Source organism: Homo sapiens, chromosome 8 (genome assembly GCF_000001405.40).
Source record: "Homo sapiens chromosome 8, GRCh38.p14 Primary Assembly".
NCBI lineage: Eukaryota > Metazoa > Chordata > Mammalia > Primates > Hominidae > Homo > Homo sapiens.
This window is the reverse complement of record NC_000008.11, coordinates 41099750-41160697: the sequence shown is the minus strand read 5'-3', so window position 1 is coordinate 41160697 and position 60948 is coordinate 41099750. Positions and strand designations below refer to the sequence as shown.

General features: G+C 45.7%; 3 annotated features.

Moving 5' to 3' along the window:
* Nucleotides 3231-4430: an enhancer, noted in NCBI's record as "BRD4-independent group 4 enhancer chr8:41013787-41014986 (GRCh37/hg19 assembly coordinates)". NCBI's record gives its function as "activates an origin of replication core promoter dependent on BRD2, P300/CBP, MED14 and CDK7 cofactors, and independent of BRD4, by STARR-seq in HCT116 cells {active_cell/tissue: HCT116}" and the evidence as "EXISTENCE:reporter gene assay evidence [ECO:0000049][PMID:35650434]".
* Nucleotides 8312-9511: an enhancer, noted in NCBI's record as "P300/CBP strongly-dependent group 1 enhancer chr8:41008706-41009905 (GRCh37/hg19 assembly coordinates)". NCBI's record gives its function as "activates an origin of replication core promoter dependent on BRD2, BRD4, P300/CBP, MED14 and CDK7 cofactors, with strong dependence on P300/CBP, by STARR-seq in HCT116 cells {active_cell/tissue: HCT116}" and the evidence as "EXISTENCE:reporter gene assay evidence [ECO:0000049][PMID:35650434]".
* Nucleotides 8714-9008: an enhancer, noted in NCBI's record as "tiled region #1363; HepG2 Activating DNase unmatched - State 8:EnhW, and K562 Activating non-DNase unmatched - State 22:ReprW". NCBI's record gives its function as "activates a minimal TATA promoter and a strong SV40 promoter by Sharpr-MPRA in HepG2 and K562 cells {active_cell/tissue: HepG2 | K562}" and the evidence as "EXISTENCE:reporter gene assay evidence [ECO:0000049][PMID:27701403]".

The window sequence follows — 60948 nt, the reverse complement described above, 5'->3', positions numbered from 1 at the left end:
TCCAAAATAACATAAAAAGTCAAACCCTCAAACAAAATAAAGTACCACGCACCAATTCCAAGTCTCCTGGGACTCCCTGAGGATCTGCCGTGTCCTCCTTTCCAACCTCTTAGTCTGTTCTGGCTGCTGTAACAAAATATCATACTGGGTGGCTTATAAACAACAGAAATGTATTTTTTACAGTTCTGGAGGCTGGGAAGTCCAAGATCAAGGCAATGGCAGACTCGATGTCTGGTGAGACCAGCCTTCTCAATGATGGCATCTTCTTGTGTCCTCACATGGTGGAAGACTCAAACGAGCTTCCTTGGGCTTCTTTTGTAAGGGCACTAATCCCACAGACTGTAAGCACCACCAGGGCAGGAATTATTGTTATTATTATTATTCAATGAGTTTTGCAACTCATTGAATCCCAAGTACCTGGCATAGAAGCTGGAATATAATAGTCTCTCAAAAACTTCTGGATGAGCCTTTAGAAAGCAGAACATTCTATCATTTGCAACAACATGGATGGACCCAGAAGACATTATGCTAAGTGAAGTAGGCCAGACACAGGGAGACAAATACTGCATGATCTCACTTATATGTGGAATCTAAAATAGTCGTCAGATTTATAGAAGAGTAGAATGGTGGTTACCAGAGGCTGCCAGAGGCTGGGGGATGTGAGTAAGGAAGGGTGGTGTAGATGGGAAAAGGGGAAGTGTTGGTCAGTGGGTACAAAGGTTTAGTTAGACAGGAGACATATGTTCTGCTGACCTATTATACAGCATGGTGACGATGGTTAATAATAACATACTGTACATTTTAAAATACTTAAAGAATAGATTTTAAATGTCTTTACAACAAAAAAGATACTTATTTAAGGTGATAGATATGTTAATTAGCCTTATTTGATCTTTCCACAACGTATATATGCATCAAAAATCACATTGCACCCCATAAATATGTATGATTATTTGTCAACTTAAAATAAGAGAAAACTGACAGGTACAGTGGCTCACTCCTGTAATCCCAGCACTTTGGGAGGCCGAGGTGGGTGGATCTCTTGAGCCCAGGAATTTCAGACTAGCCTGGGAAACATGGCAAAACCCTATCTCTATAAAAAATACAAAAATTAGCCAGGCCTGGTGGCCTGTGCCTGTTGTCCCAGCTGCTTGGGAGGCTGAGGCAGGAAGATTGCTTGAGCCCTGGAGGTTAAGGCTGCAGTGAGTCATGTTTGTGCCACTGTCCTCCAGCCTGGTCAGCAAAATGAGACCCTGCCTCAAAAAAGTAAAATAAAATAAGATAGAACTTTTAGAAACCTTCTTGATAGATGAGCAAATTAAATCATGAAAGATACGTTAGTTAAAAGAGAAACCAAGTAAAAAGCATTAGGAAATACGGTCTGGGAGAATTTCCAACTCAATTTAAAGAACACTTCTTGGCCAGGTTGAGTATTTACTCTGCTCTTTGTGTATGTAACTTGCCACTGAGTCTGTGTATGGGTGGGAATGGTCTGGTTCCCCGTCGAGTTTGGGAATACTACTACATTTTAATGTGATTTGCCTTCACTGATCTGAGCTGTTTCACATGATTGCTGGGGAAACAGGCATTAAATGATTCCCAGTCACCTAGCTCCTTCTGTGGTACATGGAAAAAATGACTTATATTTATTTTGATAATGTGTTTACATTTAAATACAGTTTGAAGCTATTTTCTCTCTGCAGTCTTCTCTTGGGCCACAGCCATAGAAAAAGCACTGTTGCCACTAATTTTTGAATTCTCAATTTCTATCATTTCTGCTCAGGAGAATCTTGGGTCTTCTTACAGGGGAACAGAGAGCCTGACTAGCACTCCTACCCGGGGAGCGAGGGGAGCCTGGAGCTTCACTAATACAAGCTAGAGGGGAGATTTTGATTGATCCGATTTATAAAACACAAGGTTAGAGCTTTCAGCAGCTCCTTCTTGCATCCAGCCAAAAGCAAACTCGCCAAAACATGCTTGCTGAGATTCTGCCTCATTTTAAGCCTTGGTAAAATGCATTTCTCTCTGTGTCCTCTCTTTAATTCGCTCTTGTCACACCCTAACATGATAAGCCTGGAGAATCCATTAGGGTGCTGAGGGAACGGAGACTTAAGATCAAGTCACAGCAAGGGGCTTCTCAGGTGGATAAAATGCCAACGTGACTTAGTTTATATAGGAACTTGGGAGGCCCCCGATCAACAAATCCACTCCCCTTTATTGACCTGGCTGGAATTTTTGCCACAGAGATTACAAAACTGGGAGCAATTAGCTGGAGATATTAATAGGTTCTGTCATGTAAAGTATTTGTAACAAAGCCTTCGGTTGAATTCCAGACTGAGAAGTTTTACTCCTGGAGCCAAAGAAGGCTTTGTTCTGGTTGACATCATGAAACTATTTTTAGGGTCCAAGTCTGCTCTGGCAAGGGGACTGAGGGTTCACTGTCCCCTCCTCCTGCCTCCAGACCTCTTGTGCCAATGCCACCCCCATCCCTTTTCTTCCCCAGAGCTGGGCACGTGGCTGGATGTGACTAGGAAGAGATGAAGGTTTCGAGAGAATCAGTCCCTGGTGGGCTGCTCTCTCTGCATGGCTTAGAGGGGTGGGACATCACCTGACCCAAACTAGGGTAGGCAAATTCTTTTCCAGCTCCTGGAAACTGTGGTTGGGAGTTTGGAAAGAGTGAGGAAGGTCATGTGGCCTTCTTCTGACATAGGAGACATTTGGTTCTGTATCAAAAAATGTTTCTATGATGTCCTGACTTCCTTATGGACTCCTATACTCTATGTTTGCTCAGGGTCTGATACAAAAGGACAGATTTGATTTAGAAGAGAAGGAAAGGTCCCCTGAATATGGCAGTACTCCGAGTCCTATTTTATATTTGTGGAGTTCTTTGTACTTTTTCTATCAGTTTTATCCTCTGATTTAATGTGATCCCCTAACCACCCTATGCAGGATCTGGTATCCTGGTGATGGGGAAACTGAGGACCAGAGAAGATAAATCATTTTCCCAAGGTGATTTAAAGGAATAACAATCCATATTTCCCAATTCCTGTTGCATTTTTTTCCAGTAGGCTGAGCATGTTTCCCCAGCTGGAGGAGAGGGTTTCCAGGAAGAGCCTGTCCCAAGGAAGAATTTTTCTGCTTTGGCCTGGCATGACCTACCACAGGGGTAAGCTGAGCTGGGTCACATCCCTCAAGCATGCTGGGTGATCTTCCACCCTGTCACATGGCTGGGCAATGGTTCCCGGTGTTGGCAGGGCACTTCCCATTTTCTCCTTTCCTCATGGTACTCCTAGGCTAAATGTGAACCTCACAGGACACTGAGTGGTGTTTCCAAGTTGTCCTGATACCTGAGGGGCATGCAGATTTATAGGTATAAGGCCACCCCCAGGCCATGCGGTGACTTTGCATGAATTAGCAAAAGGTGCCTCCTTTAAGTCAACAGGTTCACAGCAGCGCACAGAACTTGGGAGAGGGGGCCTGATCAGCCCCACTTGGTCAGGAACCCACCAAGGAATCTTTATGCAGAGAATCTAGGAAAGAGAATAGAGCCTGGATCCTGGGCTTCCTCCTCCCTGATCATTACACAGGAGTCTGGGAAATTATCATCCACACAACAGATGTGTTCAGTTGCTTGGTGGGTGTCAACCCAATGACCACAACCAAGGAAGATTTAGCAAGGGATGTTATCACTTGTAACAAGTAAGGAGAACACCAGGTATCGTTCCCAAAGCAGTGTCTCTCTGAGTTGGGGGCTGGGTCAGGTTTTATAAGCATAGGGTAATGAGGTGTGATCTGATTGGATCTTGCAATGAGGTGATGCCAGGAGGCGGGATCTGACTGGATCCTGCCATGGGGTGACACCAGAGCTCAATCTGATTGGATCCTGGATCCTGCCATGTTGGATTCACTCCTTAATTCAGTCCCCACTCCTCAACCCCAGCACTTAGGTTCCCCGGATGGCTGCCTGCTTGGTTCAACTGGGCATGCTCAGGTTAGGGTCCATGGCAACTGAAAAACAACAACTCACAACTTTGTTACATAAAAGTTGAACCAGATTGGTCTGGTCCAGCTACAAAATCACTGGTGGGGGTGAGGGTTGGCTGAGTGGGCTCCCTCATACAGTAGAGCCTGACTAAGGAATTCATTCTCTCTTGTTTTCCAAGCTTTAAGCCTTCTGAAGGAATGAGCAGCATTTCTCACCTCCTCTCAAGGACAGCCAGGGCTCTGTGTTCCGAGAGCTGGACTTCCCTCGCCCCAGGGGAGAAACAAGTATAGGCTTGTTTTGGGGAGGAGCTGGTTTATCCAAGAGCTGGAGGACTTTCAGGTTGAAGGAGAAGGGAGGTCCATCCTGAGAAAGAGTGAGATGCCTGCACAGGAGGCTGAAGTGGTGCCAGGCTCTTTGTGAGTGGAGACCTGCGTGTACTCTGCCTCCCTACAGTGGGCTGGAGGTTGCAGGACCTTGGGTAGGATGAGTGTGGAGATGTCTGTGGCTTGAACAGGAACACTACCTCCCTTCCTGGCTTGGAAGAAGGATATTTGAAGCCGCAGAGTCTTCCCATTGAGCATCAAAGTAATGAGTACAAGGCACTGAAGAAAGGCGGCCCTTCCCCAAGTTTCCTGGATTGCGTAAACCCCAGGATGTTTTTTATGACCTGAAAGGAATTAAAAGTGACTTAAGAGGCTGAGCCAGGTTTAAGCTCATTTAGAGAAACAAAGAAATGGGTTGTTTCTTGTGCCCAAGAGTTATGGACTAAATTCATACTGTTTACAAGTTCCTCCAAAGGCTTAAAATTCACATCCAGTCAGCCCATAACCCCTCCCCGGCTGTCGTCCCATGACACACACGTGGAAGACCACTTCTCGTCTTCATCTGTGATTCCCCCAAACATAACATAGTTGGACTTTCCGTTTGGAAAGTGTTTCTTCTTTAAGGCAGCCAATTTAAAACTAAATTTTAGTCTGGCTTCACCTGTAAAATGTTTGTGGTAGAGGCGGGGGTATAGGCAGGAAAGCTCATTGTGGAATTTGCTTGTATGTCTTGAGATCCATCTTTCTTTTTTTTGAAAATGGAGTCTCGCTCTGTCGCCCAGGCTGGAGTGCAGTGGCGCAATCTCTGCTCACTGTAACCTCCGCCTCCTGGGTTCAACCAATTCTCCTGCTTCAGGCTCCCTAGTAGTTGGGACTACAGGCGTGCAACACCACACCTGGCTAATTTTTGTATTTTTAATAGAGACGGGCTGGTCTTGAACTCCTGAACTTAAGTGATCCACCCGCCTGGGTGATCCATCCTCTCAAAGTGCTGGGATTACAGGGGAGAGCCACTGTGCCCGGTCTTGAGATCCATCTTGACTTCTGGGAAACCTGGTAATATCTCTGATCCCCAAAGACACAGATTTGTGTCATGGGGCTTCTCCAGGGTGTTGAGGAGCCCTGGAATCAGTGAGAAAATTTTAAGGTTCTATAATATTGGAAAACGGAACTTGCCTAACTCTGAAAGTCTGAGGGGCAGAGCCTGGGAAGGTAGCCCCTCTGAGAACTGTGCTTCTAAATGTTCTTCTTGTCACCAAGCCTTTCTCCCCATGCCCCAGTCCTTCTGGGCAATTTGCAGCTGGGTCCTCACATGTCAGCTGGAGGATGGTGAGATTCCTGCCTCTCCTTTTTCTTGAGTACAGAAGAGGTTCTATGATGACCTGGATTCTCATCAGATCTTAAGACCACTTTAAATGAAAGGCACTGTAAGAGAAAAGTTTATTCTTTCTGCGAAGATAAAACCTGCATTAGATCCAGATTATTGCTGTCCTGCCTCTCTCCTTCCCCTGCTAAACCTGGAACCGATTCTGTGGGTGGTTTGAAATTTGAAAGAGGGAGCAGTAATTTCAATTCTATGTCCTGATGGAAAGTGTTACAATCATTTCCTCTTGGACTGAACAAAACTCAAACCAGGGTAATTTTAGATTCAGTCCACCCATGGTTATTACTCATTTTGAGCCTCTGATACAGAGAAAAAGAAGACCCCCTTTGGAACTCCTTTTCTGTTTTTGCTCTGATCTCCTCCTTACCCCACCTGGAAAACATGGATGGTCAGGAACAAATGTTGCAGGGCAAAGATTTACACCAACAGCTACCTCTGTGAAGTCCACAAGGCTGGCCGGGTCTCTCCAGCCCCCTCTCCACCAAAAGGCAGTTTGCCAAGCTGTGCACAGGGGGTCCTGTGGTTCTGACCTGCTCTGTGCCCCTGGGGCTGGCTGTGCTCTTCACCCACACCCTGGAGATGAATGTCAGGGCTCCTCCTTCTCTCTGCTCCATCTGCTCACCAGAGGCTGTGGCCTTCTCATTAGGTCTTGCTGATGGAATCTCATTTTACTTTTCTGCACCCCAAAGTGCACTCTTGAGGACCCACCAGTCCGGAGTTTCTGGCTTTCTAGAGCTGCGTAGCCAGCTGGCTGTACCCACTTCCTTGGCTACCATTGCTTGCGGCTCAGGGAATTTGTCAGCCATGGCCCCTGGGGAACGAGCTCCTGCCAAGCTCTGCTCTTTTTCAGTCTTCTCCTTGGCTCCCTCCCTCTTCCCTTAGCTCTGCACACTTTGTTTTCTCTCTTCTTCCATCCAGGCGAGGTTCCTGTTCTTTAGACAATGAGAGCCTTCATGAGGAACCAGAATCCAGAATAAGGAATAGGAGAAGGTCGCTGAAGGGTCAGGACAGTGCATTGCAGAACAATAGTCAAGGGCATTGTCAGTGCTGGCTGATGTATTGGCCAAAGGAGTCTGGACCATGCTAAAGAGTGCACAGAGGGCATGGTCAACAGGGAGAAACATCAGCAAGAAAACTGGGACATGAAGAGCTTGCCATGGTCATTTTCAGGTGAAATACTGTTGTCGAAATTTCACTCTAGACTGAGGAAGCAGTAATGGGACAATAGCTTGTCTACTGAAAATCAAGCCTTGTGGATACTGACTTGCCCTAATCTCTTTCAGCTTCTGAAAGGAGTGGTAAATGATATAGGGGGCTCCTCCCCCAGGCTTGGTTCTGTCCACCAGGGCTGGGCACTATATGGTACGGGAACCTCAGGGAAATTTATCTGGGCATTACCAGATAAATGCCACCTACATGTCTCCTCTTTCAGAAAGATTACTGGGAGAAAAAAACCTGAAAATAACCCAGGAGATTCCAAGATTCAACTAATAACCAGGAATAGTAGCAAGGAAGAGACTAAGGGAAGGCATCTAAGAAACAACATAACTGCCTGTAAAACCCGCTGATGAGTTCAGATTTTAAGAGTGATCCCCCAAAAGATGGAAGCTAAGGCCAGTCCACAGGGATGAGGTCAGGGAGACTCAGGGCCACAATGAGCTGTGGATTGTGAAATGTGTCAAACAACAAAATGGACTATTTGGAGTAAGGAAATGACAACAGAATAAAGCCAATGCCGGGGAAAGATTGTGTAATCGCTGAAGAACCTAGCCTCTTTTTGTCTTAAGAGCCAAAAGAACTTTCAAGATCATGTTGTCAGTGGTAGAGTCATTCCCCCTATTTATTATTCTCTTTTCTTGTTGACTAATAAAGCTCTCTTCCCCCTTGCCCCATTCCCAGCTTTAGCTGGATACATGACCGCTCAATTACAAACTGAATTTCCCAGCCTTTTTCACAGCTAGGTGGCAATGTGGCAATGACACCGGCCAGTGGGATATGAGCATGAGCAGAATGATGTGTGCAATTCTAGTTAAAGAGGAAAGTCCTGGGCCTTCCTTCCCCATTGCTGCTGCCTTGGATCCAGAAGCAAAAGTCACATGTTGACCCCCTAGCCTGGCTCCCTGGACCTTTTTGAGTAGAGCTAACCCACCATCCCTGAACCACTTTTAATGGCAAAACCCGCAATTACTTTTGCACCAACCTAATAATTTTAGGTTTGGTGAAAAAGAGGCATAAACTTCTTATTTAAGCCACTGTACTTTGGCATGTCTTTGTTACAACACCTTAGCCTATAAACCTTAATCAGCACACAATCTAAAGGTCTCATTTTGCAGAAGAGGGAAAGACACCCAGATATGTTTAAAAGCACTGATAAGTTATTGATGAAGTGGGACCAGAACCTATGTCAACTGTTGTGAGTATAATAACTCTTTCTATTCTACCTTCTGACTCAGAGAACACAGAGCCCATCAAATCCTAGTTACCATGTCTTTTCCACTAAAGAGAATAATCTTCAACCTGGAAATGGTGGAACAAATGTTGACCGGAAGGAAATGATGCCAAAGACAGGAAATAGAGTTTCATTTCGAATCAGTTGAGGACTCCAGATTGTCGTGTGTTTGATCAGAAGCTCAGTTAAATCACCTTCCAGGGTATGGAAAACATCAATCTTTCTGATAACTGCAGCCTGGGGAAAGTTCTTTCTTCTACAAGCCACTGGCATATTTTTATTAGGGCCAGGTCCTTCCAGCTGTAAGGTTGAGTGTATTCCTCTGTGGCTCAAGCCACAGCCTCAGGGGACGAGCTGGAGACCACGACCTGGAGGAAGACACCTCTTCCCCAAGCTTGCTCTCTGTCCACGTGTGTGCTATGGTGACGATTCTATGCCTAGATATTATTTCTTTAGATCCTCAGGGCTTTTCTGTCTTCCAGAACTCTTTTCCTTCATAAAGCTTTAGTTTGCATATGCAGAGAAAAGCTGATGATAGGAGATCCAGCAGGTTGGCCCCCAGTAAACTTCACCCATGTTCCCAGTGTGCTTAGCCCAACCCAGTGGTTGGAACCTCTGATTTTTGTGTGCCTTGATGGCAGTACAAACAGACTGGACAGGGCCAGATTTGTGATGGTGATGACCTGCCCACCATGCTGAGTCCTTGACCTGGGATGTGACTCACAAAGCCAGCCGTTCACCTTATACATTTCATGCATTCCACACCCTGACTCGACGCAAGCTCAGAAGGTCACTGTATTAGTCATCATTCTCCAGAAATGCAGAAGCAATGGTGTGTGTGTGTGTGGGTGTGTGGAGAGACAGAAAAAAAAAAAAAAAAGAGAGGAGAGAGAGAGTGATTTATTATAAAGAATCAGGCCGGGCACAGTGGCTCACGTCTGTAATCCCAGCACTTTGGGATGGTGAGGGGGGTGGATCACCTGAGGCCAGGAGTTCGAGACCAACCTGGCCAACATGGTGAAACTCCGTTTCTACTAAAAATACAAAAAATTAGCCAGGTGTGGTGGTGGGCACCTGTAATCCCAGTTACTTGGGAGCCTGAGGCAGGAGAATTGCTTGAACCCGGGAGGTGGAGGTTGCAGTGAGCTGAGATCGCGCCATTGCACTCCAACCTGCGCGACAAGGTGAAACTCCGTCTCAAAAAAAAAAAAAAATTTGCTTACATGATTATGGAGGCTGGCAAGTCCCAAGATCTGCAGGAGGCCAGCTGGAGATCCAGGAGAGCTGATGGTTTAACTTCAGTAAGTCCGAAGGCCTGAAAACTAGAACAGCCAGTGGTGTAGTTCCAGTTCAAAGGCCGATAGGCAGGAAGAATTCTCTCTTACTCAAGGGTCAGTAATTTTGTTCTATTCAGGTTTTCAACTGATTGAATAATCCCCCCATCACTCACATTATGGAGAGCAATCTGCTTTACTCAGTCTACTGATTTAAACATTAATCTCAAAACACTTTAGCAGAAACACCCAGAATAATGTTTGACCAAATATCAGGGGACCCTATGGCTCTATCAAGTGGACACATAAAACTAACCACCATAGTGGATTGTCTTGTTGTTCTCTTGGGAGGGTGTCAGGAAAGGGCATGTGGTATGTGGAAGTGGGGGGTGGAAAAGTGCATCGTTTTTGAGTGTGACATCCACATTTTGTGCAAAACACTGAACATAAATTAGAATGTAAAATTAAGAGACTCAGAGGACTAGAGCTCTGTATTTTCAAATATGTGTGAGTTAAACTCCTATTATTCTATCTAAGTCTTTGTCCCAACAGATAGACAGACAGACACACAGTCCCCAAAGTTTAAATGAAACAGATGACTTTCCTATTCCATTAGGTCACCAGAGATCCCTTCCAGGTCTCCCTGCTCATATTTGGCATTTCCACCTTCAGGTCCATCAAAAGGCAGACACATCCAAGACAATAAGATGTCTTTCTCTTCCTGGAAATATATTTTCCATTCATTCTTTCAATCATTCACTCATTTAAACATATTATTGGAGTGCTTGCTCTATGCTGGTAGGGAAGGTATCTTGTTCTTTCTCCCATTGTCTTTAAAAGAGTTTGGTGCTCTGGGAATCATATAAAGTCTAAGGAAGTGTGGGGAGTGGGCCTGGAAGTGAGGAGAAAACAGCAGGAGAGGAATAGTGGTGGCACGAATGAAACAGAGGAAGAGAATGATAGATAAAGTAAGACAGTGTGGGGCTGGGCGCAGTGGCTCATGCCTGTAATCCCAGCACTTTGGGAGGCTGAGGTGGGTAGATCACCTGAGGTCAGGAGTTCCAGACCAGCCTGGTCAACGTGGTGAGACCCTATCTCTACTAAAAATACAAAAATTAGCCAGGTGTGGTGGCAGGCACCTGTAATCCCAGCTACTTGAGAGGCTGAGGCAGGATAATTGCTTGAACCTGGGGAGGCAGAGGTTGCAGTGAGCTGAGATCATGTCACTGCACTCCAGCCTGGGTGACAGAGCGAGACTCTGTCTCAAAAAAAAAAAAAAAAAAAAAAAGATAAGACAATGTGGTGGAGTTAAAACTTAGGAAGCACTGGGAATGAAGACATGATGTGAGAGGGAGGGACCGAGCAGAAAAGTGGGCTGAGAAGGCAGCTGGGATAATGGGAGAATTTTAGAGTCAGAGTTGAAAGACCTAGACCTAAGTCCTATTCCACTATCATCATTTGTGTTTTTTCATTCATTAATCCCTTCAACTAATATTTACTGAACACAAACTATCTTTGTGGTATTGTGTGAAGCATAGAAATATTGAAATACCAGGACAGATGAAGTCCATCTCTTTCTATCATCACAGTGTGTAGGCAGAATTCTAAGGTGGTCCCCATGATCTCCACTCCCTGTTGTTACAACCTATATAGTACCAGTTGCATGAATATAGGTGGGATCTCTGAATTGCTTTTAGTTTTAAGAATACGGGAGAGGTGATGGGATATCACTCCTGTGGTTACTCTGGGAAGACTTGATCTGGCTCTCTTGGTGGCCTTGAAGAAGCAAACAGCCATGTGGTGAACAGTCCACCGAAAGGGTTATGTGGTAATGAGATGAGAGCAGCCCTGAGCCAACGACCAGCAAGAAGACAGGACCCTCAGTCCTGCAGCAACATGATGAATTCTGCCAACAACCTAAGGGAGCTTCCAAGTGGATTTCTCCCCAGTCACACCTTCAGATGAGAACACAGTCCAGTCAACACCCTGATTGCAGCATTATGAGATTGTGAACAAAAAATCCAGCTAAGCCATGATTGAATTCCTGACTCATAGAAACTGTGAGATAATAAACACCTGTTATTCAGGTCACTAAATTTGTGGTAATTTGTTATGCAGTTTAGAAAACTATGTATTCATAGATTTTACCATTTAAATGAAAAAACGGAGTTCAATGCAGTTCAATAAGTACTGGGGTAGATTGCATTCTTTGCCCTAATATTTCACATCCCTTCTCTGTCCTTGTTCTTTGCCATGTGACTTTAGAATTTGTCCTACTAAAGGAATGAGGCATATTTTTTCCTACCCTCTGACTTTGGTTTTAGCCAGTGGAATGGTGCAGACATGACCTTGTGCCTATTCCAAGCCTAGGCTTCACACACGTCTGTTTGCCCTCTTCTGCCCCTACCATCACCACGAGAAGAACCCACTGAAGTCAGTTGGGCTGAAGAGAGTGAGAGACGTGTGGAGCAGAGGCTGGTCCCAGTGGCTCACCAACCTCAATGAGAAGCAGAGTGGCCACCCCGCCACTGCATCCTGAAATGAAGCCACCATCTGAGCCTGAACTAGACCTGTCATGCCCAGCTGACCTGCAGCCCATGAGAACCTGGGAATATGGTTTCAAGTCACTGGATTTTGAAGCAGTTTGTTATGCAGTATTTTTGTGCCCACAGTCAATTGTTACAATCACACAAATAATTAATTACAATTGTGACACCTGTCATGAAGGAGAAATATGAAGAGATATGAGAGTACAGAACTGAGTAACGCAACCTTTTTGGGGAGATAAAAGAAGGTTTTTCTGAAGAAATAACGTTGAAGTTGAGACCCTGAGTAAGAATTTAACTAAGCAAAACGAGGTTGGATTGAAATATTCCAGGCAGAGGGAATAGCAGGTACGAGATCCTGCGGCAGGAACTGTTTAGCACATTTGAAGAGCTAAAGAAAGGCTAATGTGACTGGAGCTCAGGGGGATGGTGGGAAGAATTAGGTGTGATGAAGGTAAAGATAAAGACGTAGACAGGGATTGACCATAAAGGGCTTGGGAGTCATGTTAAGCATTTTCTTCTTCCCCCTCCTCCTCCCTCTCTTCTTCTTCTTCTAGAAATAATGGGGACCTCGTATGAGTTTTAACTTAAGGAATGAAATGAGCAGGTTTCAGTTCTGAAACAACACTCAGCATGCTGTGAGAATGGCACAAATATGGCAAGAGTAGTGTTGGATGACCAGAGAAGAGGCTGCCTTGTTGGCTCTGGGGAGACATCACAGTGAGGGAGGCGACAGTCTAGTGTGGAGATGGAGAGACTTATTTAGGAGATTAAAAATGATGGGATTTGGTAACTGCTGAGAGGAAGTTCAGAGAAGATGCAGTGTCAAAGGTGTCTGTCTCTCAGGCTTCTGGCATGAATCATTGGGTAGTTGGTGGATTCGATCATTAGTATGGAGGAAATTGGAGGAAGAGCTTATCTGGAGGAAAGTTATGGGCTCAGTTTTTTTTTTTTTTTTTTGAGATGGAGTTTTGTTCTCATTGACCAGGCTGGGGTGCAATGGCGCAATCTTGGCTCTGAAACCTTTGGCTCCTGGGGTCAAGCGATTCTCCTGCCTCAGCCTCCCAAGAGTAGCTGGGACTACAGGCATGTGCCACCACACCTGGCTAATTTTTGTATTTTTAGTAGAGATGGGGTTTCACCATGTTGGTCAGGCTGGTCTCGAACTCCTGACCTCAGATGATCTGCCCACCTTGGCCTCCCAAAGTGCTGGGATTACAGGCACCACTGTGTCGTGCCTGGGCTCAGTTTTTATGGCCTTGGGCAAGTGATAGCTTCTGAGCTTCAGGTTTTCATCCGTAAAATGGGAAAAAATACCTCTACCTTAGTATTGTTAAGAAGACCAAATGAGATCGTGCATTGAGGGAGCTTTGCAAATCAGAATGCACTGTTCAAGGTAGGATTTTATTACTGCAGATAGTTAGGAGAGGTAGACAGGAGAAATGGATGGCTGCTGAGCTGAAGGGTAAGAGAACACGCTGACCTGGAACCAAATCCATCTGGTCTGTCTGGGAGAAATCAGTGGAGAGAAAAAGAGCCAAACCTTGAGACCTCATCAGAGATTATTTTTTTAACTAGCTGCAGACCCTGGGCCCCGGGTGGCCCTGCCCTTTAAAATTGCTTCAGGCTGGGTTCAGGGAACAGTTCCCACTCCCAACTACCACCATGGTCACACTGTCTCCATTATCCCAAATCAGGACAAGTCTTCTGTGCACCATGGGAAATCCTGAGGTTAGAGCCTGCTGGTGGATGTCTGGAGCTGGGAGGGCACAGGAGCTGAAGGACTGATAAAACTCTGCTGTTTAGGGTTATGCAGCTCTAACCTGCTTCAACTATCACAGTCTGGGCTGCTTGCTGCCCTCCACAAACTGCAGTTTCATGTGAGGCCGATCACCGCATCAATAAAGTATTCCTTGGGCTACTCCTGCCCATTTTCTGCCTGAGCACAGCAGGGGCTCTGAGACTGGGTAGTCATTGAGCTCTCTTGAGAGAGTTAACCCCTTCCTGTCACAAAGAGTTGTTTTTAGCTTTGCCCTGGAAAAGGATTTACATCCACGAAGTCACCTAATCATTTTGATGCTTCTCACCGCCTCCCCGTTGTGGCCGATCTTTACTCATCTTCCTCCCAGTCCATCTCACACATGGATTCCAGAAGCTCTTCCAGAAGCTACTGCTTCCATCATGTCACCACTCCACCTGCAGGTCCCTCCTGGTATTGCTGTCTTGTCCCTATCAGATGTGAAGGGCACTGGGCTTTGGGTTGGAGACATTGACTTAGAATCACAGCTCTCCATGTGCCTGGGCGGGACATTGGGCAAGCTAGGTCACCTCCAAGAGTCCCCCTCGCCTTATCTGCAGAAAGCACAAGGATGCCTAAATCACCTGGTCATGGTGGAGGTACTCTGCACAATGCATCTGGCACAGAGTGTCCTTGTGAGAGAGGGAGCCCCTTGTGTCAGCACGTTCAGGCTCTGAGCTTCTTGAGGTTCTGGAGAGCAGGGATCCAGGCTCTCACCTGTCAGAATGGCTGGCCGGTCCTGTAGGCTGTGGTCCCACGTCCTGCTGTGAGGAGCCCCTTAAAGGAGCAGAGCACCTCCAGCAGATCTGAGAAAGGGCTGAGTGAGCCCTTACATGCAGGCACAGTGAGAAGGGAGGATGGGACGGGGATGTGTCTGGGGGAAGAGGGGACTCACTGGGTGTCGGGGAGCTTAGAAGTCAGCATGAAATAAATAAATAAGGAGGAATTGGACTCTTCTAAAGAGTCACAGGAGTGCAAAGGGAAGCCTAAGTAGCTTCAAAGAGCAAGCAAAAACAGCACCAAATTCTGGATAAGACAGCTTGGTACCTGCCCTGACCCTTTCTGAGTGAGGGTATTCATAGCCCTGCAAAAAAAAGCCCTGTATACTCTTTCCTGGTTCCCTTTTGAGGGTCTGAAGGGGCCAGAATGTCCCCCAGAAGTGCCAAAACATGAGAGATGAATGGAGTTGTGGATGAGGAGTGGCCGGTTACACAGACACAGACTGTGAAAGAGAAGCTTCTGGATCTGCTCAGAACTTCTGAGCCAGCTCTGTCCTTCCACAAATATTATTTTTCAGCAGGAAAGCCTTGGGCAAACACTAGTTTCCAGTTCAAATTCTGTTGGAAGCAGGGTCTAAGGCTTCGGTCAGGATGTGCTAAGCTTCAAACAAGTAGCAAGGTCAGGAACAAACTCCCGAAGTAGGATGGGCGAGAACCACTAGGTATGTGCCTGTTTGGGAAGATTCGTTCTTATTCGGCACCAGCCATAGTTGAAATTGTGAATGGGGCAATATTTATCTCAGAAATTTCTAGGTCCCTGGACCCTCTCCCCTACACTTTCCCCTCTCCTGCCCATCTCCCCACCCTACCCTCCTGGTTTTTCTCTGGGCTCACATCTGTCCTCAGCAAATTATTTGAAGCTCAGGCTCCTGGGGGTATAAACGACTGATAACAATTTACTGCATGAGATTTTATTTCAATGAAGGCCGGAGCTTTAGGCTAAAGAAATGAAGGTGGTAGGGGTGGTGTTCTGATCAGACTCTGATACTCAGGGCCCAGTCTTTCCAAAGGTGACAAGGTGAGGTGCTGGAGGTGTTTTTGTCTGTGTGTGGTCACGCAGTTCTGTGTTATTAGGTCTGGAAGAGAGTTACTGATTATTGTGTCTGGGGTTCTCAAAGTTAGTAGAATCACCCAGTCAGCTTGCATGGGCCAGGAATCCACACCGTTACCATGGACCTTGGTCATTTGAAATTGATGGTCCAGGCAGCAGACTTTGAGGGAAGTGCTGATCTAGTCCCTCACTGGACAGGGGAGGAGCAAGGATGGGAGAGACCCTCCCAGGGTGATGCCTCTCACTTCAACTCCAGTACACCTCCCAGAGCCTTAGCGGAGCCTCCACCACCTGCTACCCGGAGACCCTTGAAAGCTTCAATTCTGTGATTCTTGTTAAAAGGATGACACTGAGGGGAGGACACAGCACAAGCCATCTGCTAGCAAGCCTGCAGAGAACAAGTGTGGGCCCCAGGTTGGTCACTACTGATCTCACCTATGGGGCACAGAAGGGACCACATGCCCTTCCTTGCCACAATCAAGTGCTCTGATCACCTTGGGGGTCTGCCCCTCTGCGGCTCCTGCCCTGGACCCACACAGACCTGGAAGGTGTCCTTAAACAGTCGGTTTCCTCTGCACAGTCCTCGCCATGAATCTTTCTCAAGGGCTTTGAGTCTTTCTTGCTTAGCAAGAGTTCTATTCTCAGTTGGGTACCAAATATGCCCCCAGCCTTCACATTCATGTCCAGGTCTAGAGGGAAATTCTTTCTTAGGTTAGAGAGCGATCAAACACTGAAAGACTGACACATCTTCCTACAATTTCACAAAATGGCAACCAGCCAAAGGTGGCATTAACTTATGACTTGAAACAAGGGCCCGGCCCGTTCGTGACTCTGGTTCCTTGTTCTCTGCATGACATCCCTCTGAAGGAAGACGTTGGCCAGGGAGAGAGAGGATGCTGACACTCCCACTTTAGGGGAAAGCTGTGCTTGGCATTTGGTTAATTTTGTTTCCTTCTCATAATGTGCAGGATGTCAGGAAATCAATGAATCTAACTCTTGCCTTCCTGTCCCTGTCCTGCCTCTGTAGTCTTATGCCTTCTTGTAGTGGAAGGGCCATGTTTCTGCAAACAAGTGGCCTGGATTCATATGAAGAACTGCTCCTATGTCACATGCAAGTGTTTTCTTATTTAATTCTTTTTTTTTTTTTCTTATTTAATTCTTCAGAATCTTTTGAGAGAAGTGATATGACGTCCATTCTACAGATGAGGAGATTAAGGCTCAGGGCAGTTCCTCAACATACCCAAGGTCACCTGGCTGGTAAGCAGTAGAGCCAGAATTTGAACCCAAGTCTGCAAACTTCAACACTCATCTCCTTCAGATGAGACTGCAGCTTTGCAGTAGTTCTTGAGAATGAAATATCTCTGCACCTTGGTTCCCTCTTTTGTGAAAAGAAAATGGTGATATGCTTATTTAATTTTTGCAGGTCAGTGAAGCTATCATCATTACTATTATTATTAGGGAAAGGGTCTCACCGCGCCACCCAGGCTGGAGTGCAGTGGCATGGTCACAGCTCACTGCAGCCTTGACCTCCCAGGCTCATGCGATCCTTCCTCAGAAGCATCCCAAGTAGCTGTGACTACCAGCGCACCACTATGCCTAGCTAATTTTTTCTTTTTTTTTGTAGAGATGGCATCTCATTTTCTTACTCAGCCTGGTCTCAATTTCCTGGCTTCAAGTGATTCTCTCTCCCTGGCCTCCCAAGGTGCTGGGATTACAGGCATGAGCTACTGCACCTCGCCCAGTGAAATTATTTAGATGGGTAAGTGAAGAAAGAAAAGAGTGAAGAACAATCAAAAGAACCAAAAAAATGAGTGTAGTGGAGGCAGAGATGCCCAATTCAGGGCACATAGTAAGTGCTCAATAAATACAGGTGGGCTGGATGGATGAAACTCAAAGCAAATATGACCAAAGCCTACTAAACTGATGAGTGGGAATAGCCGGAGGGAGCTTTTCCAGAACACCCAGTTCAGGAACACTCTTCACGGCTTGAAAGAAGTACAGTGTAGAATAAACAAAAGGAAGTACTGTTGTTTCCAAGGTAGTAAATTTAGAGAGCGCAAGAGTCAGTCCAGATTAAAAATATAAATCTCTGCGGAAACAAGTAAATTGTGCATGATGAATCCATAAAAAATAACCAGGGGCGACATCTCCTGCCTTTGAGGCCAAGGTCAAGTGGGCCCTCCCCTAAATACCCGTGGGCTGGGTGAGCAGGGTGCTAAATCTTGGGTTCTGAATCCAGCGTTAACTTTAGAAAGTTTTCATCTCCTCCTTCTTCAGCTCTTTGGCATATTCTTGCTCTGTGTTCTGGTTTTAGGGAGTTACCAGCTTGATAAACTACAGGAAACCCGCATGCATTTTACATCCAATTTATAGAGCCCTGACTCTTAACAGTGCCTAAATAATCCACGGTGAAGGCTGCTCAATGGGTCATGTAATCCATTTGGAGATGGTGTGCCCCACTTTGGAGACTGGCTGTGTGTCTGGCTTCCTTTTCCAAGGTTTCTCTGTTTGTGCTAGGGAAGGGACAAGGGATGTAGTTTTGGTACCCTGCTTGCCTACAATCAAAAACATTAGCTTTCTTCCCAGACAACCCACCAAGAAAGAAGGGCCCTCTTCCTGAGGCCGGGCAGCTGTTTCTTCCAAGTTTCTTCAGCCTCTGGCTCTTGTCCTAGGGCCTTGGATCTGTCCCCAAAGGCAAGGCAGGACTTGTCAGTGGCACCAGGCTCCGAATCTGACCCCACATCCTTTTGGGAAGAGCTGCAACCTTTCACTGGCTGCTCTACCTGTGTTCAGATTGACTGGAAAACTGTCGTGAACGCTGGGGGCTCTTTTTAGAGCATCCCCAACCTGTATCCCATAATCATAATCCTGATTGATTTCCCCATTTGGCTCTGTGGTGACAGCTGGCCAGTGGGGGCGACGCTTTCCTCATTTGGACTGCAGGTGTCCCTGGTGCTCTCCCAGAACCTGGACTGATGTCCTGAGCTTCTCCCTCTTGCTAATGTTGGGGCAGAGGATTTGAAGTGGCCACACCCCATCCCCATCATACCACCATCCTCTCTGCCTCCGGATGTAGCCTCTTCATCCCCTTCTTCCAGCATCTTCAGACCCTGTCCTCTGGGCCTGATGCAGCATCCCCTGTTGAACCTGCCGGGAGATGGTCTGTTCCCCGCAGACCTCCAGTCTTGAACATTCCTCTGCCATGTGCTGTACCTGATCAGCCAGGGTCCCTGCAGGAAACAGATGGCATGCTGGAACCGGGAGATTTGAGAGGGTGTTTAACACAAGGGCTTTTTACAAAGGTGTGGGAAGAGTGTAGGCTGGCCACGAAGTATAGTGAAGAACACAGGACTGGAACTGGGGAGGTCTTACCCCCACTGGGCTTAAGGAACAAGGGCAGGGGACAGTATCAGAACCAGCCCGGCAGGACTTGCAGCCAGCTTGCAGCGGTACCCCTGGGAGGGGCATGAGGAAGTAGATTTCCCGATCTTTCTTGGGCTGAACTCAACAGGAAGACAGAAGTTATGTGGGCTTGCTGTTGTGCACATGTCCAGTTTTCAGGAGCTCATGGCAGAGTGGAGGATAGAAATTCCATCTAGAGGGCAAAGCAGAAGAGATCCAGCACAGCGTGCACATCAAACCGTGTACACTAGCCGGGCACGGTGTCTCACACCTGTAATCCCAGCACTTTGAGAGGCTGAGGCAGGAGGGTCGCTTGAGCCCAGGAATTTGAGACCAGCCTGGGAAACATAGTGAGACCCTGTCTTTACAAAAAATAAGCAAAATTTAGCCAGGTGTGGTGATATGCACTTGTAGTCTCAGTTACTCAGGAGGCTGAGGCAGGAGGATCTCTTGAGCCCAAGAAGTCAAGGCTGCGGTGAGCTGTGATTGTGCCACTGCACTCCAGCCTGAGCAACAAAGTGAGACCCTGTCTCTAAATAAAAATAAATAATAATTTTTAAAAAGGCTTACATTGTGTTTTCAGAGGAGATTTCCACAGGCCTTTCCTATTGTAGGCAACTCATCTCCCCTCCACTAATGAGAGAGGCTGTGGGCAGTGCTGTGGTTTGGATGTTTGTGTCATTTGGATGTTTGTCCCCTCACACTTCTGTTGAAATTTAATCCCCATGTTGAAGGTGGGGCCTAGTGCAAAGCATTTGGGTCAGGGGGCAGATCACTGATGAATAGATTAATCCCCTTCCTGGGGGATGAGTGCATTTTCATTCTAGTTCCTGCAAGAGCTGGTTGTTAGGAAGAGCTGGGCCCCCTCTCCTCTCCTGCTTCCTCTCTTGCCCTGTGATCTCTGCATGTGCCAGCTCCCCTTCCCCTTCCATCAGGAGTGTAAGAAGCCTAAGGCCCTCCCCAGATGCCCAGTCTTCCAGCCAGCATCATCATGAGCAAATAAACCTTCTTCCTTTATAAATTACCCAACTTCAGGTATTTCTTTATAGCAACACAAAGGAATAAAGAAAGCCTGCCCCGTGCGGCTCTCACTCCCCAGGGTTTGGGATAGCAGGATGTAAGTTCTGGTTGGTTCCATTGGTTGAAACAGCAATTTGAAACCAGGAAAGAGTCCTGAGTCCTTTCAGACTGAAAACCTACCTGTGTAAAACCTGAACTGGCTCAAGCAAGGCCATCTCAAAAGCATGCTCAGCATTAATCACAGGGCTCTCAGGATATTGTTAAGACAAAAATTTGAAATTTACTTCCAGTGATTTCAGAAGAGGAAAAAGAGATGGTGCCCCTTGCCCTGTCCTGTGCTGTCCCACTCCCCCCATGCACAGACACACCGAGCTCAGGTGCCCAGGTCAAGCTTTCCTGCCACTCTGCACAGGGAACAGAGCGGGTGGCAGCACATCCTGGTTAGTGTCTCCAAGATTCGCGATGTTGGGAGGGTGTGCAACCACCGGATAGAAGCCAGAAATAAGTGTCTGAATGTGACAAAGAGCATGTGTGTGTGTGTGTGTGTGTGAGAGAGAGAGAGAGAGAGAGAGAAAGAAAGAAAACTAGGCAGGAGTTTTAGGCAGGGGAGAAGCAGGGAACACATGGAATCACATCCTCCTTGTGGTCAGGGAGAGCAACCCATTGTTCGTGGAGTGCCTGCTATGGACTTGGCCTGGTAACAGCCTCCCAGAGGTCATGTGATTTCACATTTATTGCACAACAAACCCATGAGGCATGCAGTGTTACCGAGTTTGAAATAAGAAGACTGGGGGAATCAGGGAAGTTATGTCATTTGTTCAGTGTTAAACAGCAAACACATGGAAAAGTGTGGGTTCAGACCCTGCTCTCCTGACTCTACAAAGTCATTTACACTAGAGTTAATTTCACTCGGTCTGAGGAGAACACTATTCCGTTCTGTATTCTTTTCTGTTTGGTTCCTCTACTGATGCATGTGCATGCATGCACATGTGTGTGTGTGTGTGTGTGTGTCTGTGTGTCTGTGTGTGTGTATGTGTGTGTGTGTCTGTGTGTGTGTTGGGTGCACAGGGTGAGAAAAAAAGAGGAGAAGAAAGTAAGCATGTTATTCCTAATTATTTGCTTGTCCTGACCATAAATGCTTGGCTAGAATTCGGAAAGAAACTTTTAATAATATATGTTGTAAGAGAGAGGTGGGGTCTCACACATGTTGTGTACCTGGCTTTATACACAGCATCACTGGCATGGATGAATCCCTGGTGGCCTTCTGAGTTTTCTGAAAACTTTCATAGATCAATACCAGGTTGATTTTCACTTAGAACTCCTGACTTCAAGTGATCTGCCCACCTTGGCCTCCCAAAGTGCTAGGATTTTAACTTAGAAGAGGTAGAAAATGGGCACAGCTGAGGCAGGAAGGGATCCAGGTGGAATAAGGAGTATCTCTGCAGATGGCAAGATCTGGGAAATCCAAGATGCACAGCCTCTAAAGCAGGGGCTCCTGCACACTCCTCTGGCTGTCCCTCCTCTGTATGTCCAGGAGGTCAGTGCAGGGTGGGTAGCAGTCAAAGAAAAGCCCCTACTGGGAGAAGACTGGATGGGGCAGAGTGGAAAGTGCTCTGGACTGAAAGCCAGACTTGATTTGATCCTCCCAGCTCTGACACCACCACAAAGTCCTGAACCGTGGCCCTGAGAAGCTCTGTGGGTCTCAATTTTCTTCATGCTAAAATAAAAAGGGTTGTCTAATCAGGGATCAGCACACTATGGTCTTGGGGCCAAATCCAACACCTCACCCTGTTTTTGTAAATAAAGTTTGATTGGAGCACAGCCATGCTCAATGTTTTACATCTTATCTGCGGCTACTTTTTATACTACGATGGCAGAGTTGGTTCTCCCAGCAGAGGACAGACGATCCATGAAACTTAAAATATTTACTCTCTGGCCCTTTGCAGAAAATCTTTGCAGACCTCTGGCCTAGATGATTTCTAGGGCCCTCCTGGTTGTGGGATCTGAAATCAGGCATTATGCCTTATCAGGCTTCGCATTTCCCACACTCCAGGAGAGTGGCAAGAGGAAAGTCTGTAGATGCCCTTAGACCTAACTTGGAGGCTGCCTTGCAGACAGTTTCCACATATCCCAGCTTCCCTCGTGGCCCCTCTGTTTTGGGACGTCACAGCTAAGGAACCACAGCAGCCCTCCAGTGATACAGGAGAGAAGCTGGCAAGTAACTGACCCCGCTGCCTTGCTCTCCATGGGACAAATCTGAGATTTGCCCAGTTGGATAAAGCCCCACTGGTCCACCCAGAAAACTGCCCATTAGCTCCACCTTGGGGACTTACTTCCCTTCCCTGTCTCCCTTCCCCATTCCCTCCTCTGCTTCCTGAGTTCACCTCCCCATCAATTTGTCTCTGAGGCTGCTCTGGGGAAACCCTAGTGAAGCAATGACATGCGGCTAATAAGCACATGTTGTGCTTGTCAATAATCATTTGCCTGTGTTACTAACCATATTCTGCTACAACAAACAATGTAGGAAAATGTAGCAAATTAAAAAAAAAACTTGCAACAAAGATAAAGGCATATGGTTCTAGGAGATGGGACTGAATTATAATTTTTGCTTGGTCAACTTGGGTAACATATGGACCTCAGTGCCTTTGTCTGTAAAATTAGAGGGCCAGATTGCCTAAGTCCCTAGATACCTACTGGTTCCAAAATGCTATAAAATTGGATCAAGGGTGTCTTGCTAATCTGTTGGCAATAAGTAAAAGCAGATATATATTCACAATATTAATCACTGAGGTTTTTTCTGTGATAACAGATTATGTTTTGTCTTTTTCTAATACGATGGTGGGAGGCGGGAAGGTCATCAATATTAAGGAAGGCCCAAGCCTCTGAGTCACCCAGTAACCTTCACCTCTTACTTGAGCAAACCCTCCTGTTCCCCTGTTATTCCCCACCCCACTCCCCACCCCTGACCTCACCTCTCCGTTCTTCTGATCATCCACTTGAGAAAATCATGGCTAGCATATAGCTGAAAAATGATGGGTCTAATCCTATGTGGCTTGGCTTATGAAAGTAGGAAAGTTTGGGGAAGTCTACCCAGAAAGTCTTAAAAAACTTGGTAATCTGGGACAATTACAAACTTCTATGTTTGTAAATTGTACCCTTTATCCCAAAACTCAAGGGTTTGGAGGAAACTTTTGCTCATTTAATCATAATAAATATTAAAGGCAAATATTTATTAAGCACTGATTGTGTGCCAGACACAGCTGTGAACTGGGAATATGATGGCAAGAAGGCGGTTTTTGACTAAGTCATGGAGTAAATAGTCTCTCAAATAAATGCCATATTGCAAACCATGATAAGTGCTCTGTGGAAAGAGTCCAGGGAGGTGGGAGGTGTGTGATGGGGCCCAAGGCCAGCTGGGGACATGAGTGGTGGGAAGGAGACGCTGGGGCTGAGATCTGGAAGGAGTGAGCATTAGAGAGTTGGAGGGACCTTAGGTGTGTGAGGAGCCTGAGGACAGAAATGTGATTAGAGGAACAACAAGAAGACCAGATGTAATCCCAGCACTTTGGGAGGCCGAGGTGGGTGGATCATGAGGTCAGGAGTTCAAGACCAGCCTGGCCAAGATGGTGAAACCCCGTCTCTACTAAAAATACAAAAATTAGCCAGGTGTGGTGGCGGGCCCCTGTAGTCCCAGCTACTTGGTAGGCTGAGGCAGAGAATTGCTTGAATCCGGGAGGCAGAGGTTGCAGTGAACTGAGATCGCGCCACTGTACTCCAGCCTGGGCGACAGAGTGAGACTCTGTCTCTAAAAGAGAAAGAAGACCAGAGTGGCCCAGGCACATGAGGGCGAGAGAGGAGCGGGAGCTGGAGAAGCAGAGGCAGGGGAGCAATCCTCCCTCCTTTCATCCATTCATCTGTTCATTCATTCATTCATTCATTCAGAAAACATTGACTGAATTCCTGTTGCACTCTGGGCTCTCCTCCATGCTTGCAGCTATAGAGGCAAGTGAGGCAGTATTTGCCTTCAAGCAGCTCATATTCTAGAGGAGAAGACAGAGCACAATCAGGTAAACGAATAAATAGCTCATATGATTTAGGTGGAGGCGAGTACAGTGAAGTAAAAGACAGTAGAGGAAGGGTTGGCAGGAGGCTGGAGTGAGATGGGGAGGAGAAATTTTAGAGGGAGTGGTCAGGGGGCATCGAGTGGAAACCACTGTGGAGACCTGACTTGCGAAGATTCTTTTGATTCCATGAATAGCATGAGCAGTGCTGGCTTCCCTCCCTCCTTAGTAAGCCAAGAGGAGCAGAGAGCAAGAATTCCTTACTCATTCTGGCTAATAGAAAATAACTGGGAAGTGCAGGATTTTTAAGTCCTTTGATTAAAAAAAAATTTCTTTTTCTTCAACCTTTAAGTTCAGCGGTATATGTGCAGGGATGTTCAGGTTAGTTACATAGGTAAACATGTGCCATGGTGATTTGCTGCACAGATCAACCCATCAGCTAGGTAGTAAGCCCAGCATGCATTAGCTATTTTTCCTAATGCCCTTCCTCCTCCCTGCCCACCCCTGATAGGCCCCATGTGTGTTGTTCCCCTCCTTGTGTCCATGTGTTCTCATCATTCAGCTCCCACTTAGAAGTGAGAACATGCAGTGTTTGGTTTTCTGTTCCTGCATTAGCTTGCCAAGGATAATTGCTTCCAGCTCCATCCCTGTCCCTGCAAAGGACATGATTTTTTTCCTTTTTGTGGCTGCATAGTATTCCATGATGTATATGTACCACTTTTCTTTATCCAGTCTATCTTGATGGGCATTTAGGTTGATTCCATGTCTTTGTTATTGTGAATAGTGCTGCAGTGAACATATGCATGCATGTGTTTTTATAATAGAATGATTTATATTCCTTTGGGCATATACCCAGTAACGGGATTGCTGGGTCAAGTGGTATTTCTGTGTCTACCCTTTAAGGAATCACCACAATGTCTTCCACAATGGTTGAACTAATTTACACTTCCACCAGTAGTGTAAAAGTATTCATTTTTCTCTACAAACTTGTCAGCATCTGTTGTTTTTTGACTTTTAAATAATAGCCATTCTGACTGGCATGAGATGGTATCATATCTCATTGTGGTTTTGATTTGCATTTCTCTAATTGTCACTGATGTTGAGCTTTTCTTCGTATATTTGTCGATTACATGTATGTATTCCTTTGAGAAGTGTCTGCTCATGTGCTTTGCCCACTTTTTAATGGGGTTGTTTTTTTCTTGTAAATTTGTTTAAGTTCCTTATAGACTCTGGATCTTAGACCTCTGTTGATGCATAGATTGCAGAAATTTTCTCCCATTCTGTAGGTTGCCTGTGTTCTGATGCTAGTTTCTTTTGCTGTGCAGAAGCTCTTTAGTTTACTTACATCCCATTTGTCAATTTTGGCGTTTGTTGCAATTGTTTTTGCTGTTTTCATCATTAAATCTTTGCCCATGCCTATGTCCTGAATGGTATTGCCTAGATTTTCTTCTAGGGCTTTTATAGTTTGGGGTTTACATTTAAGTCTGTAATCCATCTTGAGTTAATTTTTGTATAAGGTATAAGGAAGAGGTCCAGTTTCAGTTTTCTGCATATGGCTAGCCAGTTCTCCCAGAACCATTTATTAAATAGGGAATCCTGGGCCTGGTGCAGTGGCTCATGCCTGTAATCCCAGCACTTAGGGAGGCTGAGGCGGGCAGATCACAAGGTCAGGAGTTCAAGACCAGCCTGCCCAAGAGACCAGCCTGGCCAGTACGGTGAAACCCTGTCTCTACTAAAAATACAAAAATCAGCTGGGTGTGGTGGCGGGCACCTGTAATCCCAGCTACTCAGGAGGCTAAGGCTGGAGAATTGCTTGAACCTGGGGGGCAGAATTTGCAAAGAGCCGAGATTGCGCCATTGCACTCCAGCCTGGGCAACAGTGAGATCCTGACTCAATAATAATAATAATAATAATAATAATAATAATAATAATAATAATAATAAAAACTAGGGAATCCTTTCCCCATTGTTTGTTTTTGTCAGGTTTGTTGAAGATCATATGGTTGTAGGTGTGCAGTCTTGTTTCTGAGTTCTCTATTTGTTCCATTGGTCTATGTTTCTGTTCTTGTACCAGCACCATGCTGTTTTGGTTACTGTAGCCTTGTAGTATAGTTTGAAGTTGGGTAGTGTGATGACTCCAGCTTTGCTCTTTTTGCTTAGGATTGTCTTGGCTATTCAGGCTATTTTTTGGTTCCATATGAATTTTAAAATAGTTTTTTCTAATTCTGTGAAGAATTTCAGTGGTAGTTTAATGGAATAACATTTAATATATTAATTACTTTGGGCAGTATGGCCATTTTCACAATATTGATTCATCCCATCCATGAGCATAGACTGTTTCTCCATTTGTTTGTGTCCTCTCTGACTTTTTTGAGCAGTGGTTTGTAGTTCTCCTTGAAGAGGTTCTTCACTTCCCTTGTTGACTATATTCCTAGGTATTTTATTATTTTTGTAGCAATTGTGAAAGGGAGTTCATTCATGATTTCACTCTCTGCTTGCCTTTTGTTGGTGTATAGAAATGCTAGCAATTTTTGCACACTGATTTTGTATCCTGAGACTGCTGAAGTTGCTTATCAGCTGAAGAAGCTTTTGGTCTAAGACAATGGGATTTTCTAGATATAGGATTATGTCATCCACAAACAAAGGTAATTTGACTTCCTTCTTCCTATTTGAATATGCTTTATTTCTTTCTCTTGCCTGATTGCCTTGGCCAGAACTTCCAATACTGTGTTCAATAGGAGTGGTGAGAGAGGGCATTCTTGTCTTGTGCCAGTTTTCAATGGGAATGTTTCCAGCTTTTGCCCATTCAGTATGATGTTGTCAGTGGGTCTGTCATATATGGCTCTTGTTATTTTGAGGTACGTTCCTTCAATACCTAGCTTATTAAGAATTTTTAACACGAAGGGATGTTGAATTTTATCAAAGGCCTTTTCTGCATCTATTGAGATAATCATGTGGTTTTTGTCTTTAGTTCTGTTTATGTGATAAATCACATTTATTGTTTTGCATATGTTGAACCAAACTTGCATCCCAGGGAGGAAGCCAACGTGATGGTGATCCATAAGTTTTTGATGTGCTGCTGGATTCAGTTTCACAGTACTTTTTTGAGGATTTTTGCATCAATGTGCATCAACGATATTGGCCTGAAATTTTTTGTTGTTGTATCTCTGCCAGGTTTTGGTATCATAATGATGCTGGCCTCATAGAATGAGTTAGGGAGGAGTCCCTCCTTTTCAATTTTTTGGAATAGTTTCAGTAGAAATTGTACCAGCTCTTCTTTGTATCTCTGGTGGAATTCGGCTATGAATCTGTGTGGATCTGGGCTTTTTTTGGTTGGTAGGCTATTTACTGCTTGAATTTCAGAACTCATTATTGGTCTATTCGGGGATTCAATTTCTTTCTGGCTCAGTCTTGGGAGGGTGTATGTGTCCAAGAATTTTTTTATTTCTTCTAGATTTTCTAGTTTATGTGCATAGAGGTGTTTACAGTATTCTCTGATGGTTGTTTGTATTTCTGTGGGGTCAGTGGTGACATCCCCCTTATCATTTCTGATTGTGTTTATTTGATTCTTTTCTATTTTCTTCTTTATTAGTCTAGCTAGAGGTCTATATATTTTATTAATTTTTTCAAAAAAACAGCTTCTGGATTTTATTCATTTTTTATGGGTTTTTCATGTCTTTATCTTCTTCAGTTCAGGTCTGATCATGGTTATTTCTTGTCTTCTGCTAGCTTTGGGGGTTTTTTGCTCTTGGTTCTCCAGTTCTTTTAGTTATGATGTTAGGTTGTTAACTTGAGATCTTTCTAGCTTTTTGATGTGGGCATTTAGTGGTATAAATTTCCCTCTTAACATTGCTTTAACTGCATCCCAGAGATTCTGGTACATTGTCTCTTTGTTCTCATTAGTTTCAAATAACTTCTTGATTTCTGCCTTAATTTCATTATTTACCCAAGAGCCATTCAGAAGCAGGTTATTCAGTTCCCATATAGTTGTGTGGTTTTGAGTGAATTTCTTAATCTTGAGTTCTAATTTGATTGTGCTGTGGTCTGAGAGACTGTTATGAGTTCAGTTCTTTTGCATTTGCTGAGAAGAGTTTTACTTTCAATTATGTGATCAATTTTAGAGTAAGTGTCATGTGGTGATGAGAAGAATGTATGTTCTATTGCTTTCAGATGGAAAGTTCTGTAGATATCTATTAGGTCCACTTGATCCAGAGCTGAGTTCAGGTCCTGAATATCTTTGTTAACTTTCTATCTCAATGATCTGTCTAATATTGTTGGTGGGGTGTCAAAATCTCCCACTATTATTGTGGGAGGGAGTTCAAGTCTCTTTGTAGATCTCTAAGAACTTGCTTTATGAATCTGGGTGCTCCTGTATTGGGTGCATATATATTTAAGACAGTTAGTTCTTCTTGTTGAATTGAACCCTTTACTATTATGGCAATGCCCTTCTTTGCCTTTTTTGATTTTTGTTGATTTAAAGTCTGTTTTGTCAGAAACTAGGATTGTAACCCTTGCTTTTTTCTGTTTTCCATTTGTTTGTTAAATTTTTCTCCATCACTTCATTTTGAGCCTATGTGTTTCTTCGTACGTGAGATGGGTCTCTTGAAGACAGCATACTGATGGGTCTTAACTCTACCTAGTTTGCCATTCCATGCGTTTTAATTGGGGCATTTAGCCCATTTACATTTAGGGTTAGTATTGTTATATGTGAATTTGATCTTGTCATCATTATGCTAGCTGGTTATTTGCAGACTTCTTTACGTAGTTTCTTCATAGTCTCACTGGTTTGTATACTTCACTGTGTTTTTGCAGTTGCTAGCAATGATTTTTCCTTTCCATATTTAGTGCATCCTTTAGGAGCTCTTGCAAGGCAGGCCTGGTGGTGAAGAATTCCCTCAGCATTTGCTTGTCTGAAAGAATCTTATTTCTCCTTTGCTTATGAAGTTTAGTTTGGCTGAATATGAAATTCTGGGTTGGAAATTCTTTTCTTTAAGAATATTAAATATTGGCCCTCAATCTCTTCTGGCTTGTAGGGTTTCTGCTGAGAGGTCTGTTGTTAGTCTGATGTGCTTCCCTTTGTAGGTGACCTGGCCTTTCCCTCTGGCTGGCCTTAACAATTTTTCTTCCATTTCAACCTTGGAGAATCTGATGATTATGTGTCTTGGGATTGATCTTCTTGTGGATTACCTTGCTGGGGTTCTCTGCATTTCCTGAATTTGAATGTTGGCCTGTCTTCCTAGATTGGGAACGTTCTCCTGGATGATATCCTGAAATATGTTTTCCAACTTGGTTCCATTCTCCCTGTCTCTTTCATGTACCCTAATCAGTTGTAGGTTCAGTCTCTTTACATAATCCCATATTTCTTGGAGGTTTTGTTCCTTCCTTTTCTTTCTGTTTTCTGTGTTCTTGTTTGCCTGTCTTATTTCAGAAAGATAGTCTTCAAGCTCAGAGATTCTTTCCTCTGCTTGATCTATTCTGCTGTTGATACTTAAGAAGTTCTCGTGTTGTGTTTTTCAGCTCCATCAGGTGGGTTATATTCCTCTCTAAACTGGCTATTCTGGCTATCAGCTCCTGTATTGTTTTATCATGATTCTTAGCTTCTTTGCATTTGATTACAACATGTTCCTTTAACTCAGTGAAGTATGTTATTATCCACCTTCTGAAGCCTACTTTTGCCAATTCAGCCATTTCAGCCTCAGCTCAGTTCTGTGTCCTTGCTGGAGAGGTATTGTAGTCATTTGGAGGAGAAGAGACATTCTGGCTTTTTGGGTTTTCGGCATTTTTGTGCTGATTTTCTCTCATCTTTGTGGGCTTATCTACCTTTGATCTTTGAGGCTGCTGACCTTTGAATGAGGTTTTTGTGGGATCTCTTTTGTTAATGTTGTTGTTGTTTTCTGTTTATTTGTTTTTCTTTTAACAGTCAGGCCACTGTTCTGTAGGGCTGTTGCAGTTTGCTGAGGGTCCGCTCCAGACCCTAGTTGCCTTGGAGTTTTTTGTACCCAGAGGTATCACCAGTGAAGCCTGCAAAATAGCAAAGATGACATCTTGCTTCTTCTCCTGGAAGCTCCATCCCAAGGGGGTACTGACATATTGTCTGCCCAAGCGCACCTATAGGAGGTGACTGGAGATCCCTGTTGGGAGATCTCACCCAGACAGGAGGAACAGGATCAGGGACGTGCTTAAAGAAGCAGTCTGGCTGTTTTTTGGTGGAGGAGGTGTGCTGTATTATGAGGGACCCTTCCTCATCCAGACCATTTGGATTCTCCAAAGCTGGCAGGCTGGAATGGCTGAGTCAAGCAAACCATAGAGATTGCAGCCACCCCTGTCCCTGGGAGCTCTGTTCCAGGGATAAATCAGAGCTCTATCTGTAGAACTGTGGCTGGCAGGAGTGGCTGAAACCTCTGCGGGGAGATCCCACCCAGTGAGGAGTAATGGATGGGGTCCCACTTAAAGAAGCAGTCTGGCCATGATCTGGCAAGGCAGCTGTGATGCCCTGGAGGACCCTTCCTTGTCCAGACCATTTGGATTCTCCAAAGCTGGCACGCTGGAATGGCTGAGTCTATCGAACTGCAGAGATGGTGCCCGCCCTTCCCCCTGGGAACTTGGTCACATCTCAGGCAGAATCCAGCCTACTGCCATTGGCTGACAGAAATTTCAAGCCATGGGTCTTAACTTGTGAGGTGCTATGGAAGTGGGGCCCATGGAACAATGCTACTTGCCTCCCTGGATTCGGCCCCCTTTCTGGGGATATGGATGGATACTTCTCCCACCTTGATGGAGATCCTGGAGCCAGAGTGTGTAAAACTCCTAGGTCTCTGTGTGTGCCTGAGCGGCTGCTCTGCCAAGACTCCACACAGCTCTGTGTATCAGACCCAGGCCATGGTGGTGTGGGATCATGAGGGGATCTCGTGAGGGGTTGCAAAGATCTGTGGGAGAAGCGTGACTTCCCAGGTGGAGTCACACAATCATTCATTACTTCCCTTAGCGGGGCACGGGGGTTCCTCTGCCTCTGCACTGCTCCTGGGTGGGCCATTGCCCCACCTGCTTTTCTTCATTCTCACTGGGTCGAGTCGTATGCCTAGTCACTCTCAATGTGAGAACCTGGGTATTTCAGTTGAAGGTGCTGAATTCACTCGCCCCTTTCATCTCTGTGAGTGCCGCAGACTGCAGCTGCTTCTAATTGACCATCTTGGCCCCTTCAGAATTTCTATACCAATTTTAAAATTTTTATGGATTTATTTTTATTTATTTTTCAGGATTGTTTTGGTAGAGATGGGATCTCACTATGTTGCCCAGGCTGGTCTCAAACTCCTGGGCTCAAGCAATCCTCCTGCCTCAGCCTCCCAAAGTGCTGGCATTATAGGCATGAGCCACCACACCTGGCCTGTATTTACTTATTCATCCCAGAAAATGTAGGACTTTGGTTGAGAGGGGAAACTTCAAGGGAGCAGGCTAAGGATACGGAGTTCAAAGACAGAAGTGAGTGGGAAGCGTCTCTGTGCCATGTCTCTAGTTGCCCTTGGAGGGAGAGATGAACTTGAGCCGTGCTCCTCAGCTAAGGCTGAGCAGATGTAAACCAAGAGATGAAGAGGCTGAGGTTGAGGCCCTGACAAGCTCAGCAGCTTCCCTGCAGTTATTCTGAGAGCTGGAGGCAGCTAAAAAAAGGCATCGGCCTCAGGGGCTGTGACAAGTGGAAGATCTAGCACCTGACAGAAGAGAAGTTTTATGGTTCCTTTTTAGAGTCAGTTTTTCTACTGACTCAATGTTCTGTGGTGGTGTCTGTGCCCGACCCTGACCAACCTGCAGGTATCAACTTTAAGCCTAAGCAGTTGGGATGCCAACATCTACCTAAGCCCCTTTCTCTAGAGTCTGGCATTAGGAAAAACATTCCATGAGTCTCGGGAGAGAGCTTCTGACCCCAGTAGCTCTCCTGAAGATTTCCCTTCGTGTCTAGTTTCTAGGTTAAAGGGTGTGCTGGTGAGAGAGACAGAGGCAGGGAGAAAGGAAGGAAAAGAGAGAGAGAGTATAGAGACAGAGGGAGAGAGGGAGACGAGGGTGTGGGAGTGCATACACACACACACACACACACACACACACACACCCCTCTAAAATTCAGAATCTGTCTTGGAGTTTTCTTTCTTTCTTTTCTTTTCTTTTCTTTTCTTTTTTTTTGAGGGGGGGTGGGCAGAGTCTCTGTCACCCAGGCTGGAGTGCAATGGTGCGATCTCAGCTCACTGCAACCTCCGCCTCCCAGGTTCAAGTGATTCTTGTGCCTCAGCCTCCCAAGTAGCTGGATTACAGGCCTGCGCCATCACTCCCAGTTAATTTTTGTATTTTTAATATAGACGGGGTTTCACCATGTTGGCCAGGCTGGTCTTGAACTCCTAATCTCAAGTGATTCACCCGCCTTGCCCTCCCAAAGTGCTGGAATTACAGGTGCCCGGCCTGTCTTGGGGATTACATGGACTCAAAATAAGGCTGAACTTATAGATCAACCCCTGTGTGAGTGGAAAAAAAACAACCAAAGTGCTTTTTCTATTCTCTTACCCCAAAAAAATCAACACAGAGGACTTCTGGGACCAAATGTGGGGGTTTCTCCCCACCAGCAAGTAAGCAATCAATTCTTCAGTGAACACCAGCTGGGCATTCTCCAATCCAATTCACCTCTGATGCTATCTACCTGGAGATAGTGTCAGATTCCCCAGGGTGAGGGCTCAGTCCCACAAGACTACCCCTACTCTTGATGCCAATCACAGGCGCCAGGTTGTTTTAACCTGTGCTTGACTGACCAGGTATAAATCAGGGTTCCCACAACCCCCTCTTTGGGTCTAATTAATTTGCTAGAGTGGTTCACAAAACTTAGGGAATCACATTTACAGGTTTATTATAAAGGATAGTACAAAGAACACTGACGAAGAGATGCACAGGGCAAGGTGTAGGGGAAGGGCGCAGAGCTACCATGCCTCCTGGGACACCACCCTCCAGGAACCTCCAGGTGTTCAGCTACCTAAGATCTCTCAGAACCCTGACCTTTTGGGTTGTTAATGGAAGCTTCATTACATAGCCATGATTGATTAAACCACTGGCCATTGGCGATCATTTTAACCTTCAGCCCCTCTTCTCTCCCAAGAGGCTGGGGATGGGGCTGAAACTCCCAACCCTCTAATCCTGCCTTCCTCTTTCTAGTGTCTAACCCCCAACCCAGGGTTACCCAGGGGCCCCCAGCCACCAGTTCATTGGCATACAAGAAGACATCACTCTGGAGATTCTAAGGATTTTAGAAGTTGTATGCCAGGAAACGGGGGTCAAAGAACAAAAATATACTTTACAATAGCACATTCTGTCTGCTCTGTATTTTTATGTGATTGTTGGCGTGCAGTTCACATATACTAGATTGACTATGTGGCTTTTAAGTTAAAATATTAGTATCTTTTAAGCTGTTAGTAAATTGTTTAAGGGTTGTGTTCCTTTGTTCTTTCTCTTTCTCACCATTAGAAGCCCTGCAGGTTGTTTACAACCCTAGAATTATATAACAAGGAAAGTACGTGGAGACCCATGGCCAAGGTCAGAGGCAACAGATACTCATGTCGTAGGACAAGTCTTGGGGTGTTGTGACAAGAGCCCTGGTTGCACTAGATTGAAATCAAGATTATTTAATATCATCCAATTTTTATGCCTCGGGAGAGAAGGACCAATTGGCAAAATACATTTATTGGGGAAATACATTTTAGAATGGTGTCTTTGCTGAGCGTTACTAGAAAGGCTTATTAATAGAAGTGGCGTTAGGAAGAAAATGCTCTAGGATTTGGGGAATGTGGCTTCCTGGGCAGGGAGTACTCCAGGCACATTCTCCCCTTTGTCTACCATGACCCTCATTAGGGAATACTCAGCACAGGCTTGGATGTCCTGCTCAAATCAGGAAAGTGGGAGTGGGGGTGGGGCGGATGGAGAGGAAGGAAGCCTGGATCTGGGGCCTCAGGAACCTTCCTTAAAGCCAGTGTTTCAATGATGAAGCCAGACCCCTCGAGCTTCCTTAAAGCCAATGTTTCAATGATGAAGCCAGACTCCTCGCGCTGTCCTCTTCGACCTCCCTAGTCGAGAGCCGCTGGGGGTCCCACTAAGCCCCTGCCCCACTGCTTCATGGCCCTCAGCACACAGAAGGGGGCTGCGTCCTCATGTGCCATGCAGCTGGCAGGGCCAGCCCAGCTCCAGCCCGCAGGGGTACAGCTGGCTCTGGGAATGCCACCCACGCAAGGAGGGGCAGCGGCAGGGTGGTGAGTGCCCCTTCCAAAACCTGGCCAACTGTCCTGGGTGACCTGTGGAATAGTGGTGCCATCTGATGGCCGAGACAGGGAACAAACTGGGGACACACAGAGGGACAGCATGGACGAACGGATAAGCCTGGCAGCCCCCAGCTCTGGTCCAGGTCTGTGGCTTTGTCAGAGACCTGTGAACCACAGCAACTCCATCTTAAACAGGAGCTAGGTAAAATGAGACCTGCTGGGCTGTATTCCCAGATGGTTAAGGCATTCAAAGTCACAGGATGAGAGAGGAAGTCAGCACAAAATACAGGTCATAAAGTCCTTGCTGATAAAACAGTTTGCAGTAAGGAAGCCGGCCAAATCCCACCAAAACCAAGATGGCGACGAGAGTGACCTCTGGTCGTCCTCACTGTTACACTCCCACCAGCGCCAAGACAGTTTACAGATGCCATCGCAACATCAGGAAGTTACCCAATATGGTCTAAAAGGGGAGGCATGAATAATCCACCCCTCGTTTAGTATATCATCAAGAAATAACCATACAATTAGGCAACCAGCAGCCCTCGGGGCTGCTCTATGGAGTAGCTATTCTTTTATTCCTCTACTTTCTTAATAAACTTGCTTTCACTTTGCACTGTGAACTTGCCCAGAATTCTTTCTTGCATGAGATCCAAGAACCTGCTCTTGGGATCTGGATCGGGATCCCTGTCCTGTAACAGCTTGGCAGACTTAACCTCAGCCCCGCAGCTCTGATGAGGCTGCTCTGAAAGCACTGGCTGCTGGGCTGGAGTCCACGGGGTACAGTGTGGAGAAAGAAGGACATGGAATCCTCCAGAAAATATCTGAGGGGGCCCACTATCTGCTCACTTAGGTAGGGTTGGAGGGGCAAGGAATGTTGCAGGGGCCGGTGATCAGAGAACAGTATATAACTCTTGACCCCAGTGAGTCTGCACTCCACTTGAGATCCGCAGTGAATCTGCCCACTTGAACCTGGGCAAGCAGTGTCTTCCTAAGATTAATTCATACAAAATGGCACCAAGGCGATGTCATAAATGTAGTGTGTGCTGCTGCAGCCTGAAGCACCGTGGGTGTTCCTGGAGAGGGGACAAAAGAGGAGAAGCCAGACAGGAGTGCACGGAGGAGACCTGAGCCTGGGCAGGGCCGTGTGGAGGAGAGGAGTTGGGGTCTGTACCACTGGAGTCTGGCTAAACCCTCTAAAAAAGCCAGCGGTGTTTGATAAACTTCTTCCTGGGTCTCCTGGTCTTGCTTTCTTCCCATGTATTTTCTTCCTAGCCTTAATGACTGTCACACCACCCAAGATAGGTGTGTTCAATCTTTCGGCTTCCCTGGGCCACATTGGAAGAATTGTCTTGGGCCATACATAAAATACACTAACACTAATGATAGCTGATGAACTAAAAACAAACAAACAAAAACCAAAAGTCTCACAATGTTTTAAGAAAACTTATGAATTTGTGTTGGGCCACATTCAAAGCCGCCCTGGTCTGCATGCAGCCTGCGGACCGCAGGTTAGACAAGCTTGCCTTAGGAAGTGATGACTTTGAAGAACATACTCAGGGGAAGCAGCTGCTCCCCGGGCTGGTCATGGCTCTGATTCCAGAGCAGATGAGGTCTGCAGAGATGGGGCTGAAGTGGGAGTGGGGGTGGAAGGTGTTCTAGGCCAGAGGACCCGAGGGGTGGCTCTGAGCCCAGAGAGCTGTGGAGCCCACGAGTCAGGGAAGACAAGGTCTGTGTGGCCACAGGTGGGTGGCGTGGGAACAGGTAACTGACATCTTTAAGGCAGGGGACAATGTCCTCCCTGTTCTGAGGCCCCTTCTCCTTTTTCCCACCTGTCCTCCTTGCTCTCTTCCTTTTTTTTTTTTTTATATCTTTTTTCTCCATTTTTCTGCTGTTTGCTATAAAATCCCTGTCTTGGCTAAGTCCTTGACTGGGGAAAAAGTAAAGTTCAAATTCCTTAAAACTAGCCAGACTTTCAAATGTTTTTGGCAACAGTTACTCCCTGCAAGAAAAATATACCAGTGTCAATCACCCTTAGGACTTTTTGGGCCATTTTGTGCAGGGTTTCCTCATAGCAGGGTATTGCCAGGGTGGCCGTGAATCTGCCTTCTTAGACCAAGAGAGCAGTTTCTTTTCAAAGTGACTCTCGGCCAGGTATGGTGGCTCATGCCAGTAATCCCAGCACTTTGGGAGGCCGAGGCAGGTGGATCATCTGAGCTCAGGAGTTCGAGCCCAGCCTGGCCAACATGGCAAAACTCATCTCCACTAAAAATACAAAAAATCAGCCGGGCGTGGTGGCGGGCACCCGTAGTGCCAGCTACTGGGGAGGTTGAGGCAGGAGAATGGCGTGAACCTGGGAGGCAGAGCTGGCAGTGAGCCGAGATCGAGCCACTGTACAGCCTGGGAGACAGAGTGAGACTCTGTCTCAAAACAAAACAAAAACAAAAACAAAAACAAAAATGATCAGGGCATGGTGGCAGGTGCCTATAGTCCCAGCTACTCTGGAGGCTGAGGCAGGAGAATCACTTGAACCTGGGGGGTGGAGGTTGCAGTGAGCTGAGATGGCACCACTTCAGTCCAGCCTGGGCGAAAGAGCTAAAGTCCATCCCCCAAAAAAAGACTCTCATTGTCTTTAGAGCCACTGGATGTGGGATCCAGGGCAGAAGGAGAGGAAGGGAGTCATTCCAAGACAGCACTTGTTCTATGACTTGGAGTTCAGGGCTCTGAGGCCTTGGGGGATCAAGTTATTGAATTTGCTCAGGAAACTTCACTTCTTGAAGGAAAGTTTAGGTGGATCTTATTACAGAAGAAATAGTACTATCCTCTCATTCAGCTGTTGTATCATTGTGGATTCTGAATTTACCTAAGGCCAGTCACACCTATATGATCTGAATTCTAGAATGAGTATTGAGGCACTTACAGATTGGCTTCAGGTATGAGTCATTTCTGTCCCCTGGGCAATGCTGAATAACTGTTTTACGGGAAGGTATTTTTCTTCTACTGGGGCCAAATGACAGTCAAAGACCAGAGTGACCTATGAGGAATGGATTGAATCCCACATTGCAGAGCAGGACAGACTTTTCCTCCTCCTTGAAGGCCAGCTTGATGCAATGTAGGGAAGAGAGAGCGAGGGTGTGGGCTCGAATCTGGCCTCCCTCAGGTGCCTGCTGAGTGACGTCAGGTATGTTCCATCACTATCTGACCCTCACTTTTCTCATCTATAAAATGGGCTGAAAACCCCATCGGAATGTTGAACAGGTTCAGTTTGATAGGTAACATATGTAAAAGCTGTAAGGACCTGAATGTGACAGGTTACTAAAATTCAAGTTTTGACCCAGATGTAAAACATTAGATGCTCAGTTGAGTGTGAGAACACATTACTCAGGAGAAACCTTTAAAATGCCAACTTGAAAACACAGACTCTGGAACCCCTTCCCCAGGATGAGAATATAAAGGGGTCAGGAGCATGTCGGGGAGAGAGTCAAGGATGAGGGGATTTCTGCAGTTGCCATCTGTGGGGTCCCCACTCTGCCCTCAAAAGTCAAGGGTTGTTGGTGCTGTGTCTTTCACTCAAGATGGGCACAGTAGCTCATACCTGTAATCCCAGCACTTTGGGAGGCGAAGGTAGGAGTATTCCTTGAGGCCAGGAGGTTCAGACCAGCCTGGGCAACATAGTGAGACTCAATCTCTACCAAAACAAAACAAAACAAAAAAAAAATGAAAGAGACAGAGGAGAAGGAGAGGGAGAGAGAGAACTCCTTTAGCAAGGTAGGGATGTGTTCCCTGCAGCTGGGGGCTCCAGGCTTGGAGCTTGGCTTGCTGCTAGGAACATTAAGTGATCTGTGTGGGACAGAGGAGCAGAGGTCACGTGAAGAAGGAATTCTCTATCCAAAGGTGGAACAAGGGCTCCGTAACTTTCCCCTATGGATGACATGTAGGTCACTTGGACCTGTTTTGAGTCCTGTCCAAGAGGACCTAGGTGTAGCATGGTCTGCTGAAGGAGAGCCTCATTCACATCTGAGTAGTGGGATGCTCAGATCTGGGGAGCCCCAGCTTGGGAATCCCCAAAGGACCCGTGGAGATGCCCATCAGAGTCCACTTTCACCAACTGCCTGCAGGAAAGCAGGGATGCATCCACCCAGGTGAGAACTGTCCTATTCTTCACCTCTCCCCTTTAATCCCCACCCCGCCCACCTCCTTCAAACCCTGGCAGGCTCCCAAACAGCAGCTAGTGAATGGGGGAGGAGACTAGTGGAGAAAGAGACTGGAAGTGGCTATCCTCTGCCCAAAGACTGGCTGCCCATCTTAGGCTTTATCAAGGAGGATAATGGAGAATGAAGTGTGGGTTAATGTTTTGGGTAGGACACTTTTCAAACTGAGGAAACATGCTCTGTGACTCAGTGAATACAAGACTATCTCTATGCTAAAAGTAACAAAGACAAGTCATTGACTTGGTGAGTTTTCACCTTGGGCAGAGGAAAAGCCTCCCCTGCTCAATAAACTTTAACGAGTTAGTGGGAGTCAAAAAATAGAGGTGTGCTTTGATCCTATTCCACCAGTGGAGCTTGTCCAACATGCCAGTCCTACAGGAATAAGGCTGGCTTTTGGCTTAAGGGGCTGGCAATGATGTGGAGTGGGAGGAGACTTAGTATCTGCTTTATTTGCAACCACAGGTTAAAGATAGAAAAAGTATTCTCAAAGCATTAATAGATCTATGAATCTATTAGCTGTTCCTCTTAAGAGAAGGGGCAGAGCAGTAGAGTTGGGGAAGGGGGTGTTGTCAGATCCCCTGGGTCATTGCAGGTGGATGTACTGGACAGCATGTGAAGTATTTGGCTTGTATCTTCCCTTTCTGTAGCTTTTCCTCATCCAGTTTTTATTTAACGAAACTGATTGAGCACCTGTCACCTTTAATGTGTTATACTCTTTCCATCCACAGGGCTCTCAGCATCTTTGTGCTGGACAGAACCGCTGTTCTTAGAAAACAGCCTCCATTAAAATGCACTCATACTAAGGGGTGAGAGAATTCAGTGTTGCTATTCTCAAGTGTGTGTGTAGTATATTTATATATTAGAACATATATCATATATATGCACAGAAATACACATACAGTTGCAAAAACTGTAGGAGTTGAACGTCTGAAACAATTAGACATCACAGAAAAGCATCAAAGGCAGAGGAAGGGCAGGCACGGTGGCTCACGCCTGTAATCCCAGCACTTTGGGAGGCCGAGACAGGCAGATCACTTGAGGTCAGGAGTTCAAAACCAGCCTGGCCAACATGGTGAAACCCCGTCTCTACTAAAAATTCAAAAATCAGCTGGATGTGGTGGTACATCCCTGTAATCCTAGCTTTTTGGGAGGCTGAAGTATGAGAATTGCTTGAACCTGGGAGGCAGAGGTTGCAGTGAGCTGAGATCGTGCCACTGCACTCCAGCCTGGGTGACAGAGCAAGACTCTGTCTCAAAAAAAAAAAAAAAAAAAAAAGCGGGGGAAAACTATGATAACCCAGAGGTTCCAACATCTCATGGAATCTATTGATTCTGTCTACACAGCCTTCCTTCCTTAGGGGGCCTCCCCTGCTCCACTGTGGTCCTGGCTGGGCTGTCAATCTGCACTTTGCCCACATAGCCGAAGGAGCTGGTATGTGATTCAGATGGACCAAATGATTCTTTTCCGCCAGGAATGGGAATCTGTAGTGACGATATCAGGAATAAAATCAGCCAGAGATGAGTCATTTAGACATTGGCAACACGGTGGAACTGTTCACAGCTCCATCTCCTGAAATTCTTCAAACCTGCCCTTGCGTCTGTCCTTCCAAAAACCCTGTTGATCTGCATTTTTTTTTCGATTCAGTCCAGCCAACTCTTCTTGTTTAAAGTAGACCGTTAGGGCTTACAACCAACAGCTCTAAAATGGACACATCACTGTTATGTTTTAGCCAGTTTCCTTCTAGTCTTTTTTCTATTGTTTGCATTATTTGGTGGGTTATCAGAGACAGCTTAAACTGAAGGCTTCGGAGGCATGCAGCCTCTGTGAGTAGAGGCAGACATGGCAACTGTCATTCTGGAGCAGGAATGGCCTGAGGGTCACCCTATCCTCTGCCCTCACTTGACAGCCGAGGAGACTAAAGGCCACTGGGAGGACTGCGACTCACCCTGCATACCTTGCTTACTGTGCAGTGGGATTTTTGTTGCTAATGCGGAGTGCTCCCAGTGTGCACAAGCTGGAGGCTGTGCAAGCAAGGTGCTTCATGTACTTACTGTATGCTTAACGTTTTAATAGACACTGGGCGTTATTGAAGGAGACCATAAGATACGGTATTTACTTCCTGACACATTTCATCAAAGGGAAATATAGCAGAGATAAGGGTGCCTAATATGTCAAGGAAGAAAAAGATTTTTTTTAGAAAAATAATCTTTCCAAGCCTGGTGCAGTAGCTCATGCCTGTAATCCCAGTAGTTTGGGAGGCCAAGGCAGGAGGATTCTGTGAGTTCAGGAGTTCGAGACTAGTCTGGGCAACATGGTGAGACCTCCATCTCTAAAAAAAAAAAAAAAAAAAAAAATGGCTGGGCTTCCCAGCTACTTGGGTGGATTGCTTGAGCTTGGGAGGCAGACGTTGCAATGAGCTGAGAACACACGACTATACTCCAGCCTGAGTGACAGAGCCAGACCCTATGTCAATAATAATAATAATAATAATGATAATAATCTTCTCAGTGTTATTGATGTGAAGGTGGGGAGATGGGGATGTGGTGAGTGAGTACATGAGGAAGGGGGAAAGGGAGAGGGGATCACTTTAGTACAAAGGACTCAGAAAACCCCTCCACAAATTCCCCTTCCAATCTCCGTGTCTCAATAAGCAATGAAAGTGATTAGGTTTAATGAGGCTGTTATTGTCTCCGCATCTTCCCTTTTCCAGCTACCCTCTCTGGCTGCCCTGATACCACCCTTGTTCTTGCTGTGCATTCAGAATATGTTTTCAGAGAGATTTGAATGGCCAGTTTACAAGGACCATCTCTTTTGAGACAGCATGGCTGGGATTAAGTTTAAACCATCTGCTTTTAAATAGAAGGAGTGAGGACAGACTAAGAACATTTCAAATATGTAATTTATAACTCAGGGAGCCTTGAACTGTCCCAGGTGAGGAGGCCGAGGTCCCCTTTCCATCATGAGGCACAGGCCTGGGCCCCAGCCTGGAAGAAACATTCCCTGTTTGAGAAGAAGCCTGTCTTGGTCTTCAGGTTTCAGACATCCGTGTCCCTGGGGGGCCATTTCCTGTCTGTAAATGTAAGTTTTAAGCTCTTGGTGTGTTTTTTTGCACTCCAAAGTAAACAGAGCACCTGGATTTAATCAGTCAGACGGTAACAGAGTCACGATCTCAGTCCCTTCGTAAGTCCCCACCCCCAGGTAAGGGCCGGGAGGTGGGGCAAGCAGTGAGCCAGCCTGACAGTCTTGGAGGATTTGCTTCCCCGTGGACTTGTTATTAATGAGTATCTTGCAGCCAGCGTGGACTCGAGGATCTCTTCAAGGTATTCATGGACCATTCTCTAGAACCTTGTCTGACTTGAGAGAGAGGGGCTGCTGGGCGGGGCCTAGAGCACTTCACATGCCAGACACGAACTTCAAGTTCCAGTGGTCAGCTGGTTATGTTTCACGAACCACATTTGAGCCTCAAATCTGAAAACATTTTGGCACTTTCTTTGCATTTAAAAAATGTTTCAGGGCCGGGAGCGATGGCTCACGCCTGTAATCCCAGTACTTCGGGAGGCCGAAGCGGGTGGATCACCTGAGGTCAGGAGTTCGAGACCAGCCTGGCCAGCATGGCAAAACCCCGTCTCTACTGAAAATACAAAATTAGCCAGGCATGGTGGTGCATGGCTGTAATCCCAGCTACTTGGGAGGCTGAGGCAGGAGAATCGCTTGAACCCAGGAGGCGGAGGTTGCAGTGAGTCAAGATCACGCTATTGCACTCCAGCCTGGGCAACAACAGTGAAATTCCGTCTCAAAAAGAAAAAAAAAAGTTTCATGAAAAATTTATTTTCTTCCAAATGAAGGTTTTTGCTTTTGGATGCCTGCTCCTTAGTTAAGGGCCTGAAAGTGAGGTCATGGGCTCTGATTTAATGAAGGACTGGCCTCACCAGGCAGCAATTGCTGGGTTCTGCCTGAGTTCGTGAATGCTGAAGATGGCGGCCCAATTGATCGCAGCTTCCAGAAAGAAGGGATCCTTTCTGAATGGGATGGGCAGTGAACTTCACACCTACCCTTGGTAAGATTCTGAAACGAGTTGTTTTTCTAAGCATCTGGAGAGGGGCCCAGGGATGACTATTCAAGCAGTTGGCATAGATTGGGCTCCTGTCTCTTCTGAAACTGGCATCATGGAATACTTAGTGGGGCACGGGGGCATGGGACCTCTGAGTTTCAGCAGACCCTCTTGCCAGTGCTCCCTCTTCATTTCTTTGCAGGCAGGCTGGAGAAACTGACCAAGAGTCTAGAAGGAAGCTAATGTGCCTCAATGGGTCACTGTGACCTTGTAGAGAGCACCTGAGCCTGAGCAGAAGGCACACATCTATGTCCTCAGCATCACCCTCTTCCCCTGGTTCATTACTTATTTTGGGGGCAGGAATTGCTTTTCTTTTAGTTTCAATTTGATAAAGCAAATTCATAATTTTTAAAATAGTTTTTCAAGCTTGGAATGAGAGCTATGGAGAAGGCATGATTTTTCTCCTTTATGTTTTTCTTCTCCTTCTTTCCCTCTCTGGGTTATTTTCCTGACAAATATAAATAAATTTTTTTTTAAAGTCCAACAACTCCTTACTTTGATTTTTTAAGATCTACGAATTTAGAAATATCATTTCAAAAAGTTGGATTTTGGATGCTTGAAACATGCCCAGTTCATAATGGATAAAGGTAAAAATGGTGATTTGGGGATTATTTTTGTGCATGGGATCATCTGCCAAAAGCAAAAAACAAACCCTCAACTAAGCAAAAAATGCCTGAACACAGTTTGTAACAAAAAGCTACTAGTTCCAGTTCATCTTGGGGCAGCTGTGCGCGACAGGAACAGAGCAGTCGTGTTTTCTGTGATAGTTGCTCAGACCCAAAGGATGCTGTGACCTCAAAGAATAACTGGAGTTTTTCCTTTCTTCAAAATACTTATCAAGCCTTGAGTTTCTGACAGTTCTTGGAATATATGCAAACAAAAGACAAACATTCTATTTATTAAAACACATCAGACAGCAGGAAGAAAACAATAAAAATTTCTTCAGGGAAAAAAGAAATCCAATTTATAGGCTGGGCATGGTGCCCCTGACTATAATTCCAGCACTTCGAGAGGCAGAAGTGGAAGGATTATTGGAGCCCAGGGGTTCAAGACCAGCCTGGGCAACATAGCAAGACCCTGTCTCTACAAAAAAAATAAAGCCAGGTCCAGTTGCATGTGCCTGTAATCCCAGCTACTTGGGAGGCTGAGGCAGGAGGATAGGAAGCTAGAAAGTTGAGGCTGCAGTGAGCTATGATTGTGCCACTGTACTTTAGCCTGGGTGACAGAGTGACCTTGTCTCAAAAAAAGAAAAGAAAAGAAAAATCCAGTTTATATGGTTGAAGTAAGCAAGGAACTCTTCCTCTCCACGTCCTTTATTAGGGAGGGCTTAAAGAGGAAAAAGGGAAATTAAAAAATAAAAAAAAAAGGATATGTACATAAAACGTTAGAGTATGCAAGGATGACACTGCTGAACTTGTAGTCTATTAGAGATCCGGGTTATAGTCCCAGACATCCATGGCTGGAATTCCCAATGCCACAGGAGCTAGGACTTGTGTTGTGGTTGGAGCCCCGTGGAACTGTACTGCCTTTGTTTTCTCTGATATTTCTTGATAGGCGGGCCCCCTTCTATTACCACAAATTGCTGATGATGCCAAGCTAGAAGGCACAAAGAAGGCTCAAAATGATCTCAGAAGGTTAGAACAATAGACTCAGCTAACTATGATGACATTTAATGTGCATGCATGCAATATGCTGACCTCTGGTTTAAAAGACCACCTTCCCTCATGGGGTGGCATTAGTAGAGGTCCTGTGCAGAACGGGAGAATTACCACCCTGCTTAAAACCCGATGGTGGCAAGTCAAAGGTCTTAACTCACTTTTAAGACCCTGTGAGGCTCTGCCTACCTCTCTAGAGCCTTACCATGATGCGCTCTTCCCCCTCATTCTCTATGGCTCAGCTACAGTGGGCTTCGTTCAGTCTTAAATGCAACTTGATATCTCTTTCCTCAGGGCTTTGCTCTACCTGTTTCTCCTGCTTAGAATACTCCACCTGCACAGACCTCCATTTAAACATCACTTCATTGTTCAGGCACAGTGTACTGAGCTTGTACACTATGCCAGCCACTAGATGCTGGAGACACGAGGGTAAACAAAGACCAAAAAAACCTCACACCTGCCTTCGCAGTGCAAGACATGCAATCAGACACAAACCATGTGCTTAAAGGTATGAGAGAGAGCCAAATGGTGCCCCAAGAACATGAACTGGGACTGAGCTGAGATCTGGAGAAAGAGCAAGAGTGGGGATTAGAGGGAATGGGGTGTGCAAAAGCCATGCGGTGGAGGGATCATAGAGCATTTAAGGAACTCAAGGAGGGCCAGTGTGCCTGGAATACAGAGAATATGCCGTAGGCTGGCATGATGTCTCATGTCTATAATCCCAGCACTTTGGGACACTGAGGCGGGAGGATAGCTTGAGGCCAGGAGTTCAAGACCAGTCTGGGCAACATAGTGAGAGCCCCGTTTTTACAAAAAATTGTTTAAATTAGCTGGGCATGGTGGCATGCACCTGTAGTTCCAGCTACTCAAGAGACTGAAGTGGGAGAATCCCTTGAACCCAGGAGGATGAGGCTGCAGTGAGCTGTATTTGTGCCACTGCACTCCAGCCTGGGCAACTGAGTGAGACCCTGTCTCAAAAAACAAAACAAAACGAAACCCAAACAATCAACAAAGAATATGGAGTAGAATGGGTATGGTGTGGGATGAACATAGAAGGGTTTGCCTCTCTCTTTTTTTTTTGAGCAGGGTTGACTTGTTGCCCAGGCTGGAGTGCAGCAGTGCCATCACTGCTCGTGTAGCCTCGACCTCCCAGGTTCAAGTGATCCTCCCATTTTAACTGGTGTATGCCATCACACCTGGCTAATTAAAATTTTTTTTTTTGTAGAGACAGGGTCTCGCTTTGTTTTCCAGGCTGGTCTCTGACTCCCAGGCTTAAGCAATCCTCCTGCCTTGGCCTCCCAGATGGCTGGGATTAAAGGCATGAGCCACTGCATCCAGTCTTTGCCTCTTCATTTTCTGAATTTTCTGTTGTTGGTGCTGTGTTTGAAGAGGCTGGATTATAACTAACAGATCTGTTCGAGAGGCAATTTACACATGAGATAGAAGCTTTAGCTGGAGTCAATGTTTACTCAACAGCTATTCATTGGGCAGTTATACTGTGCTGAGCAGTGTGCTGGCTGCTGGGGGTACCTATAGGAAGACACAAGGCAGATGTGGTCCCTGACCTCCTGAGGCCACACCGACAAATAATTAAGCAACACAACACAAGCTGAGTGCCCTCACAGAATATGCAATATTGGAGCACCTCGGGGGTTGGCAACGGAGCCTAGACCGGGGAGCTCAGAAATAGCTTCCTGGAGGAAATGACTGGCTGAGGGAAGGACCAATGAGAGTCTTCTCAGTGAAAGGCCAGGAACAATGTTCCATGCTGACTGAACACCACGGACTGTGTATACTGAGCCCCAAGCTCACCCGGGAGTGTGCATTTACCCATCTCTTGCATTAGGAGTATTTTAGTCCTGCCAAAGTTTAAGAAGCTTTGAGGGGAACCCAGGCTTTGACAAATGAGCTGGTATTCCAACTCCATCACTGCACAGTAGTGTGACCACAGACAAGCGCATGTTCTCAGCCTCATCTACACAATGTGATAATAACACTGAGCATATTGAGTTATCAGGATGATCCAATGAAGTAGAATGGGTATCCACCAAAGGTCCACACTTCTTCCCTTTCCCTGAAACACTGTCTTTTATTTTTATGTATCTGTCCCAAGTAGTCCACTCTGGAGCAGATGGAGGTGTTGAAGCATGGAGGTAGAGATGAGAGTGGTTTCAGATCCATCGTTTGGCAGAGGATCTGAATCTCAGGAGACAATGTGAGAATACACTGATTTCTCATGCCAGAGAAGAGAAGTCAAACCATGGGGCCTGGAGCCCTGGGAATAGTTCCCTGGGGAATTGGTATAGTGGCACTGCCATCCTCATGGCACCTTGCAAATCCAGATTACTTATTTTAAACCTGAACTTGATCTGACTTCTTTAGGAGAACTGCAGCTGCTGGGAAAGAGACAATGTGTGAGGGCTCTTCTGCTGGTGCAGATGGTGACGCCACAAACAGACCCCTCCCTGGCTATTTATGCTTATTCAGTCAAATAAGGGCAGTATTCCCTTGGACAAATAAAACAAATTGCTTTAGTATCTTACTGAGATGCCTGCAGACCCTCTGTTCTGTAAGAATGAGACAGGACAGCTGTGCCTGAACTGCTGGGGCAGGGGTGTATTCTCTCCTTGGGGAAGTGTGACATTGGCAGGGGTAACGTTCACCCCAGGGAGTTGTGAGCATCCTGGACTGTCTTCTGTTGGCCATCTTTGCAAATCTCTTTCCCCTGCTGAGCCTTGGGGTTCTCGTCTAGAAAAGGAGAGGCTGGATTAGAAGATGACAAGGGTGATGCTCATTCCACCTGTGTGACCTCATGTAGCCTCATAATAACTCTCTGAACTTGGAGACCCAGTATCCATCCCATTGTCAGATGAAACAACTGAGTCAGAGAACTCAGTCACGTGACTGAGAAGTGGTATGGCCAGGCCTAATGACTCCAAGTGCAAGCTCTGTTGGAACCAACAGGACTTTCCAAAAGAAATCATCCTTATCAAAACTCTCAGGACAAAGTGAGAGTAATATATTGGTAGGTATATGCTGACTGGTTGGCTTTTTTTGAATTTATTTTTTATTTTTGAGACAAGGTCTTACTCTGTCCCCCAGGCTGAAGTGCAATGGTATGATCACAGCTGACTGCAGCCTCATTCTTGGGCTCAAGGGATCCTCCTGCCTCAGCCTCCCCAGTAACTGGGATGCCCAGCTAATTTTTTAATTTTTTGTAGAGATGAGGCCTTGCTATATTGCTCAGACAGGTCTCGAACTCATGGCTTAAGAGATCCTCCTGCCTCGCTTGGTCACCAATTGGCTTTTTGATCGCAAGGAACAGAGACTCTTTGGTGAGCCATGCAACAGGGTATTGCCACAACGTTTCTACTGTCCTGGACTCACATGTGGCTCCCACAGCCTTTTGGAATATGCAAATGCTGTCTTGTAGGAGGTCTCCCAGCATTTTCTCCTGCTGTTAACCAACAAACCAGACAACAACCAACCAAGCAATTAACTACAGTCCATTCTCACATTTTGTGGAATCCATATTTGCAAATTATTCTACTCACCAAAATTTACTTGTACTACCCCAAATCAATACCTGTAGCATGTTCGCAGTCATTCCTTGACATGTGAAAAATGATGAAAAATTTGAGTTGCCTGATGCACATGTCCCCAGCTGAGGCAGTACAAGGTGAGGCTCTGCCTTCCTGATTCGGCTCTCAGGCTGTGGACTTGTGTTATTTTCACCATCTATTTAGCGCCATTTTTTTTTGCATTTTTCTCTTTTTTTATTGGCAATTTTCCTGTTTAAAATGCCCCCAAAGCTGGGCTTGGTGGCCCGAGCCTGTAATCCCAGAACTTTGGGAGGCTGAGACAGGCGGATCACTTCAGGTCAGGACTTTGAGACAACCTTGGCCAATATGGTGAATTCCTATCTCTATTAAAAATACACAAAATTAGCTAGGCATGGTGGTGGGCGCCTGTAATCCCAGCTACTTGGGAGGAGAATTGTTTGAACCCAGAAGGCGGAGGTTGCAGTGAACCAAGATTGCGCCACTACACTCCAGCCTGGGCGATGGAGCAAGACTGTCTCAAAATAAATAAATAAAATAAAATAGAATAAAATAAAATGTCCCCAAGGGTAGCACTGAAGTACTGTCTAGTGTTTTTAAGGCCCAGAGGGCTGTGATGAGCCTTATGGAGAAGACATGTGTTAGATAAGCTTTGTTCAGAGGTGAGTTATAGTGCCATTGCCTGTGAGTTCAATGTTGATGAGTCAACCTTATATGTTAAATAAGGTGTCTTGAAAGAGAAACACACATAAAACAAGGTTATATATTAACTGATTGACAAAAATGTGACCAGAGGCTTGCAGGAAAGTAGCCATGAATTTCCCCTGGGAACAATGGTTTGGTATTGGTTAATTCAGTGCCCTTGGCACTGAATAGAACATAACTATCTCAACTAATAAGACTCGACTGAATATCCTGATCACATGGTTTATGCAAGAGGCCCTGACTGTGTTGTTCCCTCTCTGTTTTTGGCCAGAGCATTTTCAGGTTGACCACCCTGAGGTCAAGGGCTGTATTAATCCTTTTTCATGTTGCTGATAAAGACATATGTGAGACTGGGTAATTTATAGAGGAAAAAGGGTTTAATGGACTTACAGTTCCACATGACTGGGGAGGCTTACAATCCTGGCAGAAGGCAAGGAGGAGCAAGTCACATCTTACATGGATGCCGCAGGCAAAGAGAGTGAGAGCTTGTGCAGGGAAACTCCCATTTTTAAAACCATCAGATCTCATGAGACTTATTCACTATCATGCGAACAGCACAGAAAAGACTTGCTCCCATGATTCATTTATCTCCCACTGGGTCCCTCCCACAATACATGGGAATTATAGGAGCTACAAGATGAGATTTGGGTGGGGACACAGAGTCAAACCATATCAAATGCCCACCTGGAAGAGTGAGGGGTCACCTGGTACCAGCGTGGTGACAGGCAACCACATAGGGCTGCTTCCTGGGGAGGAAACCTGGGTTAGAAGCAGGGGCAGTTTCCTTCAGAATGGGATTGTGAACTAGGCAAGGACCCAAAGCAGATGTCACTCATATTATCACAGGGTCTAAATGCCTCCTCAGCAGTGGAGACCCATGTTTTAAGTGAAGGGAAAAAAAGCAAGCTTTAGAAGAAACAAAATCAGACAGGAGGATTAATTGAGGCAAACTGGACTGTTGTAAGAACAGCCTTTAATGCTTGAATTGACCAGAGGCAAGACAGCTGGAAAGGGCTAGAAAGAAGGAAACAGGCATTGAACGTAATTTCCCTAGTTATATGGAAAGGGCCTGGGATGCAATGCTTAAGAAAGAGGTTCTGGTCGGAATCTAGGGAAGGCAGGCCAGGGCTTGGGGGTCTGCAGTCTGCAGAGAGACAGCTCAGATCTGGATGTGAAGGTGGATCTGGGCCCAGCCAGGAGTGCCAGGTGTCTCCAAGAGCCAGGGCTGCAGGACTGGGCTTCCCAGGGGGCCAAAGGAGAGCTGTTATGAACTGGACTATTTTGACAGGGGTGATAAGCTATTTATAGCAACAAGACTGGGTCAGTTTGACATTTCATTATCTTTATATAAATTGGAACCTGAGATCCCTGTGGCTGGTAATAAAATAGTTTCTCTCTGCAATCAGTGGATAGAATGTGCACAGGAGAGTCATGAAACAAGATAATGGAAGGGCTATAATTTATTCTCAAGCAAATAGTTCTGCCCTGGTTTCATGCTCCAGCCACATGTTTGGTCAGCATCCTACATGGATTGGAGGCTGCATGGTGCAGCCTCCTAATGCACACGCCCTTCCTCAGCCAGGTCTCACTGCTGATCCTTTCCAATGAGCTTCCTGTGTCACCTGCCAGGACAGAGAGAGAGGAGTGTGGCTGCTCTAAGAGGTGAATTAGAGAGTCAGCTCAGACTTGCCTGGGCCCTGTTTTTTTACTGCCCACAAGCTGAAAATGGTTTCTACATTTTTAATTAATTAATTAATTAATATATTTATTTATTTTTGAGATGGAGTTTCACTCTTTTTTGCCTAGGCTGGAGTGCAATGGTGCGATCTCGGCTTGCTGCAACCTCCGCCTCCCGGGTTCAAGCAATTCTCCTGCCTCAGCCTCCCAAGTAGCTGGGACTACAGGCACGTGCCACCATGCCTGGCTAATTTTTGTATTTTTAGTAGAGATGGGGTTTCACCATGCTGGCAGGGCTGGTTTTGAACTCCTGACCTCAGGTGATCTGCCCACCTCAGCCTCCCAAAGTGCTGGGATTACAGGTGTGAGCCACCACACCCAGCCAGTTTCTACATTTTTAAATGGTTGAAAAAACAGTCAAAATGTTTTTGTGCTGTTTGAAATTCAACTTTTAGTGTTATAAATAGAGTTTGATTGAAATATAGCTGTGCCTGTTTGTCTATGGCTGCTTTTGCATGGTAGCAGTAGAGATGAGTAGTGGTGACAGAGACCTTATGGTTCCCAAAGCCTAAGATATCTGCAGACCCCTGATCTACATCATCATATGTGTTGTAATATTCCATTGCATATTCTTCCACTTCTTCATCAATGAGCTTTCGGTTGTTTTAGTAGAGAGTATGTATTATTAACTTCTAGCCAAATTGTGTTGCATGCAGATGTCACAGTCTGTATGACACTTACTTTTTGAAATTTACTGAGATTATTTTTATGTCATTGCTCCCGATCAATTATTGGAAGTATAGCAGGTGTTCTTCAGGGGAAATGCGTATGCTCTAATGTTGCACTGATTTTACATTCATTAGGCCGACCTTGTTCATAGAGTTTTACAGATCTTCTGCATCCTTGATGATTTTTTCCCTTGTCTTATGGCTCATTCAACAACAAAAAGGTATATTGAAATATTCTACTATGATGGTGGACTTAGTATTTCTCCCTGAAGATTGATTTTTAAATTGTTTCTCATATTTTGAAGGGTTTTTTTTTTTGGTATAGATGTGTTTTTTCATTTTGTTTTGTTTTGTTTTGTTTTGGTTTTTGAGATGGAATCTTGCTCTGTCACCCAGGCTGGAGTGTAGTGGCATGAACTCGGCTCACTGCAACCTCCGCCTCCTGGGTTCAAGCGATTCTCCTGCCCCAGCCTCCTGAGTAGCCGGGACTACAGGCACACGCCACCACCATGCCCAGCTAATTTTTGTATTTTTAATAGAGACGGCGTTTGCCATGTTGGCCAGGCTGGTCTCGAACCCCAGACCTCAGGTAATTGACCCGCCTTGGCCTCCCAAAGTGCTGGAATTACAAGCGTGAGCCACTGCACCCAGCCTGGCATATATGTATTTAAAATAACATCTTAGCAAATGGAATATTTTACCATTATGTATTGATCCTTGCTGTCACCTACAATGTCATTTATATTACCATTGATAATATTAATTATGTAGATATACAGATTAATATAAATAAATGTACATATACCAGCTTTCTGGTCCCAACAGCAGTGAGTTCTCAGAGAGTTGTCCAGAGGAAGGACCTCCCGTCTGTCCTAGCAGGTCAACAGCGATGACTGGATGTCTGGTAGCCTCCTCCTGTCTGTCCTAGCAGGTCAACAGCGATGGCTGTTGGTAACCTCATGGATGGCAATGGGTTGTTCAGGGCCCTCTTTATCAGACCTGCTGTGGGGAGTTCTGACTCTTCTCTGGAGTTACCAGCAAACCAGGCCAGGGTAACAATGGGGTTATGTGAGGGGGTTCCCAAGTACAGAAATGACAGCCAGGGGCTGGCTACCTTGGCCACTACTCTTGACAAATCTACCAAAAATGCATAGCAAAGGCAGCCACAACCCTATATTAAACAGAGCAGAGGCACCCACATTCAAACTGTTATATTATAGTCAGGTTACACAGAGCACTTTTACATTCATCTAAAGCTCTGAGAACTTGAAGGGTTATCCAGTGACTAAGGGAAGTTTCATCTCAAACAGGGTCCTTGGACAGATGGGGACCCTTTTGACCAGTGGTCAGGTACCTCTGTATATGTGCTTATAATAGCTGTACTTTTCCTTCACAGATTGTATTACAATCGGTAATTATGTTTTCTGTTTTGTTGTGTGAGTATCTACTTACCACCTTTTTCACTTAAACTGTAAGCTCCTCTAGGGCAGGGGCTGTGTTTGTGTGCTCATGGTTCACGGCAGCTCACAGAATGCCTGGCACAAAATAGATGCTCAATGAACATGTGTCCAGTGGAACAGGCTTGAGTTGAATGCAGCTCAATAATCTGCCAGCCTTTCTTCTGAACCCAATTCTTTTATCTCAGGCCCTAGGCACAGCCTGTATGTTCTGTTCTACATCACTTTAAAAAGCAGAACTAATGTCAAAACATGGACATTTGAGAGCAGTAGATGTTGGTTCATAGCAAGAAAGAATGTTTTAGCAGATCCCCTTTTAACAGAGCAATGCAACAGATTTCCTTATAAGTAATGTTATTGGCCGGGCGTGGTGGCTCTCACCTGTAATCATGGCACTTTGTGGGGCCAATGTGGGAGGTTTGATTGAGGCAAGGGATTTGAGACTAGTGAGATCCCCATCTCAAAAAAAAAAAAAAAAAAAAAAGAATATTCTCTGACAGCAGAACTAAGTCAGCTGTGAAGAGAGAATTCAATGTGTAGTTGGGGCAGACCAGGAACTAAAGTTTCACCCCCAAGGTCCAAGCAAACGCTGAGTGTCCAATGATCAGGGACGTTGTGGGAGAGATTCCAGCTTTGGGCAGGCAGTTGCACTGGGTTACTTTTGTGATGGCTTCTAATTCTACCATTCTGTGAGCTTTCCACAGGCCTGCCTCCCCAGAATCATGTTGCTGAAGAGACTCTGTAGGGTTTTAGCAGAAAATGTTAAAAAAAAATAAAAAAGAAGAAGAAGAAGAAGGAGAAAGCTAACTCTAGACTGTCAATGGGGTTAAGTCAGGTTGTGTCTACTGTGTTAATTTTCTATTGCTGCCGTAGCAAATCACCACAAATGCAGTGGTCCCAGAACAACACAAATATATATCCTCCTCATACGGTTCTGCAGGTCAGGATCCGATAGGTCTTGCTGCACTAAAATAAAAGTGCCAGCAGGGCTGGATTCTTTCCTGAAGGCTCTAGGGGAGAATCCATTTTCTTGCCTCCTCCACTTTCTAGAGGCCACCTGCATTCTTTAGGTTGTGGCCCCTCCTCTGTCCTCAAATCAGCAGCATGCCTCTCCCTCTCTGAAGGCTGCCAGGAAGACTTCTCCACATTTAAGGCACAGTGATTATACTGGACTCACCAAGATATTCCTGGATGATCTCCTTCAACAAGGTGTTTGACCTCATTCACATCTGCAAAGTCTCTTTTGCCATGGAAGGTAACACATTCTAGGGATTAAGACATGGACATTTTTGGGGTGGTGGTCATTATTCTGCCTACCACATTGACCAAGCCCTACCTATGACAGCCCAGGATTTCTTGGGGATCAGCAAGGGGTTTGTAAATCTTCATTTTATAAAATGAAATACACAGGACTTTTTCTTTTTCAATAGGCAAGCTATTGTTCTGTCACCCAGGCTGGAGTTCTGTGGCTTGATCATAGCTCACTGTAACCTTGACCTGGGCTCAAGTGATCCTCCCACCTCAGCCTCTTGAGTAGCTGGGACTACGGGTGTGAACCACCACACCCAGCTAATTTTTTTTTTTTGAGATGTGGTCTCCCTATGTTGCCCAGGCTGGTCTCCAATGCCTGGACTCAAACGATCCTCCCCACTCACCCTCCTAAAATACTGGGATTACAGGTGTTAGCCACTTTGCCTGGCATACATGACTTTGAAAGAAAGATGTCATGTTAAAATCTTTGTATACCTCTTAAAATTTAATTGTACATTTCTACTTATCAGAGTAACAAACATTTTTAAAACCAAGAGTACCTGTAGAAACGATTTGCACTCATGGTGCATAATGGCATCATCCAAGGCCAGCCTGGTAGAAAGCAGCTTTGCCTTGTCAGCTCAGACTTGCCTTTTATCAGTGCCAAGGGATGATCTAACTCGTGAGGCAGAGTCCAGGTAAGTAACTAATTAATTGATTAATTAATTAATTAAATTGGACGTCAGATGGAGAGTGTCTAGTTAATTACACGCCTCAGCTCATGGCGTGCTATAACCAGCCTTGCAGAACTCCTCTCTGACTGTAGTTTCATTAATATTCCCCCTCTTTCCTCATCCCAATTTCCATCTTCTTTCCCCACATTCATCTGCTCTGACGTGTTTAACACGCCTGCTTGGGTGTGTATGCTTTATCCCCTGTGGGCCTCGGAAAGCTTTCTCAGGAGCACACCCCAGGAGAGGGCGTTCTACCCGTAGCCAGATGCGTTCCTGACATCATGAAGGACTGTAGGATCCTGTCTCAGAATGGGGTCCTCGTTCCACACCCACCAGTGCGCTTGAGAGGATTGTTTAACTGCCCACTTTCTCCGCTCTGATGAGGGGAAGGTGGTAAGTGGCTTTAATTTGCACACTTGTGAATGCCAGTGAAATTGAACACCATGTATACCTGTTAGCCACCTAGGCTTTCCTTTCTGTCAATTGCTAATTCCTACCTCTTGCTCACATTCTATGGGCTTCCGTCTTTTCTCAGTTGATTGCTAAAAGTTCCTTGCGTATTCTATAATAGACGTGATCCCTTGTTGATTTTTAAAATTGTGAATGTCTTCCAGATTTGCCACCAATTTGTCAATTTCATCTATTGTGTTTTTAATGAACAGAAATCCTTACTTTTAATAGACTTAAATCTACTGTTTCCCGCTTTTGTGCTTTATGCTTTCGAGGGGCTTATTTAGGAAATCCTTAGCTTCCTGACGTCTTAGAGATAAGACGTCTCTCATCCATTGCACAGTTCTCTTACCACACTGGTTTTGCTTTTCGCTCTTAGGCCTTCAATCCACCTGCAGTTTACCTTTGTGTATGGATGAGCAGGAGATGCAACTTTATTTTCCCCAGTGTACAGCCTCTTTGCCAAGCCAGCACGGACTCACTTCCTGCGCTTGTGCTTTAGGTGTGCTTGCTGGCTTTGCAGCTTAACTCCTAGAGGGGACTCCATTTCCTTTACTTATAGTGCTACCTCAACAGCGCCCCTTGTGCTTCTCCCATGCACTTACAACTTACAACATAAGACTGAAGTGCGGTGAGACGATTTGGAAAAGCATTTTATAATTTATATGTCAAGTGTCGTTTGCTTTGACCCAGTGAATCTGTTCTTGGGAACTGAAAAAACTTTTCTGAGTTAAGATGGTCACTTATTTTTGTTAGTAAGCAATTAGAAACAATCTAAAAGTCCCAGGAATATAGAAATCATTGTCATAATAGCTTAGTCACTCAATGGCTAATTTGAAACAAGCACAAGTAATGATTATGAATGGTTTTTAGTAAAAATATATAAAAATGACCATCATATAATGTTCGGTACAAAAAGAACAGAAAGCTGCACATAGAATGAAAATCACATTAAAAAGTTAATAAATATCTTTACATGGTAAGATGATATGAGCATTCATTTCTTCTTCTGAATGTTCTGTATTTTCTAACTTTTATTATATGTTCATTTTATAATGGAAATAAACTGTATTTGTAAAAGTAAACTAAGCATCAGGTTTATATGCTTTTTTTCTTTCTTTCTTTTTAAGACAGGGTCTTGCTCTGTCACGCAGGCAGGAGTGCAGTGCTGTGATCATGGCTCACTGCAGCCTCAACCTCCCAGGCTCAAGTGGTCCTCCCACCTCAGCCTCCCGAGTAGCTAGGACTACAGGCATACACCACCACACCGGGCTAATTTTTGTATTTTTTGTAGACATGGGGTCTCATTATGTTGCTGAGGCTGGTCTCAAACTCCTAGGCTCAAGCGATCCTCGCACCTCAGCCTCCCAAAGTGCTGAGATTACAGGCATGAGCCACCGCATCCGACCTCAGGTTTATATGCTTAACTCAATCACTCGCACTTTACCTGAGCAACTCTCTGCCAGGGGTGAGGGAGGCCGCGTCTCCTAGCATCATCACACACCCACAGGTTGTGCACTGTTGTTACAATTTCTGAACGTGGAGAAGTAGACTGACCACGTCCCAAAACCCACAAAACTGAAGGCTTCTCAGCTGTGAGGAAGAAATTCAACACTCGGGCCAGTTACTTGCTCCTTCTTGTTTCTGAAGAAATGCAGCTTCTAGGGGTCCTTGCTTAAATATTGGGCTGATGTGGGACTGTTCTCTGAACCGTGATCCTAATAACTCTCCCTTCCCTCTCACGCTCCTCAAAATCAGAGCTAGCTTTCCTCTTTCCCAAATCAGCCCATATTTTTAATGTCTCAGGATATTATGGTCCTGATATAGTTTGGATCTGTGTCTGCTCCCAAATCTCATCCTGAATTGTAATCCCCAGTGTTGGAGGTGGGACCGGGTGGGAGGTGACTGGGTCATGGGAGTGGTTTCTCATGAATGGTTTAGCCCCATCCCACTTGGTCCTGTCCTAACAACAGTGAGTTCTCTGGAGATGTGGTCATTTAAAAGTGTGCAGGGGTTGGGTGCAGTGGCTGGCGCCTATAATCCCAGCACTTTGGGAGGCCGAGGCAAGCAGATCATGAGGTCAGGAGTTCAATACCAGCCTAGCCAATATGGTGAAACCCCGTCTCTACTAAAAATACAATAATTAGCACGGCATGGTGGTATGCACCTGTAGTCTCAGCTACTTGGGAGGCTGAGGCAGGAGAATTGCTTGAACCCAGGAGGCGTTTGATTAGCAAGGCATGGTGGCACACACCTGTAGTCCCAGCTACTCAGGAGGGCAAAAGGATCACTTAAACCCTTGAACCAGGAATTCCAGGCTACAGTGAGCTGTGATTGTGCCACTGCACTTCAGCCTGGATGACAGAGTGAGAATCCAACACTTTTTAAAAAGTAAAGTAAAACAGTCACAAGGTCATCATTCTGCCTAACATGATACAACTATCCTACATAAAATCAAAAACACTAATTCTTGTCCCAGAAGAAGTTGCAAAGTTCTTGGGTGATGTTTACCCTTCTCCTTGATATTCTGTAACTTAAAAACTATGATGTAATGTTAACAATGCTTAAATACTATCATATAAGGTCAACACATCTTATGTTACATGATAGAAGGATAAGAGTGGGAGGAAAGTAAAGATACTTGCTATAGATACAGAGATATGTACACACAGGTATTCACAACAAATAAGGAAGAAATATTCATTTCTGTTGTGGGTTTCTATAACCATATTTCTATAGCCGGTCATGAGGTCATGGCTTGTAGTTACAACTACCTCTTCTACTAATCATGCTATATCCCCTTCACCCTTAGCAAGCACCTCAGCTGGTGTGGTTTTTTACCTGTGGGGTGACCCAAGCCTTCATTGCTAAAGGGTCTGACCCATATTCCTGCCTGGATTGACTTATTGTAGTTTTCCATTGCAGTTATTGTAGCTTTCCATTGACCTGAATCATAGGCCGTGGTAATACCAAGATACGCCCTAAGGGATCTCTTGCATTCCAGATGTGCTCTTCCTCGCTTCCTGGCCATAAGTGATCCTCCCACCCTGATCTCCTAAAGTGCTTTTCTCGGAGATTAAGTATGGTGTAAGGAGGTGCATGAGTGCCGAGCTGACAAGGTGAGGACTTGCGATGGTTAATTTTATGTGTCAGCCTGGCTAAGCCATGGTGCCTAGATATGTGCTCACGCATTATTCAGGATGTTTCTGTGTGTTTTTGGATGAAATTAACATATAAAGCAGATTGCCTTCCATAATGTGGGTGGGCCTTATCCAATCAGTTGAAGACCTGACTAGAACAAAAGACTGACTGGCCTTGAGCAAGAAGGAATTTCCCACACACCGGCTTCAGGCTTGAACTGCAACTGGGTCTCCAGGCTAGTGGCCTTGGATTTGAATCTGGTTATAGGTCTGGAAACAAGGTGGACCTGAGGAGAATTAGCAGTGTCTCCCAAACCCACTGCCAAGGCGAGGCCATGACAGTTACCTCAAGAAATGCAGGAAAATCTCCTCTGAATTCTTCATGAACAGGGACTGCAGTTTTCTCTCCCTAACTCCCAATATAGTAGGTGCTCAATAAACACTGTTTTAAAGAAAGAGCAAAGGCCAGGTGTAGTGGCTCTTTTCTGTTATCTCAGCACTTTGAGAGACCAAAGCAGGAGGACTGGTTGAGCCCAGGAGTTTGAGACCAATCTGAGCAACATAGGAAGACCCCATTGCTGCACAAATTACAGAGATCAGCCAGTCATGGTGACATGCGCCTGTAGTCCCAGGTACTTGGGAGGCTGAGGTGGGATGATCACTTGAGCCCAGGAGTTCGAGGCTCCAGTGCAGTGAGTTATGATTGTGCCACTGCACTCTGGCCCGAGTGACAGAGAAAGACCCTGTTTCAGAAAAAATAAAATAATGGCCGGGCACGGTGGCTCACGCCTGTAATCCCAGCACTTTGGGAGGCCGAGGCAGGTGGATCACCTGAGGTCAGGAGTTCAAGACCAGCCTGACTAACATGGTGAAACCCCATCTCTACTAAAAACACAAAAAATTAGTCGGGCATGGTGGCATGCGCCTGTAATCCCAGCTACTCGAGAGGCTGAGACAAGAGAATCGCTTGACCCCGGGAGGTGGAGGTTGCAGTGAGCTGAGACCCCACCATTGCACTCCAGCCTGGGCAACAAGAGTGAAAATCTATCTCAAAAAAAAAAAAAAAAAGAAAGAAAGAAAAAAGAAAATAAAAAGAAAAAATAAAGAAAGAGCAAGAGACGAGAAACATGACTTAAAGTAAAGGAAAGTGCTAGAAACTCCCTCACCTATCACTTCTTGTCCAGAACAACCAGCGGTAAGCAGGAACGATGATCAGTTCTTGCTCGTTGGAATCTGCCTAAATTCACCTCTCCAGACCCCTTTCTGGGTTAATGAGGCTGAAGAGGAGTCGGGCTCAGCCCAGAGGCCTGCAGACCTCACCAGTCCAGGTCTGAAGAGAAGCCACAGCCCTCAGTGTGGTCAGCAACAGATGCCTTCACTGTTAGGCCTTGGGATGTTTTTCCTTTTCTTATCCTGATCTCTGTGCAGAAAAAGCCCTAAAGACAATGATGCTTTGTCTAACTCTGAAAGCCTGAGTGTGTCGCCTGCCCCAGGGAGACAAGAATGAAGAGTGGGGATGGGGGTGACTCATCAGTGCCTGGCAAGGCTCCAGGGGCTACGAGCAGAAGTAGAGAGGAGACAGCTCCCACCTGCATCTTTCTTTAGCTCTCAAATTTGGAGGCTCTTGGAAAAGGCTCCGCAGGGGGTCAGGTGGGGGTATGTGGCCGAAGGGAGCAGGCCCAGGGGGACCCTCATGTTTCTGAAGCTCGTTTAGGGACTTGTGCTCAGATTGTAAGTACAAATAAATCATGCGGGACCCACTTTTCTGCCTGTGCTCCTCGACTCCTGTCTATGGAGGGAGTTAGATCATGAGGAATTCTGCCACTATCAAGGTCACTCTTAAACTTTAGGAATCACAGATGTTGAATTCCATTACAACCAGGAAGCATTATGGTGCCTTGGAGTTATCTGTGACAGGACTAAGAGGGTGGTGGCACAGAGAAAGGGGCCCCTCTTTATCGCCCTTCCTCAGGGACCATCAGAACCACAGGCCCTTTCCACCCGCCTGGCCACAAACACTCTTCCTAGCTTTCAGCATTGCAAATATACACTCCTAAAGGCATTGCAACTTGCACCGGGCTAAAGAGAGATAAATGAAGCGAGCCCCACCACCTGCATTTGCCACCCAGCCTCCCTGGGAAAGGGCAGGTGTGATCTTCCATCCTCTCTCCACTGGGGACTCACTGTTACCCTCATATGGCTCGAGAGGAACTTCAGCACAGGGGCTTCCTCTTGCTGGCGGGTGTGGGCAGCCTCCTTCCCTTGTGGGGCTGCCCTGCTGTGAACTTTCCCTGACACAGCAGCACGGTGTATCAGGAATCGTAACCAGTGATAATTAGAAGGAAGAAGGAAGATAAGGCCAGGCACGGTGGCTCACGCCTGCAATCTCAGCACTTTGGGAGGCCGAGGTGGGCGGATCACTTGAGGTCAGGAGTTTGAGACCAGCCTGGCCAACATAGCGAAACTCTGTCTCTACTAAAAATACAAAAAATTAGCCAGGCGTGGTGGCGTGTGCCTGTAGTCCCAGCTACTTGGGAGGCTGAGGTAGGAGAATCGCTTGAACCCTGGAGGTGGAGGTTGCAGTGAGCCGAGATCATGCCACTGCACTTCAGCCTGGGCAACACAGAGAGACTCCATCTCAAAAAAAATAAATAAATAAAAAGAAGGAAGAAGGAAGTTTTAAAGTGCACCTGATGCTGCATTCATTGCAATGAAACAAAGAAGAATTAAGTAAGTTCTTAAAGGCACACTAAATGGCCTTTTCTTTTTGAGAGCTAGCAAGTTAAACTTCACAAGGAGGTTCCTTCCTGGGAGCATCCCTGATTCCTATTAGCTCCTCCCCACTCAGGGCTTCCTTCTCCTCCCTTCTTCATGCAGATTTCCACTCTCCTTTGAGAAACTGCATGAGGAGAGAGAG